Here is a 72,089-nt window from a genome sequence, read left to right as displayed (position 1 = left end):
TTGCTACTTTCTCATCTCCATATCCCTTTCATTTTCATGGATCAACCAAACCCATGTGGTGGTCTTGGAAAACCTAGGGAAAACCCAAGTAAAACTGACAAGTATTTAACGTGGAGTGTGAGCCAGCAACTGCACAAGGTACTTTAGAGGCATTAGTTCCTCCAGAGAAATTTCAGAAGCTTCAACTCGGTTAGTGTCAAAAACAAGTTTTGTATTGATTCTTGTGTAAACTCACATTAATCCACATTTGGATTAATAACATTCCTTTAAAAAATATCAGTGCACTCTCGAAATTACTGTTTTGTATATGAATTATCCTTTAGACTGTTGCCTTTTTCACAAGGCAGTGATTTCCTCGGAGCAAAGTCCCTTAAAGGCAACAAATTTATCTGCATCTATTTGTTCTCATGCCTAGGAGAATGCCTGGCCTTTAGCAAGTCCTCATAGATTCTTTCTGAATTTTAATCTCAATATGAGTGAGTGTTTCACATGATCCTTGAAATACAAAAGGAACTATAATACATAATATATGGCAGTTTAATTTATGCACAATATAGTAAGACTAGCAACAGCAATAACATGGTGTGGGTACTAAAACATAGACTGACTAACTACCAGAACAGTATTTCAGCATGGTACTGGTGAACAGCAAGGAGTCAATGTTTGCTCATGAGGTCTTGGAACACGGAAGGGCCTCTTGCAATGCAAAGTTATATATTTACACAGGGTCCAGAGAGGATTTGTTGGAAGTGTCTGTGCTCTGAGGAGCACTCTTTGATGCCCACTGTGGAGCCCTGCACCTCTCCAAGTGATGTGCAGCCCTTGAATTAGACAAATACATTGGCTGGGAGGAGACTTACAGGATACGTACAAGTGAGCCTGCCTAAGCAGTAGGCACAGCATAAATAACCTAAAACTGAGGCTGGAAAGCAATAGTGAATAAATTTTGTAGAAATAATTGCAGTTTTTAAAGTGGGAGGAAGAGTTAATACACGACTTCCTAACCTTTTATGAGTAACTCTGATGTCTAGGCTCTGCTGCAGTTGAGTTGTGTAACTAAGCCTTCAACTGAACCCTCAAGATGTAGCACATTTTGCCTTTGCTTTGTATCTTGTGTGTTTTCATTTTAGTTGAACACTTATGTTATTATGTCATATACTGGAGTGAGATACCACCTCGACCTTGGAGAAGCCATCTGGAGATACCACCTCGACCTTGGAGAAGCCATACTAACCTGGTAAAGATCAAATTTAGAGAAGGAGAGGGATTTCTTGTTGTTAGGATGTGATAATGGTAAGAAATAGCAATGAAAATAATAGCTAGCATCTATTAACTCCCTACCATACGCCAGACACTGTGGTAAGTATTTAGAGTTTTGAATAACCCTTTGTGCTTGGGTTTCTGGGATCAAGGTTCTACTCTTACTTTATTGATGGTTCTTCCCAAACTCGGAGGCCATACCTCTTTATCTTATGTCTGTAAGAGAACTGGATATGAGATTTAGCACCAAAATAGCAAGCATCACACTAAGTGCCTTTACCTATGCAATCTATCTCAAGTAAGTTCTTGAATCATAAATATTTAGTAAGAAAGCAATAGGTCCATCCAAACTTCATAATTAGAACAACAAACAAATAAGTACATCACATTCCTCTCCCTCAGTAAATATTTATGGAGGATATACTCATCCCATTGAGAAAAAATATATAACAATCAGAAAAAAAATTTATATAATAATAAGTTCTGAAAAGAAAATAGAACAGGGCCATGTGATGGAAAAAGTGCTACTTAGAAAAGTGAAGGCAGAACCTATTGAAAACAAATGGTCAAAGGAGGTCCCACCAGGGAGACAATACTCCAGCCAAAAGGGGCAGCCTTCCCAAGATCAGGTGCAAGATTTTTTTCCAGAAGGAGGGATGGGTACACATAAAGCCCCAGTGTGGCCCACATGTACGAAGACGATAGTAGCAGAGAATGAAGACAGTGAGGATCAACAGGGGACTGAACACAGTCTGCGAGAGTTAACTAAGGAGCTAGAAAACAATTAGAGGGTTGTTACGGTTTGTGTCTGATGTCTTCCCAAATCCTCATGCAGCCATGGGGCGGGCTTCTAGATTTTTGATTGATCCATAGTCCAATGCTGGAATTATGGGTGTGAAGGCTACACTGCCCAGAGGTAGGTGTGGATAGTTTGCATATGTAAGGGAGAGAAAGAGGCTGCTTGCGGCCATTCCTCCCTTTTGCTCTTGTTGCTTTTTCTGTGTTCCGCCGCCATGAACACTTACCCTCTGCCTGTGCCACTCTGCCTTGGAACCAGCCAAGTATGGACTGAAATCTCCACAATCTGTAAGCTAAATAAACCTTTCCTTCCTTCATTTTGAGCGTCAGGTCTTTTGTAACCAGAGCATCTAAATAAGGACTGTGACATAACCCTGTTTGTGTTTATAGAGCTCACCCAGGATACCTCATGGCTGCTATCCCAGATGGTTAAATAAAAGTTACCATTTGTCATGCTACAGGCCATCCTGTATTCATTTACTTCAAAAGCACTAACTGGCCTAACACTCTGCCAACACCTCAGGCTGCAGTGGTGAATAAAATATTGAGTCCCTGCTCTCAAAAAGTTTGGAGTCTCCCAAGATTCAGAGTTCCACAGTGGGTAAGTTATTACTGGGTCCTTCCATGGTGTAGGAGAGGGACGAAGTTCAGTGGCTATTGAAGACACACCCAAGACACTACACCCAGGTATAAAGTAACAGAAACTTGTGGAAAAGTGACTTCTGAACTTAGATGCAATGATTACCAGGAGTCACCTGCATGAACCAAGAGAGTCAAGGCCAAAAGTTTCTATGACAAAGGAAATGTTATTTCCAAAATCCATAGTGCAGAGAGAATTGGTCTGGGACAGTGACCCAGAAGAGAAGGCAGGGCAGAGTTTAGGAGTGGTCTAAGAAAGGGTAGGGAGGGGTATGGCTACACATGCAAGGTGCTATAAGCCAGAAGTGGTTTGTAAATGCTGAAAGCAGCCATAGCAGAGTAGGGCCTGTACATCCTCATTCAACAAGGCCAGACGCAGCTTGAAGGAAAGAAAGGAGGCACAGGAAAGGGCAACATCAGAGGGTTTCTCTACCTGTGTGGCTGCTTTAGCATGCAAGGTGTTCTTTCCCCACCTTCCAGCACTTTCTTCCAAACCTTCTAGTGCTGTGGCTGATGTGGGGAAGCTGCTTCAGCCTCTCAGGAGCCTGCGAGCAGGTAGGTTCACAAGGCTGAACCGGGGTGTCTCTCTCTCTCTAGTGTCCAGATGGAGAAGGAGGTGCTGCTGGCTACAGCCATGCCCACAGCTGCAGAGGGCTGTTTGCACAGCTCAGTGGTCCATGCCCCATTCACGTTCCCTGACAAGCTGCACCCTGCTCTGCCAGATGTGTGTGATAGGAAGCTGTCATCCAGTGGACAGGTACACAAGCAGGGGGCTCCAAAGTAAAAGGAGACAGTTAGATCTATTAAAAACAAATACTTGAAAACAAAGCAAGGGTGTATTCTCTTTACTAATTTACATAGCTTTTCACTATTGGTGAAAATAGTAGTAGGACAAACTATTAAGTCTGGTTTCAGAGTCATTTGGCCCAAGTTCAAATCTTGATTCAGCCACATCCCAGCTCTATGATATTGAGCAAGTTAGTTAACCTCTTTGTCTCTCAGTTCCCTGTAAATTGAAGCCAAAAATGATATCTAGTATGAGGTTTTTATGGAGGGCTCAGGAAGTTAATAAATGTAAGGCCCTTGGACCAGTGCAGGACATATGATATGTTCATTAAATGATATCATTACTCCCTATTCTATGCCAAGCTCTGGGCCTTGAAAAATGGATAAATAGTTAATCAGTGTAGAGTCTACCAAGAGAGAAAGAGATATAGTGAGGGAGAGAGAGAGGAAAGGAAAGCATTTTTTGTTCACCTACTATGTACCCATATTTTTATGTATTAGCTCTAAAGTCAGAGGAAACATGACTGTTTATTTTTGATCTAATAAGGCAGAAAGCATTTTCCCTAAGAATAATAGAGTGCCACAAATTCTTTACTAGAGGTGTATAAGTAATAATTTCTACATAACGATAAGGCTATAAACAGCTGCGTTTGGGAAGTGAGGGTGGAGTGTGGAAAGGTTCCAAAACTTCAGTAGAAAGCAATTTAATAGTTGTTCTTCTTAATCACCCCTTAATAATTTTCCCTAGCTTTACCCTCTCCCTTTCCTGACACTGTTTCTGGATTTTATCGAAATTCACATTTAGATTTCCTCCTGGAGATTGAGTTACAGGAGCAGTGAAAACATGGCTTGTAACCCCCAGGACGGAATGCTGAGCAGGAAGTGTACAGGTTGTGGATCCTGGACCCACCTTCAGGATAAGTGGGTGTAGGCACCTTGCTTGGTCCCTTCACTTTGTTTTCTGCCTGCACAGTGGATCATAGCTATGTATGCCTTCCATGACTAAGAGAATCAATGGTAAATTGATTAACATACTAGCAGCAAGTAATAGTACTTCCTTTTTTCATTGACTTTTTCCTGGTTAATGTCCATGAACATGCTAGGCATACCAGTGAACTCATCTAAACAAAGAATCTGGAGGAACTATGTCATGTGACCCTCACCCATTCTAGTCAATGGAATCACCAGTGTATGCCTACCCACTGGCAACTAAGCCTTTCTCTGGCTCAAGACCACTGTGAAACTAGGTACAAAAAAACACAAGTAAGAGATGGACCCATATGATTCTTTATTTTAAAATTGACTTCTAACATGAATGTGCAACAGGAAAACAGCAAAAGCAAAGGTTAAAACATGCAAGAGTCAAAGCCATGAGTTGGGGGAAATGATAAAGCATGAGCACAGAGGCCAACCATGAGGTGGGAGAGGATCAAGCAGAAACTGGATGAACAATTTCAGAAAAAGTCCTGCAGTGAAGATGAACAACTTCTTGCTGCTGAGTATCATCAATACTGGATTCTGCAAAGCCCTATATGTCACAAGCCACCAGCCTAATTCTACCACGGTTCTCCCCTCCTGAGTCTTGTCCACTCAAGGTCCCCTGAGGCCCAGCCACATACTAAGATACCGGGACCAAACATCCCCATCTGTAGTCTTACATTAATGGTTCTCAATCGGTAATGGTTTTATTCTCAGGGGCATCTAACTATCTCTGGACACAATTTGGGCCATTATAACTAGAGTAGGAAAGGTGCTACTCGCATCAGTGAGTAGAGGCCAGAGATGCTGCTAATCTCCCACCATGAACTTGATGTACATCCCCACCATACACACACACACACACACACACACACACACACACTGACAAAGCTCTATCCACTTCAAATTGTTTTTTTGTTTTGTTTTGTTTTTTGGTTTTTCTCCGGTACCAGGAACCGAACTCACGACCTTGCACTTGCCAGGCAGGCGCTTTGCCGCTGAGCTAAATCCCCAGCCCCTCCACTTCAAATTGTTAACAGTGGGAATGTCTAGAAGCTCTGCCTTAGAGAAAACTTCACATTACTGGAAGCAACTCCAGTAACTCTCTGCCTCCTGAAACCTAAAGAGTACAAGAATGACAATGTTTTTCCACTCTTGCTGTATGATTAGTTCTTCAGGATACTTTGGGGAATGATAATTTTGCATCCTCCATAGCTCATTGCTTGGAGCCTATGCAGAGCTTTCCTTTAATACAGTTGATTTGCCTTGTAATTAAAGTTAGGGTCTAACCTATAGTTTAAATCACACAGACAACAACACCACCTTGGAAATCATTCCAATCACACATAAGATTTTGTATATGCAACATACACAGCTAAGGTGTGAGTTAAGTGCTTGGTTTATGTTGGTTCCCATGTTTAAAAATTCAATGTTTAAAATGGTGGGTGTACATCATATATTGAGATACATTGTATATTTCAGTAATATCAGTGTATTACTCTTATAATACACCCAAATTGCAGTCTTCTGATCCAGTGCGAGCTTTAGGAGAATTTCAGAGGCACTGTAAATCAAGGAACAGGAACCCCAGCCATCCTGCCAAAAGAGTCTGGAAAATTGAAGACAAATCTTCTCACATCCAGATGGAAAGTACTCTTGGATTATGAGAAAAACAAAATATTTGTGAGACTGAGGTGTTTGTGGGATAAAGTCTCTAAAAAGAAAAGAAGATAAGGATCAATGGTTCAAAGAAGGAAGATAAAGGAGAATTGTTCCATAAGATTTTATCTCAGAACAAGACTTAGTGAGAACCTGAAGGAATTTTCTTAAATTGAACTGTAAAGATCAGAGAACAGGCAGGTGCTAAACAGTCAAAAAGCTAATAACAAAGCAAATTGCAATATAATTACTTTTAGCTACCATTTATTCAGTGCCCATAGGTTTCAGGAAAAACATGAAGTGCTTTGTACTTATTATCTCATTTAATGCTAAGAACAATAAGGGCTTTATATTTGGGTGTAAGGGATCCCATAGCCAGAGAGCTATCTTGTTGGAGCACAAAGCCAACCATTCCTGGTCCAAAATCTTTTTTAGGGCAAAGCCAGTGTTTCTATCCTAAACTCAAGTCTTTTCTTGCCCATAACACTTAAAACTGATATGAAATCTATTTATCTCAGCATGCTTGCCAGGCCATTTCTGCAAGTAGAATAAGCATTTTCCTACTGTGGAATGATCAGGAAGAAGTGAAGCGCTATCTCCCACGTTCCTAGCACCCTGGAGAGCAGAAACTGTATCTGGCTGTGCTCTTTTGTCACAGTTAATCAGCTAACACACACTATATCCAAGACACTGTCATTGCTATGTGAGGTTTGTGGATGAGAATGGAACTAGGTGAAAGTGGAGATGAGTATAGATGGAGAAAAACAAAAGGAAATTACAGTATCAAAAAACACACCTATTTCCCAATGTAATGTTTAGCTAAAATTAGCCCCAAAGGACTTTCTTTTTCTGGATATTCCTGCCCTTGGTGAGAAATAGCCAGGAATTATTCTTAGCCTTTAAAAGAAAGAGACAGCATTAGAAAGATAATCTGTCCTCCATCTATAGTAAAGTTTTGGACTTTACCTTTTCTTTTCTATCTATGACCTCCAGCCCCAAGTTGTTAAGCTGAGTACCCTTAGCTTTCTTCCAATGGATGGTCATGCCACATCATTCCACATTCAGGGAAAAAAAGCCTTAAGTCAAACTCTATGCTTCTGCACAAATCTATACAAAATTACCTTTCTAAGTAACTCAGGACTAATGTTTAAGCTTTTAAATAGCTGATACTTTCAATTAGAAATAGGCCAACATAGAATATTTCCTACAATTACCTGGAACTTATGTGGTTACAATGTTAGTCTATTTTATTCTACTCAATTATTACAATATAGTATGTAGTATATAATCTATACTAAATAATATCTTATAATACAGTATATTATTAAAGTTACATTGTCATAAAATGATTTTTAAAGATCACTGGGCTTTAGAAGGATTGACAACTGATGATTCACAGGCCAAGGTCCATCCCTCATTCATTTCTGTAAATTCAGTTTTATTGGAACGCAGTTGCATACCTTCTTTTGACTGGTCTGTGGCTTCTTTTGAACAACAGTGGCAGAGGTAACTAGTTGTAACAGAGATCATACAATCCACTGAGCCTAAAATACTTACAGTCTATTCCTTTACCAACATAACTTTGTCAATCCCTGATTGCACAGAAATTGCTACTTTGGGACTGAGTTTTCTCCTCATTAAATGAGAGGTTTTTGACTAGGTGGTTGATAAAACTAAGGTTCCTTTCTTATCATCTGTTTATTTGATCAAATAACAAATTTCGAGTCTGTCCTTAACTTAACTCCTCTAATTTGTAGCCTTTGCTACTGTTGCCTTTTAGAGTATGAGTATTTTATACTGCCTGCATGACAGTAATTCTAAGCATTAAACTCTTTATCCTCCTCCAATCAGCTCACACATCTCATGTCTACCTCTTCCTGCCCACTCTGGGATTACAGCCATAAATCCTAACACCTTGGGAAGGATCAGATGGTTTGATTTTTTACTGGGTTTGGTATATACCATGGCTTGAGCATATCTGCCAAATTATGTGTATAGGAGTCTTAATTCCCCAATGTGATAGTGTTAGGAGGTGTGACCTAGTGAGATTTGTTTGGGTCATAGTGATGGAGGCCCTTTCAAATAGATTACTGTGTTTTTCTTGGTAGTGAATGAGTTCTTCTTCTTGCAGGCTGCGATTTGCGATCTTGAAAATGAGCCATCATTAAACAAGTTCAACTCTGTGTTCTCTGCCACATGCATCTACTTGTCCTATGCATTAAAGCAGCAGAGTTGGTACCAGAAGCAGAGGAGATGCTGGAACCATGTTCTTGAACTTCTCAGCCTTCAGAACCATGAGCCAAAAATGAATATTTTTCCCTTTATACATCACTGCATGTCACCCTCAAGTACTCTGTTAGAGCAACAGAAAATGGATTAATACAGTGTGAAGTTGTGCAGGATAAGGATACACACAGTGTGTGTACCATGAATGGTCCCACTCCATGTCTGCACCTTACTATCCTAAATCTTTTCCATGGGCCCTGCTACCAGTCTTCCATTTCTTCTTTGTTTTGTGATGTGTATCTCTGGTCTTCTTCCGCCGCCGCTCCAATCTTTTGGTATATACCATGTGTAAATTTGGTTTTTGGACTGGCTTTTTAGACTGCTGGCTTGAGCTAGAACACTTAGGCTGACCCCATGGGAGACCTAGAGCTTGGCCCCTCTGACCAGGGCTGTGTCCACTGCAGCTGTGGCTCCAGCCATCATGACCCAAGCTGTCCAGAGCCACTGTGAGAGCACAGCAGCTGAGAACAGCCTAGCAATCACTTTTATTAGCAATACAGAGAGTGCAAGTGGTGGGGGAAAACAAATATATTTTGCTGAATTCTGTATCTCCCACCTTGCTTCAAATAGAGTTGTGTATGTTTAAAATACAGATTTGGGGACAATGACTCATTTGGGGAAAGTTCTTATAAGGAGTCTCAGTGGGATAAAAGTGACAAACAGACTGAAATGAAATTGTTAGATCCTTAAAATGCCAGACGAACACATTCTTGAGATTTTTGAATCAGCATTTGATCTTAAACATATAGGTTTTCACTGCTATTCATTGCTCACATGAATAAGCATTTGATATTAAACATATAGGTTTAAAAAGCTACCCACCCGTCTTACTTTAATGCTTTACTGCAGAAGCAATGCAAGCCTTGTAGTTAGGAGAGTGAACTCAGGAGACATTCTTCCAGATTTCAAATCCAGTCCCCACCTCTCACCAGGCGTAGAAATTCAGACACATTTACTTGACTTCTTGGTGTCTCAGTTTCCTCGTTTGTAAGGCAGAAATAATTATGCAGAGCACTGGCTGTTAGTATTTCTTGTTTGCCATGTGCTTGAGACTAAGGTAGATAGTTCATTCAAGTGACTTTCACAATGAGTAAAAATAAAGTAGGAATGAGTAGTAACCTTAATTTACAGATGCAGAAATGGCTCATAAAGTCTGAGTAACTTGCCAAAGATTAAAAAAAAAAAAAAAATAGAGCAGAAGCAGGATCTGGAAGCAAACTCAGATCTGTCCAACTTGCAAGTCAGGCTTTTAAACATTGCTATTCTGCTCTGTTTAAAGCAAGTGTTTGCAACAAAAGTAATCCCAGGGAGGCGTGTTCCTGGGAATCACCATCCATGGCCTGAGAAACAAATTCAGATGGCATCAGTGAGGATCGAGGCTGGTTTGTATTCAGTTTACATCCTTCTCTTAAAGAAATCAACCCTGTAGAACAAATGAGCAAATCTGAGAAATTGTGAAGATTTCTTTTTTGATTTTTAAGTTTATAATGAAGAACTTATCATTATGTATATTTTGCTAATCTCCAGTATTTACATTGGTCATTCACTGTTTTTCCTCCTTTGTCATTTCTGGCAGTGCCCTCTTGCACACCAGCAGCCCTTGTTTGATGGCTATTTCACAAAGAAGAAAATCTAAACCATTTTCATTAGCAAGAGACCCTAAAAACACATGCCAAATATATGGAATGTTGAGTCTTCGTGGCACAGAACTCTGGAGCTCTCTCTACCCACACTCACCAAAAGCTAGGTCGTCATTAGAAAGATTTTACTGTTAGACGGTACTAATTATTGGCACAATCAAGTTGTTAACTATACATATTTAAATCTCACTTTGATGCTAATAGAGAAGAAGGAGAGGTTAAGTCTCAGCCACTATACCCTCATTTGATCCAGTTCCAAGGGGCTAAAGCTGAAAAGAAGGCAGTGAGAACAGGGCAGGAGCCAGGATGAGAACTGCTTACAGTTGTTCATCACCACACCTGGCTGAGGGGACTATTTTGCTTGAGTTCCTCTGGGACCTGCATTTATTGAGTTCTGGCCCTGTATTTAGCTCACTGGTAAGTGATCTGTGCTGATTAACATCTTCAACCTTTTGAGCTGGATTGTGTTATTGTCCTCATTTTCCAGGTGAGCAAACTAAGACTAAGAGAGGGTTAGCCCATCTCCCCAAGGGATGCTGCTCCTTCTCAGTGGAACTGAACCCTCTGCTTCTAGACTCAGTCATTCTGAGGGCTGTCATGAGGTCTGCAGCTCCTAGAATAGGGATGCTCTGAAAAACACACATCTGCTTGTTGGAGTCTCAGCCTGCACAGGATCAGGGATGGACTAAATGTGTGCGGGACCACACATATGCACATCAGGGAGCCAGCAACATGCTGGTGCAAGCATAGTACTACATATGCATCCAAATGAGGAAGAAAGAGAGAAAGGGAAAGACAGAGAGAGAGGAGGGAAGGAAGAAAGGAAGGGAAGAAGAGAGTAAGAGAAAACTGATGTGTCAGGTGGTATCAGATGTCAGTAGGAGACAAACTGAGTTTTAAGGACAACTTCAGGTACAGGTATGAAAACCCCCAAAAAGGAAATTACCTCACTCAGAGATAGGGAAACCGAAAGTTTAGTTAATTCAATGATTCAAGCACTTCATCGAAGACCCAAGTGCTTTCCATTTTTCTGTTCTGCCATCTCTGACTACTGGACTTTGCCCTCAAACTAGTCCCCTCAACCAGGTGTGGTGATGAACACTTGTAATCCCAGCATTCTGGGAGGCTGAGGCAGGAGGATTGCAAATTTGAGCCCAGCCCAGGTGATTCAGTAATTTAACCACTGTCTTCAAATTTAAAACAACTTTTAGAGGGCTAGGAATGGGAATTGGCACAAAGGCCATTGATTCCATTCCCAGTGCAAAAGAAGTAAGTTCTCTCAAGGCCAGGCATTTCCAAAGAAGGGAAAATGAAAGACGATGCTGGAGCATTCCTCTTTAGGTGTGGAAATTGTTCTGAAAACCCCTATCTTCTCATTTCTTTGAACAAAACCAAACACAGCCCTACTTCTGACCTGGTCCCTGGCAAAGGGAGAGACCTCCATTGCTTGAGGAAGCACAGATCTTGGAGAGCAAATCTCTTTGCAGCATTTGATTGTGACCCAATTTGTGCTCATTGCAGGGAAAACATTTGTGACAAATATAGGAAGACACTGCCTGCACTGACATTGAGAAAGAGACTCAACTGCAACCTCGTGAGAGCAGGGGACCCACAGGAAAGGACTTAGAGTTGAGAAAACACAGATTTGTGTGCTGTGTGTCATGTTCCTTCAGTACACAGGACCTTTGCATATCTGTTCATGTATTAATATTGGAGAGCTGATTGGTACAAGCAAAGTCCCAACCTCAAAGGGCTTTAAATTTTAGTGAGATGGAGAGGGCACAAAAAACAAAGAACAAGCATATAATTTATAATCTGGCTAACAGTGATATAAAAGTAAATGAGCAATGAGAAGGAGATAGGCAATGAAGAAGTGGGCACCTCTCCCTCTACCTATAAAGACCTCTTCGTTGCTTACACTGCCTTCCACCTCATTCATGGAGACCTGGGCAGAGTTCACGCATCCATCCTCCAGGATTTCTCAACTTTTCTTGAAAGAGTTTATCCTTCTTATCACCCACCCATGTTAGCCAAGGAAGGCATGAGTCAGGGAAGGTATCACTATAGTGTAAAATGGCATTCTCCTGAAGAAGGGAGTGCTGGCCAGAACCGTGTCCAGGGAAGCAGGAGGACATCATTATTTTTAGAAACAAAGATGATCTCGCAGTCTCCATTACATTTTATATTACTCTTACAGTATTTACAGATTTATTTTAAACTTACAAACTTCATATTTATTTATAATATATTTATAATCTAAACAGCATTGTTTCATCGAGCCTCAGAGATCTGCTCAGAGTATTAGAAGAGGCACTGGGTGTTGTCTTTGCTTTTTGATCAGTGATGGTCCCCAAATCAACAGGAACAGTTGCCTCTCTATCCTCTATCTGCAGGGTCTGCATCCAAGGATTCAACCAACTGTGAATCAAAAATACATCGGTACTGAACAGTACAGATTTTTCTTCTCATTTCCTAAACAGTATAGTACAACAGTTATTTACATTGTGTTAGGTAATACAAATAATTTAAAGATGATTTGGAGTACAGAGGATGTTGTGCATAGGTTATGTGCAAGTACTATGCCATTTTATATAAGGAAATTGAGCATCTGTGGATTTGGGTACCCAAAGAGGGGACTGGAAGCAATCACCCTCGGGTACCAAAGGATGACAGCACACATGTGCTCCAAAAGAGCCCTGGGAGAGGGTCACCCTATGCACAGGGCTTAGGGATCTTCATCTCTCTCGTCCCCAAAGAACATTCAGTTTAGAAAGAATTGAGTACTACACTGCGCCAGGGGCTTCTGGTTTTATCTCCACTAAACAAGGGAAGAAAAGACTTGAGTCAAGTCCCTATGTTTCAATCATCCAGGAAGCAATAATAAGAGAGGCTAGCAAAGATGGGGGAAAAGGAGCAAATTACTGGCTTGGTCAAAGCTTGCAAAATGGCACCAGTGATTAAAACATCTTATGCTGTCCTCGGGCTGCAGAAGCTATCACTGACAAAAGATCTCATACACACACACACAAAAGGAAAGAAATTAGCCATTAAGAAATATTTCAGCATAATGCAATTATTACAGCTGTATAATTGAATGGGGAAACCATTGATCTGTAGTAGAAAGGAAATTGCTCTTCTCATTGTGTTCCTATGAATATGTGAACATTAATCTCCATCTATAATCAACGTTCATTTCAAATCTGATTGCGTGCTACTAAACACCCGTAGCTATGCTAACATTATGTTAATATGGTTCAACATCATAGCTCCCAGCTTCACAGCACAAATATTTTTCTTTGGCAATCAATAGTAATTTCAGCTGAGTGGATGGAAGTCACGTTTTAATGGTAATCTTTCCTCCAAGCCTCCAAGTGGAAACTCAGTTGGTGTCTTAACATGGCTGCAGCACATTGCATATGATCAGATAAATTAACCTGAATAGAAATGGAGAGAAAGGGTGGAAGAGAGGGATGTAATGTGGAGCAGAAACAGGACAAGAAGCCAGCTTGGCAAAACTGTAAATCCAGCTAATAGATGAAGGAGGGAAAAGGTAAGGATAGATAAGAAGATGGGATTAGGTGAGTCTGGGTTGGGGGCTCCAGAAATGGAGCTAGGATTGTCCAGAATTGAAACTGTGTTCCTCTGTCTATTAGCTGACAGGACAGAATTCCAGGTTCCCATGTAATTTGGATTTTACTAAAGCAACCAAGACATGTGCAGAAGGGAAAAGATGCTTGACACATCTAAATGGAAGCATATAGAGCCATCTTTGCTTTTGAAGAGCACCCTCTGTCATTCATAGCAGATAATATGAAATATAGAAAATATTGTGAACTTTTCATAGGTTGATATATCGTGTCAATTTGAGTAGTTTAAGCAACTGAGCAGGGAGCTGGGGTCCTTACTTTGTAAACATCCTGAGCTTGGGCAGGAGAAGGGCATGGAGATGGAGATGGTGTGGGCAGATAGCTGGCATCTAATACAAGGGCGGAAAAGAGGCTTGCTCCCCCCACCGCTGCTTTTGCTGTCTTCTGCCACGTTGAAGTGTTGCCCCTGTGCCCTGACACCCTGCCTTGGAGCCAGCTGATTATGGACTGAAACCTCTACAAACCAAAAGCTAAATAAACCTTTCCTTCCTTCACTTTGCGTGTCAAGTATTTTGTCTCACCAAGGAGAGAAACATAACTAAGACAAACTTCTATAGAGGAATCAAAGATTTTGATAGCAAAGAACTTTTTGAAGGAGAAATCTACATTTTTAAACTGTTACTGACAGGTGCCGGAAATAGAAGGATGAGAAAAACGCATCTCTACCAGCAGAGAACTGATGGACAGTGAGGGAGTTGGACAGACAAATAGCTCCCAGTATCATCCTACGTCGCTCTGGGGGCGCTCCATGTACCTTCCCCACTCTTCTGGCCATTATGATCCTATTTTTCCATGTTTCTTATAGGAGAAGAGGGACAGAGAGAGGTAGGAGGCAACGAGTTTTGATTATAACCATGGGACATGCATCTTTTTCAGCCCCCAAAGACCTAAATAACTGACTCCTTAGAGGCATTTTTTTACTTGCCTCCCAATGCCCTCCATGGTCTCACTTCATCTACATGGTTTGTTCTCTGAGAAGGACCAAGGTTTTGTACACTCTGCCATCACAGTCCTTTCAACCCTCTTCCCTCTCCTTCTTGGATCCTACTTTGAGGATCAGAGGAAGACAGTATTCTTTTCCAGCTGAAGGACCACAGGGTAGACTGAAAGAAGGCAGACCCAGAGGCAAGGTAACGGTGGACCATGGAGGAAAGACATGATAACACACTGTGGGTTAAAAGGCCCTCAGTGTTGACTGAGGAATTTAGAAATTAAAGAGATGTGTGAAAAGAAAACTTCCAAGAATGCGTGTAGCACACAGAGAAACAAAATTTTAAGATCTTATGTATTTTGCAGCTTTGGCCAGTGCAACATTCTCTAAAAAGAACTCAACAAGAAAACTAAAAACCTTAGCATACTTGCTTGAGTTCTGATAATCTTAAAGTGAGTAATGATTTGTGCTACTTTTATCTATTTTTTAAGTTAAAAATGCCTTCTTTAGAATGGCCTTGATCCTTGTGAAGTTTGACGCATAGCAATATTATATTGTTACACCCCGTCCCTCTCTCTAACACCCCTAAAGCGCTTGCCCAACTTTAACCTTAGTAGCTCGGGTCCCGCTGCAAGCACCTCCCTCTGTCCGTCCCAGCCTATGTGTTGCTCTCTTATAATCTGTCACCAAGAAGCTAGCCAATGAAATCTGCACTATTAGGAGCAATTTTCAAGATTTTTGAAACTGAAGCATCTAGAACTTCGAAACATAGCTATATTTTTTTCAGCTATGTTTAGAGGCACAGAATACTCAGTGGAGTTCCTGACAAAGTTTCACTGAGCTTATTGTTAAATGTTCAGATGCCTACTTTGAGCTGTGCTGTTCATTAGCAAATGTCACTGGAGAAATAGTCAATCTTCCCACCATAAGAAAAAAACTGAAAAAAAAGGCAGGAAAAACAACAAATAAAAATGTATTCCTTTGTCAGCACATTCCGTGGGAAGACATAGAGAAAACTTGGAGGAAGAGTTGAAGAGTCGAAGAGTCAAGTGTTAAAAGAGATTATTTTGTGTGAGGTTTGCTGAAAGTACAGATGTTCCTAACATCTTCCTTATGTAATTTGTCATATGAGATATAAAAAGAACTTATTTATGGTAAAGAATATATGTAATGGAGGAAAAAGAGTTTAGCAATAAATTATTTTATTATGAAATCAATATTTTTTGCAATAGTGATAAATGAGTCTATTGATGGAGTTGCTGATTAAGTGGAATTTAGTTGAAAATTCCAACTAAAATTATAAAGTTATCTCAGGACATAAAATTCAGAACTATAACATGCCTGCAGCCAAAGGAAAAAAGTAGTGAAGGTATAAGTACATAGAAGTGTTTACAGGTTGTTACCAACATGTTTAATTTTATAAGAGAAAAGATCTTCCAAATGGAAAAAGAATGCTTACCTTTATAAGGTGATAAAGTGGTAATAAAATATTTTTATGACACAGAAAAGAACTTTAAAGGGTGTCTAGATTTTAAATTATCCATTTTTTAAATAAAGTGATAAATTTACTGAACATTTTATTCTACCATAAGAGTGTCTTTCAGTGGAAATGTTGCCTTGGAAGATAATATAGTAATTAATAATAATAATAATAATAATAAATACAGTCTCATGTCAAGATTAAGATGGCACTCCTAGGTTGATTCCCTAAAGAACTAAAGCCAGCATACTATAGGGATATCAATGTACCCAAGTTTTCGTGGGCAGTTCACAGTAGTTAGGCTAGAGAAACTACCTAGGTGCCTAACAACTGCTGAAAGAATAAAGCAAATGGTATATTTGTACATGGTGGAGTATTACTCAGCCATAAAGAAGAATTAAATCATGTCACAAATAAATGGATAGAATGGGAGGGTAGCATGGTAAGCAAAATAAGCAAGACTCAGAAAGTCAGATATCACGTTTCATCTCACATCTAAAAGAGAGAGGGAAGGCATGAAAGTAGAAGAGAGAGAGAAGAGGGACAGAATAAGGAGCTCAGAGAGGGAAGGGCCAGGGTGGAATGACGGAAATTACCAGTGTGTTATATGCATTACTAAATATGCCAAATGAAACCCACCCTTGCCCAAGTAACATGCACTATTTTTAAAAAGTTAAGCTGGCATCTTAAAAATGAGGAACAAAGTATCTGCTAGGTGAATACAACAAGTTATGGAGACAGTGTTTTTAAAATAGATGTTCAAAAGTATCCATTTTGCCTTTGCTTCTAAAACAATATAAAGACATTAATAATAGATTTTCATGTTTACATCTTGCAAAGTTCTTTCTAGATGTCTTGTGAAAAATGCCAGCAGGAAAGAGATATTGAGTAGTTACCTAACCCATGTAAAATTCTTTTAGGTGAAAAAGTTGCAGGGGAGTTAACCCAGGGGTCAACACCTGATTATTTTGTGAAAGTGCTAATTGACATTAATGAAGATGGATATTTGCTGAATTGCAACAACCAGGAAAAAAAAATGGTTGCATAATTGTGAAAGGCATAAAATGAAAATATGGACAAGAGGGTGAGGTGAATAGAGGCTGGGGGCCCTTCCTTGTATTTTGACCTGGATGTCTATACTAATGATCTTTTGTTTTGTAACAAGCCACCCCTAAATGGTATTATCCCTCGTGGGTCTACAGTTTGACTGACCTCCTCTGCGCAGGTCTTGCTGAAGATTTCTATGTAGTTGCAAACAAGTAGTGGAAAGGCTAAAGTTACCTGGAAGCTCCTTGACTTGACAGTCTGTTAATGGGTTGATCAGAGGTGACTCTGGAGATGGGGTAGGGGAGTAAAGAATGGTGTCTCAGGCATTAGGCACCTTTCTGTAAGCAGACACTGCCCATGGTTAGCATAGCTCCCTTACCGGGTTCTGGGCCCACGACCCTTACAATCCTCACAGGACATCTCGCTTTCTGCAGAGTGAGGTTCTAAGTAGAAGTGGTAAGGTTTCTGACAACACACACTTCAAAGCCTCAGAATGCTGCATTTGCCAAGTTCTGTTGATCACAAAGATTGCTAGGCCCAGTTCAGCCACAAGAGGAAAGGAAGTGGATTCTGGATCCCCCTCCATATGAACTGAGAAGAGCACAGGAAACATCTGCTACTGCTCCTGGCACACAGTACTCAGCTAATGTACGGAACAGACAGACAGTAAAGTGTGTTTTAAGGCTCAAGCGCAGCTTATGTGCTTATGAAGCCTGATTCCTTTTCCTATTTTCTTTAAGACACAGGATCTGACAAAGGATTTCCCTCTGTTGGGGGATAAAATATTACAAAGAAATGTTTATTGAGCATTTCTGACATAGGAGTTTTTTCCTCAGATGATTTAATTTGATCCTCTACACAAACTTTTTAGGTAAGTAGTCTGTGCTCCGGGACTCCACAGACAGGAGTAAGGCTCAGAGAATTTTGTGGCTTTGCCTGGGTCCCACGCATATTGGCATCAAATGGATGAGAACAACCCAGCTTAGCTGAAAGCAGCAAGCCAGCTCTGAACTGCTATGTGTTGGGAAAAAAATCTCTAAAGATGTTTGTTAATTTACACTTTATTATATTTTTCATGAATCATAATTTTACATTTTTCACTAAATTTTAGTTACTGTTACCCTAGTTTATTAAAATAGATCACAAAATAAACAGGTGTGTATCCTGTCTAAGGAAAACTGAACAGAGGATGGGGTCCCAGATTATGTAATTTTTTCAAAACAAAGTTACACTTTTTAAAAAAGAGACATGAATGGATTTCCACAAAAATGCATCAGGAACTATTGCATGTAGTAATCATCTGGAAGAGGGATTTGGGTTTAGTTTATTTGACAGAAAGAGGGGTTGGGGATTTAGCTCAGCGGCACAGTGCCTGCCTGGCAAGGGCAACGTCATGAGTTTGATTCCTGGTACCAGAAGAAAAACAAAAACAAAACTATTTGACAGAAAGAATCCATTTTCTTTTCTTCCTACTTCCCTTTGTTCCTTCCGTTTTGTTTTGTTTGATTTATCATTTAGAGCCATAGGACTTGCTGTCCCTTCCCTGCCCGTGTTCCCTCAGCACGTATAAAATTTCTCTAACGCTTTATAATCAGTGCCCACATATATGACTCTGCGTATATGATTTGGGGCTCTGACATCAGGTTCTCTGTCTCTCTGTCTCTCTCTGTCTCTGTCTCTGTCTCTCTCTCCCTCTCTCTCTCTCTCATTCTGCCCATGGTCTGGGGCAGGTCATGCCTGTCCACAAACTTCTACCATGAGGAAAGAGGTCATGTATGCTACTGTAAGGCTCAGTGCCCTGGTGGATTCTTCCTCACAGATCTTCAGGGGTGCCAGGGGGTCCCCATCTTACCACCCATCCCCAGTATTCATGTCCTGTCACTGTCTCATTCTCTTGCATTCTGGAGTCTCCTCCTAAGTAAATCCATGCATCTGAATCCTTATCTCAGCATCTGCTTTGGGCAAGACCCAAGCTAAGACAAATATTTGACTCTTTGCTATGTGCTCCTATAATTCTTATCTAAGTAAACCAAATCCATGAAATGTAAGTTAATAAAATCCGTAGAAGGCAGCACAGGTCACATTATCCCTGATGCACAGACAGCCTGGGCTGTGTCTAAGTAGCTTTCCCTTCTGCCAGCAGAGAAGAATGCATGCTGAGGGCCAGAGTTCAGGCAGGGGCCCCCTGGGCTCTGGGCAGAGGCCCCCAAGGAGATATGGGGACCAGCACTCCCACCCACCACGTGGGAAAGGTGCCATGACTTGCTCCTTGCCCTCCTGTCCCCAGCCTCTTTACCTTAACCTGCTTTCAGCTCACACTGCATGGTTCCCACTGGGCGCAGCCTTGCACCAGCACAGGGACGCCCAAGAGGCTCTGGGATTCATTGTTTGGCTCTGACTTGGTGCCCTGTGCCCTGGCCCCTGGGAGCTGAACAAAGTCATCTGGAGATTACAAGCCATTTCGCCACAATCAGGGGTTACGGCCCCTACTTTTTAACACCCTGCTTTTATTTGCAGGCTATGAAGTGTAATAGTTCACCATTTTGGTTTAAGTATCACCATAAAAGTCAGTGAGATGGAACAGCAATAAGTAGTTCTTTTACATAGTGTGGCTGAGCCTGGGAGCTTATGTCTTCATTAACCCACAGAAACTGCTTGAAAATAAAACTGAAATTAAATGGCGGGGTGGGCTCCCCATACCATCAGGGACCGGTCAGCATTGCCTAGTACAGTGCATCCCCCACCACCTCACCTCTACCCGCTACATTCTTTATACTGTTTCTGTGGATGCCGAGTACATCTGGAAAACAGGAAGGCACAAAGCAAGTGAACTTCCTAACAGTGACCTAGCTGTGGGATGAAAAGTGAAAAATTCAACCTAAATGTATTCACTGGGGCCTATAATCCCAGCTCCCTCTATAGGCTGAGGCAGAAGGATCACAAATTCCAGCCCAACCTAGGCAACTTAGCAACCTAGCAAGTTTCTTTCTCAAATTAAAAAATAAAAATTGCTGGGGATGTAGCTCAGTGTGAAGGCTCTGGGTTAAACCCTCAGTAGCACACACACACACACACACACACACACACATACACACATGGCATCTCATATGTGCAAAGTGAGGACAGTGTATTTTCCCATAGGATTGTGGGTCAAATTTACCTGTACACATGCACAGATGACTAATCGAGGTTGGCATTTGTCCCCTCAGTCTGAGGCATTACATGGGGTCTTCAGCTGATCCTACCTTTCTATATCACAGCACAACAAACACCTAGTCATGTGTGGTGGTGCATGCCTGTAATCTCAGATCTTGAGGAGGCTGAGGCAGGAGAATCACAAGATTGGTTGATTTAATGACTTAGAAAGACTGTGCCTCAAAATTAAAAATAAAATAGATCTGAGGCTATAGATGAATGATAAGGCCTTGGGTTTAATCTCCTGTATGAAAACAAACAAGACAGGACAAAAACAACTCCACAAACTGGTAACTTTATGATTGTGGCTCACCGCCTGGGGCTTCAGACAACACAGTGGAACAGTACTAGAGTAGTAAAGCAGGGCCAAAGGCAAAACAACTACCACACTCCTCCTCAGGCTCACTTCTTGTGACAGTTCCCTAGAGAGATAAAGTCTGTCTCTAAGCCACAGTTAACTTCTACAATGTTCTCAGAAGTGCACTTCTCATCTTATTCCTTCATTCTGTACAGAGATGCCACCCAGCTAAAGGTAACTGTTGCTACTACTTCATCAACGGATGTGGTTCCATCTGTAGCCATCTGTCTGTCTATCTACCTGTCTGTCTGTCTATTTACTGAATGATTTACCTGCACACTATTCCAGATGTTTGAGCTGGTTGCAAGTCTGAACTCTGATCTACTGGGGAGGGGGGTGGTTACTTAATTCAATGTGATTTAAAGTGTCACACAATCTGTCTATATTTGGAAATATCTACCCTGCTGGCATCACACAGAAGCAGACACAGCCTAGGGCCTTGTGTTTCCTGTGTAACTCAGCAACCTGCACAAATGTCTCTTTTACATATTATCAATGTGTCTTTAATAGTCTTGTGATTCTTGAAGCAATCACAGGCTGAATAAGCAGAATCCTGCAGGCTGTGGTGTAGCAGCAGCCAACTGGCTCACGCCACCACGCAGCATTTCAAAATATGCACGCTAGCCCAGTGCAGTATCTTTTACGCTTGTGGAAGAACACCCGTTCTTAATTGTTATATCTGACATGTGCTCAAGAGTGGAGGTCTGAGAAGGTATTTTTCACCTTGTTTTCATCTCTGTTTTGATACGAGATGGGGTAAGGGCTGCGATTTATAACTCAGGAAAATACGGTAGCAGTGATACACTTTTCTAGCACTCTATCTGCAAGATATTTGCTGCAAAAAGATTCCACAACCCTCACTGAAGGGTCCAACAACCTAACAGATGTTGCTAGGCACAACATGAGCTCTGGAAAGAATAACTGTTAAAGAAGATGAGTTCCAGCTATGGGGAGAGCCTGAGCTACAGTCTTCGGGGGAAGTAACACTGAATTCCATGTAGGTATCTTCAGTGAGAGCTCAAGGGTGGGGATTCAGATGTGCACCTGGTGCCTTGTGCCTCTCCTGTATGGATGGCACTGAGAAAAAATGGAACAAAGAAGCAAGAGGATCACAGTTCTTTCCAAGAAAGCCTAAAATCCCCCCAAAGGCCACTCAATACCATTCACTGAAGATCTTTTTAGTGGTCAACTGAGTTTCCTTGATAATACACAGATGCATTCATTTCACACCAAAGGCACCTGCAATCAGCATTTTGTCAGCTGATTCTGGTTTATACATCTGTTATGTATGAGTTTGACTACTGTGACTAAGTTCTGAGTTGATCCCAGAAAAACTAATCCAATCAATCTTAGAAGATGCAAAATTGAGGGATCTGCCAATCAAGGATCCTTCTTTACCAGCATCAACTGCACCCCATTTGACTCTTTGCCCAGGGGTACAAAGTCGTAAATCATAGAGCTGAATATTTCTGGAGACATTCTTGGAGATTTTCCATGAGTTCTACTGCTCAGGTTGACCTGGTTTCTGTCCTCAAAGCCTGGCAGTTGAGCTCCTCTGCCTCTCTAAGCTATCCACGATATTCTTCAAAAAACAAAACAGAATTGTATCTTTTGTGTGCTTCTATTAGGCTGATGTGGAGTCTATTTTTTTTCCAACCTGGGATAATAAATCATTCAGGAGCAATGAGACCTTTTCCATTCAGGCACCAGTGGAGGTTCATAGAGCCACCATGTCCACAACTAGGTTTCAGCACCCAGCGGCAGGATAATTAACCTTTCATGAGAGGTGTGAAGCCTTCCTCTTCTCCCCAGGCAGAGACAAACAATTCACTCAGGCCCAACAGAGCGATGGAATCATCTGAGCCCACATGGTTTGCACAGGGAGGAGAAGCTGGAGCTGCCCCAGCAGCCCTGGCCAACCTCGAGCTGCAGGGCCCCGGCAGAAAGCTCCTGCCGCACCCTGGGCGGTCCGGTGGAAATAAACTCTGTCTACCGCCTGGTTCTGGCAACAGTCACAGGACCAGCACCAAGGAAAGTTAGGGCTCCAGATCCCCCGAAACCAGGAAATTCCAGGCTGCAGCCGAGATTGTAGCTGGCCTCCTGAGCTGTGCTCCCAGCTCGCATGTCCTGCAGGCTCAGCACAGAGCACAGAGAGCAGCCAGCTGCCCATGTGGGCTGAATTATGGAGGCTCAGAAACCCCAAGGACGAGCCCCTCCATAACTCTCCCACTCTCTGAATCTGGGGCAAGAAGGAGCCTTCACCCTCTGTCTGCTTTAACACTTGGAAGAAGCTGGCCGTTAATTTTAACTAGGGCCTCAGAAACAGAACACTAACATTTGTTACTGTGGACCAGAAACTGAACCAGAGATTGACTGAGAATTACCTAGCCATTCATTCTTTCTTACAGCAGTTTGGTGAAAGCACTATCATCCCCACTATGCAAAGGGTGTCCACAGTTGTATGACACACAATAGTCATTGTGTTTGCAGTTCGGTCCCTTTATTTTTATCTCCAAAGTCCTAGGACCCCATCTGATGTCGTCTAACTGGTGGAATCAAGAGAGCTTGAACTGTTCTCAAGTGGCTTTGTAAAATTATAAAAACTAGTCCATGCTACTAGACTTTTCTGTTGAAAGAGCCAAGAAATGCTGTCGTATAGGCCAGGGGATTTTTCCTTTCTGTTCTGGCCTGGCAAGGTTCACTGTCATTGGGAGGAATGACAAGCTCACAGGACAGGACTTGGAAGAGAGACCCCAGGATTAAGAATCAGAAACCAAAGCCAGTCCTCAGCTATGTCCGCATGACAGGGCTTGCCTTCTCCACGTCTCTCTCCCGCGCATGCGTAAGAGAGCCCGCAACCGTCTGCAGCAGCAGAGGGTCCATGAACAGGCAATAACCTACTCAAAAGGACAGGAGAGGCACTCTGTGTCCCAGCCTCAGTGGGAGTAAGTTTTATCACCAATATTGATTACACTTGGAAAGAAGGAGGCTATGTTAGTTGTATTATTGTTTTTAAATTCTGTACAGACAATATGACCCTTATGAATTACAATGGGGTTCCCTGCCACCTCCCCACCTCTGCATGCCCTTAGATCATGAATTGACCAGTAAAAACACAAAGCTGCTACTAGAATGGGGTTTATAGATTATGAACTCCAAATCCATCACTTACACATCCAGAAACTGAGGCCCCTTAAGGAAAAGTGACGACTTGCGCAAGATCACATATAGAAGAGAGTAAGAGTCAAGGCTAAAGCCAAGGTTTCCCAACATAAAATTACAGAGATATAGGATGAATGTAAAGTAGCATTATACCTACAGCCTATGGCCATAAAATGATCCCAAATATGTCCAAAGTGCCCAATCCCTTTAGGCTCTGGCCCTTTGGTGGCATTTACTCTAATGGGGGAGACATAACATTTGGATTCTAGAGATTTGCACTCACTCCCCAGGTGCTACCAATCTCACAACGGAGGGAAGACATCTGAGCAGTTAATTAGCACTGTAATATTACTTAGCTGATGTAACGTAGAAATGACTGCCCCAGACCCTGACACAAGAAGCCTCACAGAGCAGCATATGACGAGCTCACAAATTAGTGGAATGAGGAAGTCGTGGCCCAGGGAATCAGAAAGAGAAACACTACCTTGTCTTTTCTGTAAACCTTTCCAGTCTCCTGAGGGATCTGCCAGCTTCCTAAAGCCTTAGTTAGTAACTTAAACAGGTAATTTGCTTGGGAATTGTATGTTTATGGAAGAAGATGTTGGGGGAAAGAATAAGAGAGTGGCATCAATAGACCTGTGTTTATAACTCGTCTCTGTCATTTGCTAAATGAGTGAACTTGGATCTGTTTCTTCACCTCTGAGATGATGTTTTCCATTTTGTGAGGTGGGAACAATAATCCATCCTTCTCATTACTGATCAAGGCTACATAAAAAACTAGACAGAAGGCATCTATCATGGTGTTTAGCTCATATTGAATACAGAACAATGTGTTTTTCTTCTGGACTCAAATTTCTTAAGCCTCATGGAATTCAGCATAGTTGAGTTGACTCAAAGTGGTCCAGAGACCACTACTTTTATTTTCAACAAAAGAGGAAAGTTGGATTCATAATATCTTTCGCTGAAAATCAACTGAAGTGTGAGCTGAATTTCTTGTCAACTCTGTGATCTCGGGTTCATAATGCAGCGCCATCATTTCTTTGATGCAAAGTGGTGTGAATAACCAATGAAGAAAAATTATAACCCTAAACATCTCAGAACTGAGGTGATTCTACTGGAAACGTCTTTAACCTCAAAAACATATTTGGTTTCACAGAATGTATGAACAGATAGAAGAACATAATTCAATAAAACAAATGTAAATTCTCATGGCAAATAATAAATTCATCCCCCAAAAGAAAATGATCATGTATCACTGTAGACATGAGCTTGATATACCAAACTTAGTTAGAAGGACTAAGTAGTTCATAAAAAATCATTAATATTATGTATTATAATTAAAGAATACTTTATCATAGACAATAAGAGTTCTGTGTTAGAGAATTTAGAGCTAAAATATCCTCCAAGTGTATCATGGGTGAGAGATGGAGCTCTCAGAAGGTGATTGGCTCATGAGGGCTCAAACACCATCAAATGGATTAATCAGTCCATTGATAAGATCATAACTTGGTGATCTTTTGGAGAAGTGATGGAAACAGGAAGGAGGGCCTAGTTGAAGGGAGTGGATCCTGAGGGTATGACCTTGGGGAGTATCTGATTTTCAGCCCCTTCCTCTTTGGGTCTTTCTGTCTCTGCTTCCTGGCTAACATGAGGTAAGCAACTTTTCTCCCTTACACCCTTCAATCATGATGTCTCTGTATCACCACAGGCCCAAAAGCACTAGAGCCAGCTAACTATGCACTGGAGCAGCAGAAATCATAAGGCAAAATAAAGCTTTTCTCCTTTACATTCATTTTCTCAGGTATTTTGTCATGATGGTGGAAAATTGACTAACACAGAGGGTACACACATACTCTCAGATATAGATATAAATGATATAGATATAGATATAGAAGTATTTTTCACATACATGTATATTTCAGTGTTCCAGTACATTGGCCACATTTTCTATAATTCCCTTTATAATCAGAAAATAAACTAACATTTATTTCCCTTTACTAAGATCGCACACACATAAATATAGATTTGATAAAAGACATGTAAGCATTCCTTTATTTTCTGATTATGATGGGAATTGTACAAAATGTGGAAGCATAATATATCAGTTAAGGTCCAAACAGGAGACACAGCACCTAACAATTTGAACAGGAAAAGTTTAACATAACGAATGATGAGTATAACGTGGGAATACCTACTAAGGAGTAAAAACACTTCCAAAAACCACCAGAGTCGTCTAGGAAGCAGCAGCTGGCTCCAGGACTGAGACAGAGCCAATCCAATCCTCCCCTTCTCAAACAGGAGCTCCCTCCAGCTAAAATGGCTCCTGGATGATGAGTAAATTCCCTGAGATGCACATTCTTGGATCCTGGGAGGGGCTCGCATGGGAAAGCGCAGTGGTGCCTCTGGCAGCGTGGCTGAAATTCTCTGGAGGTCACCTGGATCCCTCCCGCCAGAGGGAAGCCTCCAGCCCGGAACATGGGTGAAAAGCCTTTCCCAGTCAGTGTCTCTCTGCGCCCTCTACTGGCCCAGTGTAGAACTGCGTAATCTTGCAAAGAAAAGTATTCCAGGATCCTGTGAAAGGCAGTGAGGAAGGGGGCAGGCATAGCTCAGAGACATGAATTAATGATAGCACATACAAGAAAATACAAAAACTAGAGATCACCAACTAATAAGACCAACAACTGAAAATAAATCTGTTTTGATCTCCATAAATATTCTTCTCAAACTTTTATTTATTTGGGTGGGGGGATGTCTTTGCGTATTTATGTAAAACTAAGATAATAAGTTTATATACTACTCAACAGTGTTGATTTTTCACTTAGTGCCATGAATCATGATTCATATTGCCAAAAATTCCTTTTGACATACTTTTACTGGGTGCATAATATTCCACAATGAAATACATTATGTATGCACCCTTCTATTATTAAATATTATTTTAAATTTCTTTATTAGAGATAATGCATACATTCCTCAAATGAGACACAAACAGTATATTTCCTAATAAAAAGTTTCAACACTGTTAGACCTCTTACTACTTCTTTTAATTACTCTTTCTAATTTTAAAGCCAATTTACATTTCCTCAAAAGTATATATGTAAATTATGTCCCACCCTACATCCTCATTAACGAAGAGCAGTATCACATTTAAATACATTGTTATATTTTTAAATGTAATTTAATTTTTATATTCTTATCACTGGTGAGATTATTAGTTTTTACATCTCTAAATTACATTTCTGGATACAGGTATTGGTTTTAGACATCTGTTTAAAATTTGGGCACACTAAATTTTAATATATAAAACAGCCATCTGTTGAAATGCCAAAACAAGTAATTAAACTATTAAATAGAAATGCATGATAATATTAACTATGATGAATGCTTTTATCATACACAATAAATTAGTTGTGCTAATGATGAAAAATAAATTTATTTTACATTTTCTAAATTTTCCTTACAAACATAAGCTACTTCTAATTATGAGGAAATCTGTATATCAAACATGAAAATGTATATTTTGCCAAGTCATAGACATAATTATTTTTTATGGTTAATACTAGATATTTACTTGCTAAAAAGGCAGTAACCAAAGAACAATGTCCTACTTTTTAGATAACATTATTGTGAAAGTTGTAACCAATGAAAAATGCATAAACCAGAAAAACAAAGAGGTATATAGAATGGTAATGAAGAATTAAATGATTATTATCGATTCCTTATATGGTTCCAATATTACTAGAGAAGGACTTTTGTCTTGAGAAAAGTTCTGATATCTGTATAAGTCATATTACAGAAGAAAATTCCAGAAAGAAGACTAATAAGGGAGAAAAGCATGTTGTAGGAAAAAGAAAATTTCTCCTTGTCTATGCTAAAGTTTAACATATAGTAAAACACTGCAAATCTTTGGGAAGAGAAGAGTTATTCCACAAATATTGTGTAACTTAACATTTAAAAAGACTATTCCTCTCATCTCATACCATGTCTAAAACACATATTTAAAATGTCAATATAAAAAACACATCAAAAACTATGTTATCATATTTTCTAATTTGTTATAATTTTAAAGTAATCAAAAATGAAAACCAGAAAATTATAAAAAAAACTGAACAAGCTAAATCGTTGTCTATATCTCAAATATATAAATTTTATTTTTGAAATTTTTTTATCTTTTTTATTTTAAAGAGTAAGGAAAACAAAATAACAACAACAAAGATATAGAATGCTATGTCTAACAAAAAATAGCAGTATTGTGCATAGAATAGTGTCACATTGACTTGGTTAACAGCTCAGATAAATTAAGAAGAGCATTACACTTCCATTGATTAAAAGACAAAAAGAACATGACCGGGAGGATTATTTACTGATTACGAACTAGAACCATTAAGAAAAGATTAGAAAATATGCTAAATTCAATAACCAAAGAAAACTCTCCCTGTGGTTTAAAACGAAAATAGGGAAGCTGGCCATTGGCTGGTAGCCACGCTAGATTTCTTTGTTAAAACCATCTGAACTGCTACTTAAATCAGTTTCAGACAATGACATATTCGTCAACCCCAAAACATGCTTTTGCTCAAATGAGCATGGCTGTAAGTAATAATTTCTCTAGTGTGTGTATATGTGCGTGAATGTGACGCGTGAAGCTCCACTTAAACACCCAGACAGATGGAAGCCACAGCCTGATCTTCATCTCTTTTGGGGCACCTTCCAACAAAATGGTCTGGATTTGTTTTGAACGTCTTCCCTGACGAAGTATTCCTGAGAGGCATCTTGTAGACTAAACCTTTGGCTGTGCTTGGCTTCCCTGCAAAGGTCAGGCTGTGGGGAGAGCTGAGGATGCCTGCAGTAGAGATGAGATCTGAGAAGGGGTCCCAACTCAGGGACCCAGACTCTTCATTTATATTTAAGTCTGCTGCCGAGTATGGCTGGTCTTGCTCTCTCTGCTGTGGACAAAGAAGGAGAGGTGTTACTGACAGAGTTGTCCTTTTGCTCCCCTCAACATCCACGTGTGTTTTGGAATGTTAGAAAGGATCTGCAGTTAAAGAATCCCAGTTCCTCCATTAAATAGCTGGGTGACTGTGGATAAATTTCCATAAGCCTGTGAATGTTGACCTTCACACCAAGGAAATGAGGGTGATGCTTGCACTACTTATGTCACTAAATTATTGGAGGAAACACAGCTGTGTTCAAAGTAATTGTGCAACATGGCTGAGAATCAGACAAATCAGACTGTCTGAATTCAAACCTTGTTTCTCCAACCTTGCAACCTTCAGTAAACTTATTTAACTTCCCTTTGTTCAATTTCTCCATCTGTAAAATAGAAATGATTGTAGAATTATTATGAAAACTAAATTATATAACACAAGCAAGTACTGTAACAAGATCTGGGTTACTGTTATTAGCACTACTCCACATTTAGAAACCCCTACTACTCAAGCCTTCTTTCTTATAGTCTCAGTTTAATCCTGTTTCATGGTGCTCATCCCCAGGCTTCCAAGTAACATTTGTATTTTATAATTTTTCCACATCTAATGCCACCTGACATAGTAAGTGGCAGCTTCCACAATTCTTACCTACCTGAGGTGTAGGACAACTTTCATTCATTCATTCAGTGGTTATTGAGTACCTACTATATCCCAACCCTTGGACACAATCATGACTTAAAGTAAGTCTTGGTCATTTAAATCTTAGTGGTCAAATTCTAACTGTAGTATCAGGCAAGTGAAGAACTGACTTCAAGACCAAGTGATGTTTTTAAAAATGAGTAAAAAAGCAAAGCTCTAAGGGAAATGGAGTGGGATAGGATCAGCTCTCCCTGCTGGGAAACCACTGTGGGTCATTTGAGCAAGGTCTACATGCACCTGGAGCCCTGATGTAGTCTTGGTATAGTCAGAGCTATGTATGTAAAGTGTGGCTGAATATGCTGCATCTACTACACAGTTGGCTGCAGAACTCACTACACTATATTAAATAACCTTGTACTGAATCTCTTCCAAGATACCCGTGATGGATTCAAATTCAAGACTCTGTTTAGTCTTAGTTACTAAGGATATAACATCAACTTCATCTACACTCTCAGGAGACTGGCAGGGAATGTGTGTAAGAGGCATGTAAGATTGCAGGTGGAAAGAGTCCCCAAAAGATTAACACAATAAAATGAAAAAGACAGAAAACAGATATTTGAGTGGTATGGAATAAACTGAATTCTCATACACTATAACTTCTGCAATTATCAATTGGTTTAACTTTGCAAAACTTTTTGTCAGCGTCCATTGTGTGAACATCTGCAGACCCTATGACATAGCAACTGTGTCCCCAGTTACATGTTCAATAGTTATATATGCACCCAAAGTCATGTAGAGGACTTTTCTGGAAGTGTCCTTCATAGTAACTACAATTGGGAATTACCAAATGGACAGTAAACCGTGGATAAGTAAATTTTCCATGTGTATACAATAGGTGACTACACAACTGAACATCCTATAAATATGTACAATAATATGGGTAAGTCTCAGAACATAATGTTAAGTGAAAGAAGAAAAGCTTACAAGGGTACATGCTGAATGAATCTGTGTACATAAAGTGCAAAACCAGGCCACACTAGAATTTGCTGTTCAATAATGCATCCTCCAGGGCATTAGGTGTGTCATCAGGGTGTGTCTGGAAGAGGCTGACAAGAGGCTGAGAGGCTGGCCATGTTGCATGTCGTGATTTGGGAACTGGTTTCATGGCTCTACCCAGCCTTTAAAAATTATTTTAATTACAGAAGGTATATTTATGATGTTTACACCTTTCCAAATATACTTCAATTTAAAATGTTTTTTACTAAATGAAAAAAAGTGAAGGGTCAACATGAATACTGCTATGGCAGTAGACCAGCTGAAAGTTAGTGAGACCTACACCAGATACATAACTGTACTAATGATTCATTTAGTCATTGTTCCAATTTTGTTAAGGGCCAACCATGCATCAAAAATTGACCACCAAAGGTAGGGTATGTGCAAGAGAGACAACCCTCAGCTTGGCATTTTCAATGAGGAAAAGATAATTGATAGGAAAAACAGTGACATGGGATGAAACCTATGTGAGTGTTAATGAGAGAATGGGAGAAGGGGATTTTAGATGGATGCTTCTCCCTTCTCAGGCTGCTAGGATTAAGTACTTCTGCACAATTTGTGATACTCAAACTCAAAGGTAGTGGGTTTTTCATCTTACTGCTGCTGAGGCAAGGTTTTGACAATGCTGTCCTAAAAAGGGTATCGCTTGCAATTATGTGGCGTGGTCAACATGTTATAGCACATAGCGCCTCCTTAGTAAAAACTGATCCAGGGCTTTATAGTATCATAACTGAGCCATAGAAGTTCCTTTAGCAATGTCATACACATTCTTAATGGAAAGTTTCTACCCTTGCTAGGTCTTTGTTTTAGAGATTCTTTAGTGTCTTGCTTCTGAAGTGAATGGCATTCCAAAGACACTGTGATAGTGTATTTACTGGGTTTTTATCTCAACGTGTTATTTCCAGAATTGTTTTTCTCTCCACTTCCTTTGCATTTTTGAACATGATTGGTTTCCCTTTGTTACAAAGGCTTTTTCAACAAACTTTACTTTTGAAAGATTCCTTGAAACTTTTTTAAAATTTTAATATCAAAAAAATTTTGATTTCACAGTTAGTCTAAACTTCCCACTAACTCTGAGATGAGCTAGAGAGCTCATTTGAAGAAAAAGATACACATATTTTTTAAGAAGGACCAACATTAATATTGAAGGGTTTAGCTTTTAATAATATCACTGGTGCTTCTATAAATAAATGTGCAAAAAATGTAAAATCATAATCATAATTTTTCATAGCAGAACATGCAGCAAAGACAACTTGAAAATATCTTAGCTTCCCAGGAGTTATTATAGCTAGATTTGATTTCATTCCATCAACACTGGCCCTCCAAACACCCGCCCCCTTGCATTTTAAAGTCTACATATTTAAGGGTCCAATTTAGGCACTAACACTTCTCAGAAGGCTTTCCTGATAACTTCTGGCAAGAGTATCTTCTGCCAGGCAAACTGCTACACCTGTTATTTGTACCTTGCTTGGAAATGGCTAGATGAAGGAGGGCATGTTTATCACCCAAATGGTCATGGGTGTCTTGGATAAAGACCTCGTTTAGACCATGTACAGGTTTTACACCTTCTAAAACACAGAATCATTCTCAGCACCACTATCATGGCCATTATTACTTTTAATAGCAGGACTCCATGGGCATCTACACTTTGTCAGTACAGGACTGAGCATGGTGCTTTGATAGCCTTTTCCCGATAAGTTTCCCAATAAGATCATGAAGAAGCCATCAGATGAAAATACAGTACATGAAGAAACCAAATAATTTTCTTCAGATCTCTTGATGGCAGAACTGAAACTCTTCAGAGTCTGGCTCAAATCTGTGTTCATATCTGCAATGTCACTGTATCTCCCATTAGAGCAGAACCCAGGTCCTGTACACCTGTTTAATGAATTGTTCCCACAGCATGACCGTGGCTGTGGTTTGGTTTGGACAGAAAAAAGGAAGTAAATCCAGTCTCACTAATATTTTAAGGCAAGTTTAAGACTAAAAATCTTCATTCCAAGACTTCCAGGGACTCTTTGCTGCACTTGATCTGTGGTACATGCACTGAGCACCCCAGTACCTCAAGAGCATGCCACTCCTGATGAAGGCTGCACAGGGACTGTCCCCTATAATGTCCCCCCAGCTGCTGGTAGGATTCAGCCAGAGGCATGCTGCGAGGACAGGTGGGATTCTCGGGGCAGACTTGATGCACACTTTAGCATTTGGCAGCCAAGTGTTTTTTCCATTCCCTTTATTAACTCCCATTGACTTCCATTATAAAAATGAAGATACTCCCATGGGATAAAGCATTAGGCCCCACTACTAGACAAAAATGACCCACGCAGAGGAAACAAGTCCCTTTCAATCAGCTGTTTAAAGGAAAAATGTTAATGGATGAGAGAACCTAAAAGAATAATGGTAATCATTTTTGGAAAGCAATGCCAAGCTACATAAAACATTAGGCATGAGAGAAATGTATCTTTTAGGTGAAAAATGGAGAAAGTAGGCCCACCAAAGGAGTTAAATATTTATTTATTCGTTTATTTTGGACACTTGTTTACTCATCACATACCATGGATATGCATTGTGTGTCTATCCAAGGACAGAAGAACAAATTAGCTAGAAAGTGCTCAGAAAGATCAGGACGACTTGTTTTGGGGGACTATGGTAGAATTGTATCATGGCCATTATGAGGCAGACAGAGTATTTGAAAGGTAGCAAAATTTAGACTGGGGAGAAGAGGGGAAACTTGCTCAAACTTTCCTGGTTGTTATGGTGAGCAAGGCATTTTACCACTCCCCACCTCCAGTTGTTATCTGCAAAGCAGAGAAGATAGTAATGCCTGACCCAAAACTATTGTTATAAGGATTAAATGAATTCTCATTTGGAAATCACTTAGAAATGGAATACAAATGCAGAGCTACCATTTGCTGTCTGCTTGGGTTTGAAGATAATGAAAAACTGTACCTAAATCATGTGTGTGTGTGTGTGTGTGTGTGTGTGTGTGTGGGACAGAGAGAGAGAGGGTGAGAGAGAGAGAGAGAGGAGAGAGAGAGAGAGAGAGAGGACTTAGATCATGCCATTCCAAAATCGGCTGCTCTGACATAGTGACATATTTTAAGTTAGAAGCAAGTGAAGAACCATAGATACATGAAAGACTCTCTGATTCCCATTCTTACAAGTATGAGATGAAGTTCCCAAGTAAAAACTGCCCCTTTTATACCAGGAGAAAAGAAACATTCTTATTATTAAGTAGGAAAGTGAGGCCAAGAGAATTTTTTACAGACCTTGTAAAAATAAATCTTACCTTGCTTTACCCTTTGAATTATTTTTCTATAATTACCTTTCCCTGGCCAACCCAGTATAAATGTATTTAGATCTTGCCAGTTCTATGCATCTCCACAGCTGTATGAGAGCTCTCATGTTCCATAAAACTCACATTAAAAACTTTTATGAGATTTTCTCCTATTAATCTATCTTACATCATATCAATTCTCTGGTTCAGCTAGAGACCCTAAGGGGGCAGAAGTAACATTTGCTTCCTCAATGCACACCACATATAACTGCACACACAAACCTACAGAAATAATGTGCATATGTATATTATATATATTATACATACAGAAACTGCTTTATACCTAGTAACACTGAAGTAGCTATCTGTCTGGCATCATATCAAGTTCTATTTATAAAATTTACAAAAATTTGGTTATTATTTACTGAGGAATGAGAAAGGAGTAATTAATTTTTATATATTTAACAAAATGGCTTTTCTGAGCCTCTGTCATACATAAGTTATTGGAAATTTCCTACTGAAAACACAGATGTGATCACTGTCCTTAAGTGTAGTTTTATTTGAGTCACTAAGACTGGCTTGCATAGATAAGCTACCCATGCCTAGATACAGACAATTAAAGAGAAGAAGAGTTTGATGGGGAAGTTCATGAGGCCAGTAATAATACACCCCATTAAGGGGTGTATTAGGGTAACTGGAGGAGCTGACAGGAAGACACCTAGATTTAGAACTTAGGGGAGAACATGGGACTTATCATAGATGTAGGAGCTATCAGAAATTGTGTTGTGGAATGTAGTTCATTGATAACTGGTGATCAACTTATAACCCCAGCTGAACTGAGTAAGCGTCGTGCTGGGTGTGGGAGGCCCACCTGGGGACTGTTGCCAGCAGCATAAACGACAGAACTGGAAAAGAAGAGGCAAGTCTGTCGGGAGCAGAGAAAGGCTGTTGGAGCTGGTAGAAGCTGTAAGGAGCTGTTGATTGTTTTGGAGGAGCTTGTCATCAGGTTTTCCCTATGAACTTGTCTGTTTTCATCCTGTGAGGAGCTCAGGACCTTGTTGGCACTGAGAATGGCTTTGGTTCACTTTGGAGGAGCTCTGGTCCTCACTTTGAGCACCGCTTCCTGATTCCAGAGGGGAAGATGGTATATGGCTGTGCTCCTGAGGAAGTTTGCTGCATTAGCTTCCCTGATGTAAACTTGGCCATCTTGATCATCGGAGGAGCTCGAGACCTCACTGTTGCTGAGGATGGCTGTGCCACTTTTTGGGGAGAGCTCTGGCTTTTCTGAGCATTGCTCCTGGCTCCAGTGCAGATCCCTCAGCCTGCTAGCACAGATCCTTCATCCCGCTGGCACAGACTTCCTAGATTCCACCACCAACTTTGGACCTTCACAGCACAGGTCTGTGAAACAGGCCTGCATGAGATATTGTTGTGGGCTCTAGGCTTCCAATTGGATTATTGGGAAGCATTGTTATGAGCTGTAGGTCTAAAGCTGGACTCATGCAAGACATTATCGCAAGATCCAGGACTTCAGCTGGATTCTTGGTCTACAGTGTGTAGACAGATTTCCTGCACTCTCTTATATATCATTTTTTGGGTGACTACTATAAATAATCATATAAACTATGTGTCCTTTATAACATAGTTTTCCCTTGCAAAGTAACCCCCAAATGAACAAGTGGAGTATGAGAACAGCCTCCTAGATAGATTAAGCAAATGCAGTGAGAAGCAAAGGAAGTGAAGGATGGAACTCTTTTTATTTTAATTCATACAGTGCAGGACAACTCCAAATTTTTAAGATGCAAATAGAGAAAACTTTGCAATGGATAGACAGAGAAATAAAAGTCCAGAAAAGTCAGAGCCTGAATCATACACAAAATATAGAGAATCCAGAGGCGGGTGGACTACATAGCATCTGTGGTTATAGCCTAAGACATTGGACCCAGCAGCAGAGAGAGCTGCAAAGATTTTGTTACACACACATTTTGATGGCAATGTAAAAGGCCAGGCTTGGAGGAACTTCCTATGTCACAAGGCTCTTGCTGTCCAGCAGAATCTCATTTCCTGAAATTTCTTCACATTCTGCTTACAACTTCTCACTTTATAGTTTACCAAGAGCTCTCTCACATCTTGGCCGGGCCTCACCAGCAAGCATCAAGCAGAGCCGTGATCATTATCTTCACTTACAGACTCAGAGGAAATGGGTTCAGAGAGGATAAATAACGCGCCTGAGTTCTTGAAGATTTATTGGCATCCTGCAACTTGCTGTTCTCCACCTGACCCTGGCCTTGGAGAATTGTGTCTTCTGACATATATTTCCAGAAATTATGCCCTATGCAAGGTCTTTCAAGGGTATTTTGGATCCACATAATCCATGACACTGGGAGAGTCAGCTTCTTTAAATCCTTGTGGAAATGAATAAAGAATGAGCAGCAGAATAAACCCGGGCATTTCACGGCGGCGACAGAGTCAAAGAGAGATCAAATCATCCCTGTGGGTCGTTGCATTTCACCTTCTCCCTCCATGCCCTCAAGGCAGATAGCTAGGCTGTTTTCAGGGATGCCTGGGTGTAGCCCGGGTAACCTTCTCTTCTTCATGAGGGCTGCCTCTTCCTCTCAGAAGCCCAACACACATGACATGTTATATTGCTGCTGCTGACTTAGGATTTTGGGTCCAACTCCCATCTTTCAGTCAGACCTTCCCAATTCTGAAGTCAACAGCTTCCCTAAAGCACTGGGACAAATGATGTCATAACTCAGACAACAAGCAGCAGGAGCTAACAAGGAGGGAGGAGGGGAGTGGGATAGAGAGGGGGCCTCCTTAGAGGCCAAGCTGAGGGGGAGTCTTGGGGAGGATGAAACAAGGGCCTGGGACAGGGAGTGTCAGACACAGAGGCCTTTGCACTGGATGCCCAGCTGACAGCTTCTGTTTAAAGTCTCTTCTGTATGCAAAGGAAGTGGAATACAGAATCTGGGGAATCAAAGCAGGGACTAAGAGTGCTAAGAAAAAGTCCTGTCTCAGACAGCTGAGCAAGAAGAGGCAGGGACAAACTCTAATGGGACACTAGAGTGCTGCTGTATAAGCCAAAGCATTTCTGAAAGAATGGAAATCATGAAAAGAGGGAGACAGGATTTGCAGGCTGTACAACAAAATGCAGGTACAAATGATACCACAAATCTGGAACCAGAGTCCTTTCAAACTCCATAGTCTGATGGGCCTGTAAGGTTGTACAGGTCAGAATTGACCTTTCTGAACTGTGGTAAATAGGAGTCAGGGCTCAGTTGAAAGGACCCACAGGCCAGGAGGCAGGGCTGTAGAGAGGGGCAAGGACTGGAGTTGTTTAAGGTGCCCAGAGAGAGAATCCAGTGGGCTTGCTATCAGAGGCACCCAAGAGGCATTGGAGGAGCTTCCTGGTACTCCCAATTCAGGGTGTTAAGTTGTGCTGAGGTGTCTTGGTCTTGTTTCATGGAATTTTATTTTATTTTTTGACGTATAATTTTAGTATCACAGATATTTGGGTGATTATAACTGAATTTTTAAAAATACATTGTATGACCAAGTTCAGATGTCAGATAGCTTACAGCATTCTTTTTTTAAAAATTTGATATGCATATAAAACATGTACATATCATACATGTATATACATATAGACTGTAATAAACATGCATAGGTACAACCAGCACCCAGATTCAGAAAGAGAATCTACCAGCAGCCTAAATTTATGAATGATACTTAACTCTTAATTTTAAAAATAATACCTCTTAGCAACCTGCAACCTCAAGAAATGTGATTAAAGTTGAGAACAAATAAGGACATACTTACTGTGCAATATGTATGCTTTCAGTCTCCAGCACACCTTCCGCACAGATGTAGTCTGCAAAGGGAATTGCAACCTGTTTTCAATTCTCCTAGGGAATCCCAGAGAGATTCATTTTGATTACACACATTGTATGCATCACTGTTGGTGGTGGCTGTTCTACTGTAGAGTTGCTCAGAAGTCAGCCCTGTGTCTAATCAAATGGCCCCAAGTCCTTGTGACTGGTTGGTGTCCTGCACACCTTCTTTCTAAGCCCGGAAACAGCAGGCAGCAGGAAAGGGTAATTTCCACAACCAGAGCATGTTTCTCTACATGCAGATTCCCACAGAGTGCTTGACGTCATTTCCTATATTGTAGGGCATGGTTACCTTGCAATTCCTGGGAGTTTACTTCCATTTGAGTTTAGAGACTGTGGAAGATTAGGACAGGGCAGGAAGGGAATATAACATTCCCTGTATGCAGGGTTTGCAGTATTTTTAGAGGGGAGATTCTCAAAAGTACACAATAACCCTCTTGCCCTGCCCTTCTCCTCATAATTTAAGGACCTTTCTACATGATTAGTTATTTTTCTTCCAGAACTATTTCCCTAGGCCTATTTTTGAGATAGTCTCACATCAGTAAATTGCCCAGGCTGGGATTAAACTTGCTATACCCCTGTCTTGGCCTTCCAGAATACTGGAAGTACAGGTGTACAACAGCACACTGGGCTTATCTACAAGTTGTTTGAAAGCAGTGACAGTGAAGCTGCATCCATATTGAGCTTTTCTTCCAAATTATCAGCCATCAGCCTGTGTAAGGGGAAAAGGTAGAAATTTGGAGTGAGGCATATTGTCCTTTGTATGGAGATCTGCCCACTACATAAAGGATTTTTGCAAAGTCCAACTACTTCTGTCTCTGCTACATACAGGGCAAGCTGAGATGGGAGAAAGACTGGCCCCAGAGTAGTCTGGATGTTTCCAACAGATAAATAATATGCTTCCAAGACTGGCTTCCAGGTGGTAATATCACCAACAATAGTCACAAAACAGAAGAAAAAGCGGGTATCCTGGAGAATCTCAGTTCATTAATTAATCTTCTTATCACAGCCAGCTAAGCTCAACTATTTTCTTCCCCCAGAAAAGGCCCCATCCCTGTGGTAAATCTATCAAGCTCACCATATTCCATCTTAACAAAGCCATATACTTTGAGAGCAACAGCTGCGTCTGCATCCCCCACCGGAATCAGCACAATGTCAGACACCCAGCAGGTACTCAACAAATACCAACTGAATTTAAAGTTCTTATGAATGGAAGCTACGGTTAAACTTAACTTGAAATTATGAGTAAGATGATGTATGTAAATATTACGTCACTCCTTCTGCTTCCTCCCCAGAACAAAAAATAGGTAACTGTCCCTAGATTATCAGATGGTGAGAACTGTTAATGGTGGGTTCTTTGAAGGAGGATCTATACTTTAATCACCTCTGTATATCCTTGCCTACACCAAATGTAAATGTGTTTCTGGGATGCATCCGACCCTTCGTATCAAAGGCTATTGATTTAAAGGAGCTAGATGGACGTTGCGTCCAGTACGTTGCTCCATATCCTATTTAATGATCATCTAAACTCATCCACAGTTCCAGACTGGAAGATGGGTGATTCTTTTTTTTATTTCAAAGAGGATAAAATTCTAAAAACAATAAAAATGATACAGAATTTCAGAACAAGATGATAGGAAATTAGCAATGGTTTTTATATTGCATATTGTTATCTTCTAACTAGTTGTTCAGATTACTAGATATAGGCATGCAAAATTGATCAAACAACTAAGCATTAACTGTTCCTTTCAATAAACCAATAGAAATTAGTAGTCCAGTTATCCTAGTTATCTTATGTGTATGTGTCTATATATTTCCCTTCCTTCTTTCTTTCTTTTCTCCTTTCCCCCATCCCAGTTGTTCTTTCCTTTAAGCAGTTTCTTTAGCTATTTGTCGTAGCTAAATCCCATCAACTGAAAAATGGATAAAAAAAGATGTGGTATTTTTATACAGTGGAGTACTACTCAACTATAAAAAAAGATAAACTCAACTTTCACAGGTTAATAGATGCAACTGAAGACCCTGCTCATAAGTGAAATAAGTCAGACCTGCCTGTGTAAACATTTTATTGTCTCTCTAGTGTAAGACACTGAAAGAGTAAGACAGGTGATTCTTGTCCTGAGGTTCTCTTCAACAGAGGGAAAGAAATTACATGAGCTTTTAACTCTTAGAATTTGGTTTAGATTTTTAAGTACATAACTATCAAAGTGGCAACTCTAAGAGAATAGAAAATATTGTCCCTTTTATAAAGTTATATTAATAGTAACAATATCAGTAATAACTAACATTGATGAGCACATTTAAAGTGCTGAATATGGAGCAGGTAACTATAAATAATCTCATTATATTTTCTCAAGCAATTAGTAAAATAAGCATTACTTATATCTTTGCCTTTCAAATATGGAAGCTTGATTGAGAGTGGGCAAGTAATCTGTCCAACACCATGGACACAGAGTCAAAATCAAGTCAAGATCTGCCTGATTTCACAACTAGTACTGAGAGGAGAGAGAAAGCCTACTCCAGTCAGGTTTTGTGGAGGATCATCAGGATGGCTTTCCTTGAAAGGAGAGCATTTGTCTCCATTTTGGCTAAACCTGGCCCTAATTCCAGGTATTGATATGAACAGAGTGCACTAGGATATTTCTTTACTCCCTCAACTGGCTGTAAGCAGTACAAATGGGTCTAACCAACGTGCTGATGTGTAGCCTTTAAAGCAATGTGACAGATCAGCAATGTGATGCCCCACTTGTAGCTTCCAACTAGTATGCATGAGCTAGGCTGAGAGATGCCATGCTGTCAGCTGGGACTGAGGCTCCAGAAAGAACCCATGATATCTCGGGGCATGAAGGCTAGACATCAAAGCTGAAGCACCAACCCCCAAACACAGGACACTTCCGCAAACTGTGTTATGCAGATTACTCTTTCTGCATACCTCTACACGTTGCAGGGGAACTATTACGCCTCCTACATAGCCCAGCTCACAGCGCTCATGTACTTCCCACCATTCTCATAGTCACTCATCCCTGAGCCCACTCCTCTCTTCATAAATTAATAAAACCTGAGTTTGGCCATGGGTTGAAGTCATTGTTCCAGTTAGCCATTGTTCTGACTGGACTTAGGACCCCCTTGGCTTCCCACCATTGTACATATGTATTTGTCTCTTTATTCTCGCTGTGGTTTGCATTGGAAAGGGTAGACTGGAACTACTTTTTGGAATTCCAATAACGTTTCCCTGGGATTACAAATGTGGACTCCTCCAGACCTCAGTGAGTTCCAGACAAAGGTATCTTGTCCCTACTTAGTACCAATAGTGGCACCAGTGAACACCATTATTCTTAAACTCCATTTCTGCATATTGATATATTCTCTAGGTTATCATATAGAGCAACACACATTATCCAATTCTTATTTTATGTTAAGTCACACTGTAGTTGAGCAGCCATCCCCAAACTCTGGCAAAGTTTCCATTGCCCACAAGATGGCGTTGAGAGGTGAACTAAAACTCTCCAGGATCAGATGTCCTATGGACCCCATTCTACCAAAGCATAAGTGTATTGGAATTTTTCAGCAGGATGTGCTTACTGTTTTGGTCAAGGAAGGAAAACAGACCAAGTAAATATGTCAATTTCCTGTCAGGTACCAATTTCTACATGAAGAGTTTTGCATCCCTCACTCCAAAATAAAGTCTCAGAAAGTTTATGGGATGTCTCTGGTAGGTGCTACAGGCATTGGACAGTTATGTTTCAAATTATATTAAGTTGGTTTAATTTTCATCTCTCTAGGAGTAATGGTTTATCTTCCACTGTTGAATTTACATTAACCTAAGTTGAAATGAGTTCTCAATCTGCTGAAGAACGATGAATGATGTTCCATACAATTCCCTGAATGCTGCCCTTTTCTGGATAGGCGTTGGGTAGATTTCATATTCAGGTAACAGAACAGCTGCCCTTGAGAGTTGAAGTTCTGGGGAGGAAAGAGACCTGTCTGCTGGAAAGATGTGAACTACAACAAGTCCTGATCTGCAACTGCAGATCTATTCCTCCAAACCTTTGAACAAATCACCATAAGCTTCAAATTGCCATCTTTATAATGACTGTGTTTGTCCTGTGTGGTTTATTTTATTGAAATAATCAAATATGCTGAAGAATGCAAATTACAAGGCAGAAAAGTCACCATTTTAAATACTAAATTCTATCCATATGAAGAGAGCAACTATTACCTTTCGGTAGGTAGTGCTAAGACCTGTTTATATGTTAGAATTTGCAGTCATATTTGAATCTCAGCTACATCATTTATTAGCAGTGTGACTTTAGATAAATCATGAAACTATATGAGCTGCAGTCACTACATCTGTAACAATAATACAAAGTTCTCAGAGTTGTGAGGACAGAAATAAATACATTTAACAAAATGCTTATCACATAGCATCTAAATGGTATTACTACCGATATTATTATGTATATAACTTTTTATTTATGTAAGCTATATGTTAGATATGGCACATGCTGACTCCCATGAGCCTGTAGTATGCATCTCTTTCCACTTCAGTACAGTGCCACCACATTGATAACTTGAGATCAGCACTGTTGAAGTTATTTACTCCATAGAAATTAGGAAAATGTTACAAAGCAGAGAGGGTGTCCAGTTTGCTTTCAGAAAGTCAGTTTAGCAGTATCCCAGTGGTTATAAATATTGAATATGTCTTAGTTTAGTTCCCCTAGAGCAATTCCTAAGATGAGAATCATATGAAAATAAGTTATTCAGAAAGTGCTTCCCTGTAAAACTTTGAAGAAGTGACAAAAGATGTACAGGGCAGGGGAAGAAGCTAGGCACAGAAATGGGTTACTGTACCTCCGCTGCAGTTTGAATGTCCCCCAGCGGTCACTTGTGGTCGAAGACTTGGTCCGCAGAATGGTGCCACTGAGAGATGGTGAAGGCTTTCAGAGGTGGGCCTATTGAGAGGTCTTTAGGTCACTGGACGTGCTCTTAGGAAGTAATTCTCAAGTGCCCCTTGGTAGTTCTCTGGGTGGATTTTTATAAAAGTGAAAAGCCTAGTCCCTCCAGTTCACCATCTCCTTTCTGGCTCAAGATGTGACTTCTTTTCCTAGTATTCACTCAGCCATGTTATAATATTATTGACACTGTTTGCAGTTAGACCCTCACCAGAGGCTAAACCAATGAGAGCATCCAATCTGAACTGTGTATCTCCAAACTGTGAGTGGGTAAACCTCTTTTTCTTTTTCTAAGTAGACTATGTCTGATACTTTGTTACAGTAGCAAAAAGCTGACTATCACATGTATTCAGCTAGTGGCTAGTCTCAGCCTGATTCCACAGGCAGCTTTGGTGTCTGAATGGCATGATAGATGTCCTACCTTGAGGCAAAAGGCCAATTTTTCTCTCCCATACTCTTTGGTCATTGGTTCCTAACCAACTTCGGGGGAGAAGGTAGCTTCCCAGACATTCCAGACATTTCTGGAAGAGATAGACCCTAATCCCAGAGTCACTGTCTTAAGGGTCCAGCTGTAAGTAATTGACCTCCAGTCCTGCTGAGACTTGGATGCACCAGGTCAGTAAAAGGGATCTGAGTGGAACCCCAACACCATCTACTTCAATATGGAGACAGATTCTTATTTTGAACTTTTGAACCGGACCAAATTTGGGAAGTCACCTCTTCTGTGTATAATTCAATATAGAACGGTTGTTTATGCTATGAGTAAATATTTGTTTAACGTTAACTACATTCCTGGTAATGGAGTGGTTGCTAGAGATCTAAGGGCGAATATAACCAAATGTGGGATCCTACACTGAAGAAATTTACACTTCAGTTAGGGAGACAGACATTAACCAAATGCTCCCACAAGTAAACAGAATTTATAACTATGATGTTTACTGTGAACAGGAAAAATAGATCAATATTCTTGAATGTAAAGAGAAGAGTTTAATAGATGGAGCTTCCCTAAAAAGGTGATAAGAAGCAGAGACCCCAAGCATGAACTGGAGCTCTCTAGGTGTGGGAGCAGGGTGATCTAGAAGAGGAAGAGGCTAACATTGGATCGGAAGAGAAACTTTCCTTTGGTTCCAGCTCTGGCACAAGCCTGTGTGTGATTAGTCCCAGAGGTGGCCCAAGGAGTAGTATGGCTCTTACAGGCCATGGGATTTTGAAAAATGAGGAAGCAAGGACTTATCTTTGCTCATCTGAGAACAGTACTTAAAAAGCAGGCCAGTCCTTCTCCACTTCTACTGTGATTCTAGAATTTTCTATTTTGAAAACAAAGCTATTTTTATGCTCTTTATATTTGCTCAGATTGGTTACTTTGTGTTTTTCTTTGATGGTTGGAAAAGTGCCTTTTGAAAACTCCCTGCCTGATTTAGCTCTGCCAAGGACGAGGGGTAGGGGGTGTGTCCTCACTAAACTCTAAAGCTAAAAGGAATGGGGGTTGGGGGGCACACTGCATATAAATTATGTGATCCTGTGAATACATCCTGTATTCACATCCTGTGTACACATCTGTGTGTATGCATGCATATGACTGTGTGTCTGGTGCTTGTGTATGCATTATGTGGTCAGTGTGTGTGTGTGTGTGTGTGTGTGTCTGTCTGTCTGTCTGTCTGTCTGTCTGTCTATCTGCTTTGTTGATCTGGGCCAGGAGGTCGAGAGTGGAGGTGAGGGAGAGGAATGCACAAGCAAGCCATGGAAGCAAAGGGAGGAGGGGAAGTGCTCACTGCTGCTGCTCAGCCCATTACTAAAGAGAAACAACATTCCCAGCAGGAGGCAGAAGGGTAATAAAACCAGTGGCTCCACAATTTATGATGCTAACTGAGATTCCATAGTTTGAAGCAAGACTATCCCCGGAGCATCAAGGTCAACAAGCCGGCAATGCCCTGGCTTCCAAAGAACTCCCCCGTGCCCACCTATTAATCAGCCCATTGCTGAAAATGCACCAATGAGCTCTGCTCTGGAAACATCATTAATAAGCAGCGACAGGCCAAATTGCTAAGAATTCCAGGATAAGGGCAGGAAGGCAAGGAAAAAAATATTTATATACACATATGTGCGTGTTTGCTTATGGGCTGTAGCCTATTATGTATACTGAGCCATCTATTATAGAGGTCATATATAAGTGTGTCTATTCATTTTCCATATATTATATATTCTATGAGAAATTTTCAGGCTTTAGAACCTTGCCAGATGGAATTAGAGCAATTGTTCTTCTGCCGAGACTTTGGGAAATTAATGAGGTTTGCACGCAAAGCCATGAGAAAATAGAATTTTTTTTAAAGTGCTCAGTTTCCAAAAATACATCAGCCACAATTCCAGAGAGAGAGATCAGTTTAGTGGCTAATCTTGAGGCTCATCAGTAGCCCCAGAATATTTTTTGGGTTATTGCGATTCTGAATGGAACTTTAATCAGCTTAGCCCAGCCTGGGCACAAGGGGCCTGAAGGCAAAGGACCCTGCAGATGCTCTGGAAACTGTCTCTTTTGCACTAAATAAATGGATCATTCTCTCTGCCGCTGCATCCTGGAGTGCACAGATGAACTTTCTTTTGTCTTCAGAAAAAATTAGTAAAAGGAAGGAAACCCATGCCACCAGAACCCCAAAGGCAAGGACTGAGCATTTTCTTTGTATGAAGTTTCAACATTGTCTGAGAGTTTGGACCCCAACTTGGGATTCTCAACCCCAAAAATATGTTTCTGTTTTAATGTTCTATCATCAAAATTTTTCCTGGATTTCCCATTCCCGTCAGAGACCACCCTGAAAAAGAACTCTGTGCCACTTTTGTCACTCAGCAAACCCCAGGGGACAAGCCTTTGGCCAATATGGTGACCTCCCATTCTGATGGCTTCCCTCACAGTATGCAAGGGTGGGGAAGGGAAAGAGCCAGCACTGGGTCCCAGCCTGGGTCAGATGAGCCAACTGGTCCCAAACAAAACCAGTGCTGGCTTGCTTCCTCCCTCTCCTCCAGTATTTGCCTCCAGCTTGGAACGGGAAGGGGTTTTGTCAGCAATCACCCCCAAAGGATGTTTTCCTATTGCTTAACAGACCTCAGGATCAGAATTGCTATCTGTTTTTTCTGGTTCATTGGCTCCCCACAGCCCTGTCTTCTGTTTGGGGCTGCCTTGAATCTAGAGAGTTTACAAGATGTTACATTTCATTGAATACAATAGAAAATGGCTCTAGGGTGGACCTTCAAAGGAGTCTTCTTGGTAACAACTTAGGGCATGGCAAATGTATTGTAGCTGTGTGTATTACAATGACATGCGAGAAATTTTAATTGCCTTTCATTGATCATGTAGTATCTACCAGCATTCCAGATTAAGCTTTCACATCTACCATCCAATACTTTTGATAAAGAGGATACTCTAAGACTGCTTTCTAGAGGACTAAGGACTGAAGGAGTTGGGGTTTAAATACCGGTATATCTTTTCCAAAGTAGGTTCTTTATTCCCCTGAGTCCTTTTCTGGGATTGGCAAATCAGAACTTCCAGTAGAGAGAACAAGCTCACAAAACTTGGCTTTCTGCAGATGAATAATTGACCTTGTCAATTACTAAGTAGTACAAGAGACCAGAACCCAAGTAAAACAGGGATCTTTTTATGTCTTTATGTGGAAAGAAGTGGAAGGGCCTCCTCCCTTTGTCCCACTCTTCATAGAAGGTCTTTACCTCCTTCACTGAATGAATTCAAAAGGTACCTGCTCTATCACTAGGGCTCTGAGGAATGATTCATTTACTTCATTACCCCAAATACATCCTGGGCAGGAAGATAGCAATTGGAGGACCAAAAGCAGACTCCAGTCAAGAACCAGAATCAGTGCTCAGCCTGAGAGCAAGTGTCTTGTCTTTCGAGTCTCTGAGAGGAGCAGATACTCAGCACACACAGCAAGCTGAGTGTAGCTTCAGGGGCCAGGGTCCCCAGGAACAGATCCTGACTTCAGACTGTCCAGAGAAAAGAGGCACCAAGTTTTGGTGTCAGTAAAGACAGGGAAGATGGCAGCTGCTGCTATTGCCTTGATCTTACTATGGCTAGGGAAGGCCATGTTGTACTCCTAGTAGATTCTCAGATACAAGGTATATGCCTTGAATGGAAGCTTCTTGTTTTAATAAAAAGTACAGATACTTGGACCTTAACAAGATGAACTACAGAAAGTGGAACCCAGTATCAGTGTTCAAGGCAGCTTTGAGTCCCTAAATTTGAATTCCTCAAAGCAATTTCAGGACGAGTACAAACTGTGTTTATGGTGTGCCTTGGTTTTGCCCTTATAGTTGCACTTAATAATTCTTGTTGATCTTTGTTGTACAAATATGAGATTTTCCACGCTAGGTCCAACCAAAGAGTTTGGCTACTAAGGCATCTTTGTTATTTATATTGCTCCTCAGAAGCAAGGGAAAAGAAATCCATATCAGATACTTTACAGCCAATAATGCAGTTTTGTCTTCATCTTTTATATATTTTAGTTTCATATAAAAATCAGTTTTGAAAACACTTCAAATATTTCCTGATCTCACACACAATAGAAGTAGAGAGCTACATGCTGACTCAAGTCAAATACTCTCTGACCCTTGGGATCATTTTTTATAATCTCACCCCAAACAACAGAAGATTCCTCCTGTGGTCCTTAGTACTGTGTTTTTCTTGCTTCATATAATTTTCATTTCCAAACAAAACCTGATCTCTTGGCTAGGCCATCCATTCACAAGTTAAAATGTTCACAATAAAGTGTTCACTTATGTAGTCAAAAAGATGGCAGGATACTCCTGCTATCTCCTTACTTGAAACTAGATGCTCCTAATCCAACTTGGCCTTGGGCCTCTAGCTAAATCCACAGAGTAGAGTGGATACCGAGGGATGGTGGTTTGGTGCAGCAACTGAGCACGTCTCACCCATGCTCCCAGTGCACTTCCCCTCCTGACTTCCCATTTTCTGGTCAGCAAGATGATGCTCTATTATCTGCTGAGATTTCTGGGCCAGTCCTACGTAAGTCCTCCCTCGCCAGGCCATAGGTCTCTGGAGCCACCCAGATGATCTCTGGGTCCTCAGTGGAGGTAATTTAGCAGGTATGACAACTCAGAGGTACAGCAGCTTCAAGAAGGGAAAATTAACTTAGTGGCTGTATATCAAAAGGCAAGTGGTCATTCGTCAATAATAAAAAAAAAAAAAAAAACAGTTTCTTGGCCTTTTTGAGATAAACGAGCCACTAGTACCTACAGGAAAGAAGACTAAGGAAAAATAACCTCTAAGTACAAACAGGGCACTTCATCTTTCAGCTTCGCCCTCTACCTGAGATTTTTCTCTGGCCTCGCTGCTACTTTTATTGCCTAGGCTGAAACTTATTTTCCTGTGATGGAGAGTCAAGGCGGCAGGGTTTCAGGGCCGTGTATCTATTACTCTACTCCGTCCTTAGAGATAGCACAGCCCTAGGAGTCTTCGCCTTTCTAGAATGTGATTTCCGTGTCCTTTCAGAACAGCAGCGTCCTGCTGTGTTTAGCCCTGCCTCCTTCTGTCTGGCCAAGCTGTCTCCTGTGGTAACTTCCGTGCTCACTTCCCCTTCTCCTTTCCCAAGCCAGCCCCTTCCTGCTTCTCTGGTGTTTGGAGTGGAGCCTCTTGTGTCTGCTCCAGCTGTTTATAATTACCTCCCTCGGGCTACTTGAGGGGAGTGACTCAGCACTCAGCCCTATTTGTTTTTTAAAGAACCAGATCTGTGTTCAGTGCAGTCACTAAACGTGCATGTTTTCCCCCAGGAATAGGAAGCAGCAAAAGTCCTCCAGGTACTTTGTGTGAAAAGGTTAGATTTTTGAAGTGAGAAGTAACTGGACTTGAACTCCACCTCTGACCACATGGGCCAGTCACGTAGGCCTCTCTGCACCTCTCTTTTCTCATCTGTAAATAGGGGCCAGGGTATGAACTTCACAGTGAGGTTACCAAGACAAAGGGAGTAAATGAATGTAAAAGGCCTAATGCGATGCTTAAGCACTAGATTTATTTATTTTACCCCAAATACATTATTTCTGTTTTGTCTCAAATATACTATCACAGTTAAATTGTATAAATTTTTCTTTCCAAATGTCTCTTACAGGCTCCTATTCTCCCTCATTCCTGTTCCTCCCTTTAAATTACGCTCATCATGCTTGGAACTTTTACAATAACTCCCAAGTGACTTTTCAACTTTTGATCTTGGTCTTTTTGACATGTGGTATTTTTATATGATGGAGTACTACTCAGCTGTAAAGAGGATAAACTCGAGGCTTTTATAGGTAAATGGATGCAACCAGAGACCATGCTCATAAGTGAAATAAATCAAACTCACGAGTGGAAACATCATCTTTTCTCCCTAGTGTAACAAGCTAAAAGAGTAAATAAGATAGAAAGTGTGCACTAGATATTGAGAAAGGGATAGGAACTGCTCAAAGTGAAAGAACGACTGGGATGGGGGAAAGGAGAATAGAAGGAAGGGGAAATAAAATAAACAATAAATAAATAAATTATTTATATAGTAGCTAACATAATTATGCTACTAATTTCTTGTAGTTCATTTAGAAGATAGGTTTGTGCTTATATTGGTTGTTTAATTCTGCATGCCTAAATCTTACAATCTGAGCAACTACTTTGAAGACAGTAACATGCCATGTATTAACCATCATCAATTTCTTATTATCTTGTTTTGAAAATCTGTATCATGGTGTTTATTTCTTTGTTTAAATTTTTCTCTATTTAAAACTTTAAAAAGCGCATAAAAAAATCAATAGATAAAATCAAACACTCCGTCTCTGCTCCAGGGACACCACTGGGCCTTTGCAGTCACTCTTAGCTACCAGTCTGAACTTTACCTTGTGGGTTCAACACACCCTCCCAGGACCTCATGCCTGCCCAACCCACAGCAGGGAGTTCAGAGTGGCCTTACAGTTAAAAATGCCTAAGTCAAACTGGCAGAGACTCTATTGCCACAGATTTCACCCTATTCTCGAGACTTTTTACCATGTTGACATCCCTCTGTTCTTGTCTCCTTACCTCACATTTTATCCAGGCTTGTCTTTGTAACTTGGTGTGTCTTCCATCTTAAAAGACTGAAATAAGCCAGAGATATAGCTCAGCAGCACAAGTGCCTACCTGGCAAACACAAGGTCCTGAGTTCAATTCCTGGTACCAAAGAAAAAAAAGATTGAAATGCCACTATAACAATACCATGGGTAGATAGATGATAGACAGATAGGTGATAGATAGATAGATAGATGATAGATATAGATAGATAGATAGATAGATAGATAGATAGATAGATAGATAGGATAGTGATAGCCTTCTCAGAAAATGTTGTGGGTGTTAAGAATATGTGGCCCAACTATTCCACAATCAACAGAAAACTCTCAGTGGATGCCCACCTTTCTTTCACTCTACTTCCATGCCGTATTTTATCTATCATAGCCAGCAAGTGTCCTCACTGTTCCCATGCTTTTTGCCATCTCTTTGTTTCACTACCCTGGATTGTTACAATCTTTTTTCCCCAGTTATGCAGTGACTACATGACTATATTGATTGAACCAATCCACAAACAAAATGCAGAGCAAATGCTTGTGTCTCCTTAAACATCAACCAATATAGTATGAAAATGAATAACAAAGCACTAATATAAAAATCAAGAAGGCATCAACATACACACATGCATGAGAAGGGGTGACTTGGGCTCACCTTTTCTAGTTCACTATGCCTTTGCAAGAAATATACATAGTCCTAATGCAAAAAGCACTGGTTTTATAAAATGTCCATGTGATATTTGCAAATACTATACAAATATTAGTCAACAGAGAAAATCTCAGTAATTTCCAAACTCAAATAGCAATTAAATGACAAACAATCTTCACTGTTCAAGGCCTACCTCAATTTCCTCTTCTTTCAGAGAGGCTTCTCTGAGAGCTCCATGCAAAATGGACATATTACTTCTCTGAACCCAGCTGGCCTTGTTGCTTATTTAGAGAGCTTCCATGGTTCCTATAAATATTCCTTTCTTCTGCTGAATCGTAAAAATTTACAAAAACTTTTTCTGAACCCAAGGTCTCTTGCATGCTAGGCAAGTACTGTAGCACTGAGCTATATCCTTGACCCCTCAAACTTGCAGAAGCTTTATTTCATCCACTCATTGGTCCATTTGGTCATTAATTTATCAATTCATTCATTCATTTCATAGTCATACATTTAATATAAGTAACCCTCAAAGGTTTTCTTAATGACTGCTGTTTAATCTAAGAATCATCTTAGATCCACCCCAGGATGGTTACCAGTTAGCAATCTTACAGCAGGAAATCTTACAGCTCTTTCAATCTTTGTTTTAGTGCCTCCTTTTTATCCATGCCCCTCCTGAGTCCCAGCATGCCTTACAGCTAGTCCTGGGCAAGTGCTGACACATTCACACTACCAGAATAAGCAAAAGGACAGCAGTACAGCTTCTGGAGATGATTATTTATGGGGCTTCAGTCTACTTGGAAAGCCTAAAGAGAAAAATGACAAAGGAATTTGAGTGATGACGAGTTATGTTCAGTTCTCTTTTGCCATTAACTAGCTGGATGTCTCTGAGAACATTAACCTCATAGAGCCCTGGTTTTCTTATTTGTAGACTGATAATTCTTTTTCTACTTCACAGCTTTTGAATGAGTCAATAAAATAAATTAATTGAAGTACCTGACGCATAAATGTTCCAATAATGTTTGCTGAATCTGAGACTTCAATCTCCTTCTCAGTATATACCAAGTGTCAGAAAACTACTGTTTATGCTTCCAACTTAGACCATGGCTTGTTTTTATAAATAAAGCCTTATGGAGATGAGACATAGCCACACCATTAATTTCCATATTGCCCATGAATGTTTAAGTGTTACAGCAGCAGAGTCGAGTAGTTGCTGTGAGACCATAGGACAGCAAAGCCCAAAATACTCAGTATCTGGACCTTCACACACAAAAAAATTCAACCCCTAGTTTATACTGTTATGGAGCACTCTAATATTATGGCTGGACACAGATTATGGTTGGACACTCATTGGTTTAAATGCTAGTTTTATCATCACTGACTTTGGGACTCTGAGCAAGTTATTTAACTTATCTGTGCTTTATTTTTCATATCTATAAAATAATTTATCACTTTGGCTTGGTAGAAGGATTAAATGTGTCAGTGTAGTAAATTGTATAGCACACTGCTAGGCAAATAGTGTTGATTATTATTATTACTAATAGTTAGTATGGTGAATATTATATAATATGATTATATCTGTTACCCAAACAGTCTTGCCATTGAACTGAGACTACAAATTGTTTTTAAAATCAACCTGAAACCCACGGATCCTAATTAAAATACTTTCTGCCACTAAGTGACTTGTGCGTGGCTCAGGGATCCAAGATTTGGTCCCAACCCATCTACTTCCTTCCATGGCTACTACCCTCATTCTCTCCCTGTGCAGGGCCTGGTAGTAATCTGGCTTGAAGACTCAGGCTTCTCTATAACGGTTCCCCTGGCCGGGTCTTGGCAAATATGGCCATGAGTCACAAGTGAGTCCAAGGCTTTTTGCTAGTAAGGAAGTGCCTGCCCTCAGTCTGGCTTGGTAAGGCCACCTTAATTGACGATTGGTGTGCCCTCCTCACCCTCATTGGGTTTTGAAGTTGATGAGCCCAAGGCAAAGAAGAGCATCCTCTAGTGGCCCCTGTGTACTGTTGAAGACAAGTTGAGCGGAACTCACAGCTGAAGGCCAAGAGAAAAACTGATTACTCAGGTGCAGAACAGAGTTAGGATAAATATTTACTAGGACACATGTTTGATGCCCTGAGTGAGACAACCTCCTGAAAACTAGAAACTCAGGTACTGAGTGCCCAAAAGTTAAAACATAAGAGCGCTCATGAGACAATCGGGAGTAGGCAGATGTAAGTTTACAGCTCCAAAAGGATCAAGAGTCTAAGAGTTGCATATACATCCAACACCACTGAACAAGAGAAAAAGGAGAACCATCCATGGTGATTAAGAGGAAGTGTGTGTGTGTGTGTGTGTTTATATGTGTGCATAAGCAGCTGCATTCTATAGCCTTTACAAAATAAGATGGCGAAAGCGGCACATGAACATGTAATTCGCCCACAATGAAAAATTCCTAACATTTCTAAAACAGTGACTCTAATTTGCCTCCCATAGCCACACTATTTCCTAAAGCAGTATGACCTAAGAAAATATTGTTTAAATTTTAGAATAATGCTTGTACAGAAAGTCTTGCAAAGTTATAAATTCCATCACATAGCCTTACATACCACTTTTATTGGCAAGATCACAGTCTCGTGACACACATGATATGGCCACACGGAAAGGACGTACACCTTTGGAGCATCAAAGGAAGCTTGCTCAGGAGCCAAGCCACCTGTGGGGAGTGTTACAGAAGCTGCCACCACCTCATCCTGAACGGATAAAGATATTCATACTTCTAATCAAGGGCCCCAGCACGCACCACAGGTGTGGCAATATTTGGGAGCAACAGTCCTGTCAAGGAAAGCAGGTGACTGTTGTGCTGCTTTGCTTGAGCCAAGAAATTGTCTACAAATGAGGAAGCTTCTGGAAAAGTAATGACGTCAGCCAAAGATGCCAAGAACTCTCTTGCTCCCAGAGTAAGAAAACTTTCTGTCTTAGACAACCAGCCTGGCCCTGGTGAACTTTGTAAGCAGGTGACTAAGGTGATCATTAGGAAAAGTAGTCTATTATCTACATCTCAAGATGATTTATTTTGTCTTTGGCTTTGCTACCACTCTAGACTCAGAAATGAGTGTGATGAAAAGGATCTGGCACATAATAGGCTGTCGATAAATGTACATAGATTTTCTGATTGATCATGTTCTGTTAAGGTAAAGAACAAGTATTCACGCATTACTTGAGGCTACTGAAAGTATCCATGCATTATGCCATGCTACTCCATGGTGTATCATTTCAAGCCTCTTCCTACTATATTCTCTTTGCTAATGGGAGCTGAACACATCAAAATATATTATCCTGGAAGACATTTCTTTTTCTGATATTATCTAAGTGAATTGTCTAGTCCATGCTAGAGCTGATTAGATTTATGCTTTCATTTCAGCCCGTCTGTCTGTCTGTCTAGCTGACAGATGGGTAGCATGTTTGTATCACACCACCCAAACACTTTTGCAACCCTTGCCAAGCCCAGAGGTAGGGTCCAATGTGACCAGAAATATGAAATGTGTGATTCAGGATGAGCAGCATGGAAAGGGAAAATATCATGGCTACATGTATCACTTTTTAAAGAAGGCTTCAGATTATCCACTAGCATGAGCTTCATCCCCATAGAGATGAATGTGTTGTGTATCTTTGTGCAGACATCATACATGCATGTACTTCTCCTTTGGTTTTGCCAAGTTAAGAAGGAAGAGGGCATGAGCAGGCTACACAGAGTACACAGCTAGGGATGAAAGCTTGAGACTGGCCTTCATCTCCTTTTATTTCCTCTAGCTTTGCACACACAAGGATTGCTAGGAAGACAGGAGAGAACATGCAGTCTGGAAGCCAGGATCTCTGTACTTTTTTTGAGGCTATTTAGCACTGGCATGCCAAAGATTTTCTATGTTGGGCCTGAAGTTGAAGATGAGGATGGGTTAGGGTGCTGAACAGTGGATGGAAAGTCATCTCTCCCCAAGGCAGAGAGATGGTCTGGATCAGCTCTCGGGATTCAGTAGCAGAGGCTTAGGGAGATGCTGTTGGAGGTCACCTTTGAAAGGGACAAGCTGTGAGGCATAGGACCCACAGCATCAGTCTGCCAGAAAATGGAGTACCTGCTTTTCTTCTTTTTCTTGTAGATGAGCCCAATAGAGTCCTCTAATGGTCATCATGTGGGGGGATACCATGCATGACTGGTCATGCTGCCCTAAGGTCTTACCCAAGATGAAGACTTTCACAGCCTTACAGCAGGCCTGCCACAAATATAACATCCCCAAGTACTTGCTGTGAGCCCGGAGCAGTCCTGGATAACTTCCTAGGGGACCACTACTTCTGGTTCTTTATGTCTGTCTTCCCAGAAGTTTGTCACTCATGTGCTACTCGATCCAGAGCTAGGTGGGGGAGATATGACGGTGAGCAAAAACCTTGAGTGATAGCTTAAAATTAAAAAATGGATATTTTCAAATAATCACATCCACCATGTGATATTCCCAAATAAGCCAAAGGAGTGGGATGCTAGGCAAGTCATTGAAGCAGAGCACAGTGGTCCAGTTTAAAGATACTGGAGTCCTTGGTTCAGGGGCTCAGCTGAGATCTTCCAGCTTTGCCATGAGAATACAACCCACTTGTTGGACCCTTCTGTGCCTTGTGTATAAAACCATGAGAGTAATAGCTCCCGCACCATACAGTTGTTATAGGATGAAGTGAGATGGTACGTGTGAAATACGGAGAATACTGCAACACAGGGATGCAGCCAGGGAGCTTGGAGAGAAGCAGCCCATTACTACCATTTGCGTGATGAAGAAACTGGAGTTCAAGGAGATGATATGCTTACTATGAAGTCTCAGACTTTGTGTTCTGGGCTGCTACATCTGCTGTCCCCCAAATCTGGCAATCCACTGCCTTCACTATGCTGCCTCCCCACTTAGCATGTCAGGGAGTCCCAGCCTCGGGCAGGGCTTGGCTATCAGCACCACAGAAGCAGCCTCACTATCATAACACATGTCTGTTTAAGAAACATAAACCATCCTTTGGCAGCTTCTCAAGTACGTGTCAGAGCCATTAAAGAGCTCCCTCCCGTCACCCCACATTTTGCCTTGAGTATAAGACCCAGCCTTACAGGGAAACACACATGAGCTTACCCAACAGGTTTCCCCAACAGCCACACCAGAGTGGGCAGGCCCGAAGGAGTCCAACACTGGGAAGGCCTGCTCTCCTGGCTGTCAATACCCCCTCTGACCTAGGCTTCAATGGCCTCCCTTTCCTCCTGCCTGAACATGCTGCCTGGGACGAGCTGATGTCACTAATCCTGCCCACGTAGCTGCAGGCCATCTCAGGCTGTTGGCAGTGGTTTCCCAACCAGCCTGGCATAGGCTCTCCTCCTTCCCTCTGGCATTTGTCCAGTGGTGGCTGAGAGCCCAGGTTGGTGAAAGGATAGCCCGGTCCAGTGGTGAGTGTCCCAGCCAAACAATTTGGCCCAAGTCTGACAAGTAGCATATGTACTTGTCTAACCTGATAACAAGAGCCCCGTCAAAGTACTGAGTTCCAGAGCCGGCTTTCCAAGGACAGTAGAGATGTTGAAAACTAGAGGACAAGATCAGAACAAGGAGGGAGAAAAAAAGGCAGAACAAGACAAGTTATTCTAAGAAGTAATTATACCCAGTTTCCAAGCTGAATGTAAATGGCTACCCAGAAAGCCATTACCTGTACCCAGTCTTGCATTTCTAATTAGAAGCCTCCTTGTACCCCTGGACTGTATTGGGGAATATTATATTTGAATTCTAGAATGGGAGCTAAGGTCATACCCAGAATTGCCCAAGGGCTCCTGAGGACAACAAAAGTAGTAATAGAGGAGGTACCTTGCTCTGAGCTAGCAGAACAGCCAGGAAAGTGTTATCAGAATGAGCACAAGAAAAATAATCAAAATAAAAACTGATGTTTACAAAGCTCTGATTGTGTCTCAGGAACCATGAAAGCATTTGAGGCACACAACCAGCCAGGGAGGCAGATATTGATAATTTTCACTTTATAGATGAAGAAACCTGAATCTAACAAAAAAAAAGTCATAGCATTATCAAAGCTATTCGGGTGCAAAATGGCAGATCTGAGATTCAAAACCTGGTGCGTCTAACTCCCTGGCAGACAATCCTAGAAATAGTGAGGGTTAGAGATCTCACTGCTTTTCATGGGCTGCGGTTTCATGGTTTTACTAACAACTGAAACTAACATCTTTGCATCTGTTCCCTTTGCCTGGATTGATGATGACTAGATAGATAAATTTGACACATCTGCCTTGCATAGGTTGGAAGTAACCAAATCCTGCTAGTATTTGGGGTAGCAGAATACAAGTGTGTGAGCTTTGGAGTTAGACATGGGAATGTTTCCTATTTATTTAGCAATGAGCCTAAGTAGCCTCAATCATGTTCATATCTTTTATTCACAGATTTCTTCTCCATATAAAGGGGTACTCAGTATCACTTTAATGGGCAGGCAGAAGAAGGGCAAGATGGAGTGTGCATTTAAATGCAATGGTGGCAAAGTTGTTCACTGTATGGAGTCAAGAAGCACTTGTATGTTATACCTGCTGTATTCATAGCAACTTGCCTCTTCCCCAAACTTTGCTTAATACATTTCTATTAAAGAAACAATTTTCAGAATTATTTGCAAATCTAAGTGAATATATATATAAAAGTACAACTAGCAAAAAACACTACATATGCTCATGAATGAGGTGTGTCTAAACAAATATGAGTATTTCGTGGGATAGAATGCTAGATAGTCATTAAAAAGAATGAGGCAGCTCTATTTGTAATCCTTTAGAAAAGCAAGCAGGACATATAAATAGGGTCCTGTAGAATTGTAGAACAATTCGCATTTATGGTAAGGTGCCTTTAAAAAGGTCAAGAGAAGAAACCGTGTTAGTCTATGAAAAGTGGTCACTACCCTTTGGGATTCGATTTCAAAAAGAAAAGGTGAATGAAGAAGTTGGTGTGGTTACCGGTGTGGGGATATTTTTCATTTTTGTCCATGTACCTTTGCTTTGCTCAGTTTGTTTTGGCAATGAGTCTGAGATTCTTTCATTATATGAAAATCAAAATTGTTCTTATATCTTAAATAAGCAAATAGAATAGACGTCTCAAGGGCCCAGCATAAAGTAAGCCCCATAAATGTTTAGTCCTTTCTGTCCATTCCCCTGAAGAATATTTATCACTTCTCTGCCTGTCTGTGTTCAGAATAAGACACTTAAAGTTATGCAAAATCTCACCAGAGTTGGTTTTGTTTGTCAGTGTGTGTGGCCCTGCAAAATCACACCCAGACGTGCCGAGTTTTCTGGCTGCATCTCACAAAGGACAAATAGGCTTAAAGCAAGCCACTAGTTTTATCCAGAGCAGAAACAAAAACTTCGATTCTTTGACCAAATGTGAAATCAGAAGGGTGGGTGGGCTCCTGGGGCATCTGGCTTGAGAATAATTCTCGTCTGAGGATCCGCCTTCACCTTAGTGCCAAAGAATATCATTATCATCGACCTAGTGTCTTACCAAAGAGTCATTACTCCAATTTATAAAAAACTTAAGACAAAGAAGGAAGGAAAGCAGGGTAAAATGGCAAGGCAGAAAAAGCATTTCCAGAGTCAGTTAACAGCCACTCAGCACAGCCTATTCCCGTACAATCTAAACAGCAGCATCTGCGTATCTAATTAACCAGAGCATTGGACAAGCTCCATTTTGACCTAGCCATCTCTAAACCGACCTTGAACTTGGTCAGAAACAGACTTTAGGAAGCCTCTACTTTGTCTCTGGAGCTGCCCTAGGTGTCCATGAAGATCTCATGGAACTTCAAAATAATTTAAGAGGCAATTTATCTTACCCTCTTTTTACAGATGGCTCAGAACAGTTACATTTCAGTCCCACAAGGACTTCATAGTAAAACCAGAAAAATCAATTCAGTGTCTATTTTTTTTTTAATCCAAAGCCGATCCTTTGCCAATACAACACATCTGACACACCCAAAGAAAGGGCCACACACTCACACACACATACACACATATACCTCTTTTCCTCACCGTAACTACCTACCCGATCAGACTAGATTATAAAGGAAAGATTTTTCTCCCAATGTTTCTTGCTTTCTGGGAATTCTAAAAGACAAAACGAACAGGGCAAGAATGTCACACAGTCACCATGCATCATGATGATATTAAATTCTTAGAAAATACCTTAGAAAAGCCTGTATTTGGAGACCCATAAATGTTCATATTTCTAATCTCCATATACCAATAGTCAAACACTATGCAAACCTCTGTGTATGGACATGAGATTGCAAGCCAGAGAGGGGAAGGAGATGAGTCTGCAATCTGCCTTTCCCATAAAGTTGACCACCTGGTAGGCAGCTCTGGTCCAATGATAGCAGTAACTAGTCTCACTTGGTTTCTTAGGTTATGTTGGAACTTAACATTTTCCTCACAGTGCAGTGGTGCATGCTTGAGGCTGAGGCAGGAGGACTGCCAATTAATAAGGCTGTCTCAAGTACATAAGTCTAAAAAGGGGTGAAGATGCAACTGGTATAGAGATTTTCTAGCATGCATGATGCCCTGGGTTCAATCTTCACTACAATTAAAGCAATCAGTTAATCAATCAATAAATGCTCCTGACAAAGTATCAGCCCAGAAACCTTAAAGAAGAAAGTGGAGGCAGAGAAAAGAAGTCTTTGCTTAATACTATCTTACACACCAAGTCAGTGGAAGATTCTAGAGAAATTTGCCTCCCACGTCTCCCTGACTCTGGGTAGCCAACCTATCGTGTGTGTGTGTTTTTAGAAGGCTTTATTTGGCTGTAATTTACATATTGCTCAACTCACTTGTTTCAAGTGTACATTTTAATGACTTTTTGTAAATTTATCAAGCTATATACATATCACCACCCTTTAATTTGAGAAAACTGTCATCATCCCCCTAAAAAACAAACCTTGAACCCTTTTACAGTTGATCCTTGTGCCCTACCCACGAAAGCCTCAGAAAACTATAACCTTCTATTTGTTTCTATAGAGTTTCCTTTTCTGGACATTTCACACATGAAGATGTATGCCATATATGGTCTTATATGTCTGGTGTAACATTCTGTTGTTCATCCATTTGTCACGTGTAGCTACTCTTCGCCCTCCCCCCTTATTACTGGCAAATGCTTTTCCACTGTAAAGCTACTTTGTTTATCTATTCATTATTTAACGACTATTTGAGTTTTTACTTTTCAACATATTAGATTTTGACACACATCACAACTCCAAAGGATTAGTAATGAATGCCGTGTGCGTCAAGAATTTTGTGGCTACATCTAGACTCAGTGGAAATAGGGCCCTCAGTGGTTCATCATCTGTGCTATTGGGGAATGTGGTGGATTGACAACTGATGGTCAATTTATAACAACCAGCTGAACTGATTAAACGTGGTGCTGGGCTTGGGAGGCCCACCTCAGGATTGTTGCCAGCAGCATAAGAGGCAGAACTAAGAAGAAGTTAGGCTGTTGAGAACTCGGGAATGCTGTTGGGAGCTGGTAGAAGCTGTAAGGAGCTGTTGGTTCTTCTAGAGGTGCTTTTCATGCTAGCTTTCTGGATGAACTTGGCTGTTTTCATCCTCCAAGGAGCTCGGGACCTTGTTGGCACTGAGGTTAGCTTCGGTTCACTTTTGGGGAGCTCTAGTCCTCACTTTGAGCATTGCTTCCTGGCTCCAGAGGGGAAGATGGTGCAATGTCAGTCTCCAAGAGAAGCTTGCTGCATTGGCTTTCCTGATGGGAACTCAGCTGTTTTGATCATCAGAGGAGCTCAAGACCTCACTGTTGCTGAGGATGGCTGTGGTACTTTTGCAGGGAGCTCTGTTTCTTATTTTGAGCATTGCTTCCTGGCTTCAGTGTAGATCCCTCAGCCTGCTAGCACAGACCCTTCAACCTGCTGGCACAGACTTACTAGATTCCACTACTGACCTTTGGGCCTTTCCAGCACAGATCCATGCAACAGGCCTGCATGAGACATTGTTATGTGTTCTAGGTTTTCAGCTGGACTCATGCAAGACATTATCACAGGATTCAGGCCCTCAGCTGGATTCTTGGTCTATAGTATATGTACAGATTTCCTGCACTTTCTTATATATGATTCTTAGGGTGACTATTATAAATAAACTTATAAAATATGTGTCCTGTATTATACTGTTCACCTTGCAATATTCCCAAACCATAATAGGGAGTGAGTAGAAAATGGTGGCACCCATACAAAGTACACTTACACCATCTTTGAAGAGGTGTTTTTCTGTCCTAAATAAAGTAGTTACATTTTTTTCAAAAAAAGAAAAGAGTTAAAATTAGATAAGTATTTGCAACTAGAAAATGCATGCTCATTTTTGGTAAAGAGCATAATTGTACACTTTAATTATTAAACAATTAGTGCTTGGAGCTTCCTTAACATATTTTTCTTGAGAGAAAATGGAGTCACACAGTCATGCCTCCTTCAGGCTAACTCCTTACCAGGCTCAAGAATGCCACCATGTTCATGGCCAAGGGGTGATAAACTCCACCATAGTTCAGCCCCCAGTGCATACGTGAGTTTGCATTCTTGGTGATTATATCAATGGTCAGCTTGGAATTTTTCATTTATTATTTTGTTTTCAGAGTAGAAATAGGAAGATTTGTTCCCATTTTTCTCTTGGGAATGGAAGCATAGACTTAACTGTTTCAAAATATAGTGGGCTTGCTGGTGTCCTAGTACTGCTCATTATAAAGAAAGGAGATGGGTGTAGGTTTGAGCATAGTTGGTGGAAGAATGAGAAAATTATGATTTTGGTGACTTTTTCTCAAGCAAAATATCTGGTACACTTTAGGATAATGAAAAGAAACAATGTTGATATCAGGGGGAACACAGGTGGAAAAGGAAAAGGAAAAGGAAATATTAGTGGATAAAGATGAAAAGGAAGAAGATACGAATTTATAAATAAGGCTTAATATGAAACATATATGTCAAGTTGACTGTTTGCTAGCCCAAACCCAGCCCACAACATTTCAGTTTTTGCAATCTTCTTTTCAAAAGACAATGGACTGCTTCCAACACTTAAAAATCAAAAGCTTTTTATACACATATCAAAGTTTCCTATTTGTTTTGAAAAAAGAAAGGAAACAAATAATTTTCTATTTATTTTGTTTGTTTTTTATTTGAAGAGAAAGAAATGATATAGAAACATTTGCTATATTATGGCCCTGTAGATGGGCCATAAATTCTGGAGTTTACCACAGTCCCCACCATACACTACAGACTTATATTGAGTTGCTTTCCTGGTTTCTGCTATCCTTTGTGTCTCAAGCAACTACGTCCACTTTGACTCCATCATGCCAGTCATAGCATTGAGCCTCTTCCTGTGCTATCTCCTTATCTATCAAAGGGTGAAATGAAACTCAGTGGGGGCTAAGTGACTTTTCCAAGGTCACCATCAGTAAGAGTGAAACTAGTTCTTTACACATCTGCTTTCCACCCAATTAATCCTGTTGTCTTGACAAACAGAGAAAATACCTGATTCAGCATAAAGCAAAGAATTGAACAAAAAATGAAGGGAAAAACCTGACATACAGGGACAGACAGCAGCTTTTAAAGCAATAGTTTACTAGTTAATTGGAAATTAAACTGTAGCACAGACTGTCCAGTGAGTGCCCAAACACAAGCCTGCTTGAACATACATATTCTTTACTCATGTCCTAGAAATGAATTTAGAGCTTCCAGACTGAAAGCATTTTTTCTTGACTCATAAAGACAGCCCTGAAAAGAATTTGGGAGTTGGCTAAGAAATAAAATAACTTGTTCAAATTAACAAATGTTTCCAACATATTTCTTAGAGGAGACTTCTACTTCACATGCTTACATCTCACTGAATTAGCAAGGTCTCCAGGTAGATCCAAAATTTCATCTTAGGCCAAAATTCTCCTGTGATGGCATAACCCATGTCTAAATCAGTCCCTGGAACAGACCTGGGCTTTATTTTCTATCAGGATTCACTTGGGCAGCATAAAACGCTGTTGTCCACTCTTGTGGCCCTTGTAGAGAACCTGAAATCTCCCCCTGAGAGTCCCCGTGTGTACAGAAATAGAGAACAGAGAAAACAAGCATTTCTTTTAGCAACTTCACGATCTATTTCTGGGGTTGAACAGAAGCCATTAAAACATTCCCATGACTCTGTGCCAAGCCCCCAAATTACTAATGACAGACATGCTGGCTCACAAGGAGGCACTGCTGGCAAATCTCCCTCTGGTATCTTGTTAACAGTAGTAACCCTGAGCCTTTCATTGAAAGATCTCAAAGCACGGTGCAAGCCTTAATTGACTCTCTCCCCAACTCTGTCCCTGAAAAAGGTAATTATCATTATCTTCCTCAGACAGTTTACACAGGGGTTAAATGGATGATGGAAGTTGAATGATTTATCCTTGTTTCATATTCTAAGTTGAAAGGAAAAGTCTAAATAATGTCATAACGTTGGGTGAACTCAGCCAGATGACTTGCTGAACCAGAAGGGTTGGAGAAGCAGACAGAACAAGAGTCTGGGGAGGCCTGTCACTAAAGCAGCCTCTGAAGAGAGGCTCTAGGCCACCTATCATGTACAGAGGTGCTGGCCTAAGCTTACTTTAGCTTAAGGACATTACCCACAACTTCCCAGGCCAAGTCAGAAGGAGCAGAGTCCCGGAAGTGGGAGACCTCAATATCAGTACAAAGTCTAAAGTAAGAATCCATCCTCAGTAGCTTGGAGAAACATAGGGCTTCATTTCACCCATGGGGCAATACAGCAAGACCTGAATCCATCACAGATGAGCGCTTCATGCCAGTGGAGAATCTGAACTCCAAGTTTGGCATTTGAGGTGGTCACCCAGATCTGGGGTCTGAGCCATTGTGGAGATGGGTATAAGTGCTACCAACTTAGAAGCCCGCATGAAACAATATTATATTTCTTCCTCTTTTTTTTTGGAACTGGGAATTGAACTTGGGACCTTGTCCTCACCAGGCAGGCACTGTGCCACTGAGCTATATCCCCGACCCACAAAGTAATATTTCAAAAAGCTAGAGTGAGTTCATAATCAGTAGACCTGCACTACAGGAAATAATAAAGGCTGTTATTCAGGCAGGAGACGCATACTAGATAACTGTTGTCTACATAATAGGAATAAACAACATTAAAAATGTTTTTGAATATATATTAGTACACGTAAAATTGTTTTCCTCAATTTTTAGTTCTTGAAAAGGCTAATATTTTAAAAATATTTATGTATTTATGTAATTTTGTATTTATGTATTTATGTAATTTATGTATTTATGTAATACATAGATATAAAAATATCTATGTATTACATATACATAAATAAAATTGAATGAAAAAAGACAGGACTAGATGAATGGAGGTACGCAGTAGTAGGATTTATACATTGTGAAATGAAGGCAGGCATGGTGGCACACCTGTAATCTCAGCACTCGGGAGGTTGAGGCAGGAGGATCGTTGTGAGTTCAAAACCAGCCTAGGCTACATACGTGAGCTCAAGGCCAGCCTGAACTGCACAGCAAGACCTTGTCTCAAAAAGAACCAAAAAAACCCAAAAAAACAAACAAAAAAACCTACGTATTGTGCAATAATATAATACTTGAAATGAGGATGAAGTTCAGGATGTCTGTGGTATTCCCTAGAGCAATGCTAAAATAAAGCCATGTATTTGAAATAATCCATTAATGTGCATAATCTGACACTAAAATAATTATTAATGCAACAGGAAGTAGGAAAAGAAGAAAAATAAAACAAGAAGCCAGACTGCAATTTAAGCCTACCATGTCTATAGCTATATTAAATTTTACTGATCATGACATTCCAGTTAAAGACAGTTTGTCCAAGAGGAAAAAAAGGCAATACCCAAATATAGGCTAATTATACAAACTCCACTGTAAATACAAAGGCAAGAGGATGAAAAGTTATCTACCATGCAGACAATAAGCATAGGCTAGAAGGTCTATATTAATAACACAAGATATATTTTACGATGAGCAGTGTTATCAGAGATAAAATGAGGTATTCCACAATGAAAAACTGGTGCATACATTTGGAATACATAGCATTTACAATATGTATATACACCTAATAAAAGAGATTCAACAATGTGAGAAACAAAATTTGACAGCTGTTAAGACAGAGTAAGCTGCAGTCAGAGATCTCAACAATATTTGCTCGTTAATTATTAGAATAAGCAGTAAGAGATATAGATGACTTAAGTAGCATTATAAAGTAACTGAAGGTAAGTGACATTCATGGAAAGCTCCAGTCAACTGGATAACATACATTCTTTTCAGGTACAAATGGAAGATTATACAATGTTAGAGAATAGCATGGACCATAAAAAAGGTTGTAAAAAATTCAAAAGAAATATATTTTTAAAAATAGAACTGTATTTTTTAAAATCTCCAAAATTTGGAAACTGAACAGCATAACATGTATAATCCATAACAACAACAAAAAAAGAAAATTAGAAAGAATTTTAACTGGATAATAATAATATCAGAAAATATTTAAAAATTATGGAAAGCAGCAAAATAGGAGAGAGGTAAGAAATGTATATAGCATCAAATGCTTATATTAGAAAACAAAAATGGTATAAAATGAATGACCTAAACTCCCATTTTAAAGATCTAAAGAAAAAAGCAAGATAAATCCAAGAGGAATATAAGAATAAATATAATAGAAGAAGTTAATAAAAGAGAAATAAGAAAAACTGTAGAGAAAGATCAATAAAACCAAAGCAATGTCTTTTAATTTGACATTAAAATGACAAATTCCTAAATAGATCAGTCCACTTAACTGTGTTAAGATTTGAAAATTATTTACTATACTTAACTGTAAATAAAGAATTAACATCATAATCATGTGGTGCATAAATAGAAATCCTTACATATGACAAAATTTAATATATTTTGTGATAAAAAATTCATAAAATCAGGAATAGAAGGAAACTGCCTTGATATGAAGGCAATTTGAAGCAAAATGAAAATTCCACTAATATACCACACTTGAAGACTGAATTCTTATCCCCGAAGTTCTAAAAAAGAAAAGGATATCAGTTCTCATCACTTCTATTTAATAGTTATTAAAGTCAAATAAAAGGTTTAAAAAGTAAAGAATTAAAGTTTGCATTTATTTGCAGATAACATAACTATTTAGAGAAAAATATCCTAAAGAATTTATAGAAACGTATTAGAACTAATGAGTGAACTTAATAAGATTGCAGGAAACCATTTAAGAATCAATTTATATCTATATATCAGGAAAAAATAATTGAAAAGTAAAATTAGAAATATAATACCATTTATATTATCATCTCAAACATGAGAACCTTAGGGAAAATTTAACAAAATATGTGCAAAATCTCTAAACTTAAAAGTACAATGCAATGCCAAGAGAAATTTTTAAAAACTTGGTTAGGTTGTGAGTTATACCATGTCCATGGATTAGAAGATTCAACATTGTTAATGAGAGTTCTCCTAAAATTGATTTATGTATTCAGCACTCTCCCATTACAATCATAATTATTCACATGGAAACTTACAAAACATTATTTTAACAATAATGAAATATTTTATTCTTTATTCTTTTTTTCTTTTGCCTTTTTGAGACAGGGTTTCACTATGCAGTTCAGGCTGGCCTTGAGCTCACTTTGTAGCCCAGGCTGGCCTCAAACTCGCAACAATCCTCCTACCTCAGCCTCCCAAGTGCTGGAATTACAGGTATGCACTACCATGCCAGGCTTTTTTATCCATTTTTATTCAGAATTTTTTTTCAAAATTTCATTCAACATTTTCATTTATAAAATAGATTTTTTAAAAAATCGCAACACCTATGAAAGCAAACTCATCAGGAAGTTAGAATAACCTTTGTGAGAAGAAAAGAAAGGTCAAGAAGAGCATTATGGATTTAAGTATTTCCTATAATCATCTGAATAAGATAGAAGTAATGAGTTTAAAATAGAAATAATGAATTTCTTTGGGTTTACAAAATTGCATTCCCTGCCATCAGGTAGAAATGAAGATTTAAAAGTTAAGTTAATTACAGCAATGTAGAGATTAAAGTTAATTTTTTGCATACCTTAGTATTTGGCATGTGAGAATTGATATCTAGTCCCTTGTTTATCAGGATATCTAACCTTTACACTTGCAGCCTGGGGATCACTATGTTCTTGGAAGATGTGGTTCCTAGGAAGATTACTTGTGCGGCTATGTGAAGAATTGGTGGTTGGGGCCAAGACTAAATTCTGACGTAGAATCACAGTGCTAGAAATGACACAAAAGATCACTTGTGTCTCTGAGCCATACAACATTTCTTGCAGAGGACATTTTAGTCTCCAGTAAAATAGATAAGAGCTCTCTGTTTTAAAAAGAAACCCATTTCACTTTCCACCTGCTTTCTTATGATTATTTTCTATAAGCTTACAGTTCTAAGAAATGAACACATACGTGAAAATTTGATCTGGCCTCAGCCAAACACAGGAATTTGCACTTTCCCCAACTTATTTGGGAAAGTCATGCTATTCATATTTGATTTTGTCTACATTTTCTGAGTACCCCTATTCCTCTATTCCCCAGAAGTTTACTAGTGTTTACTATGTGTGCTGACAAAGACAACTCTATGGAAATACATAGATGCCATATATGTATAGAAATATCATACATATGTATCTTTATGTGTATAGTGTCTGTGTATATTTAGGTCACACTACCACATTACTATGAGCTTATTGTGGCCAGGACAGTTTTGGGAATGGGGAATGTGGTGCTGTATTAATGAGTATTCAATCCAGGGATTCATGTGGACAAAAACACAGGTCATTCTGAGAGATGCAACAATGGAAGTAGAAATTTGGAGTTAGAAATCAAGAGTGGAGGCCATGAGCTATATAGTTGAAAGCACAGGGGAGATTTTTGGGGGAATTGGCCATTGCCTTGGATACTGAAAAGGAAAATGGACTCTCCAGGATGAGCTCATCACAAGTGGAGATAAGAAAGATGGAAGACATTAACTTGGGAAAGTTGGGAGTGTATTTAGGCCTGCTGGGTCTGGAAGTTATGGAACATATGAGTGAAACTTGAAATAGAATGGGTTGTCTGAGACATATCATAGGGGATTAGGACATGTGATGTGGATCCTGAGTATAAATCTGGAGATGATAGAGGCCTTTGGTGGTTTTGAGTAGGGCACGGCAGCTACTGATACAATAAAGGGCAACCTGAAGAACGAAGTCTGGGAGGTAGACAAGTTAGGGACCTTAATTACTAAAGAATAGTAAAGGCCACCTGAGGGTACTTTTTGTCAATAGAATGAAGTTTCTCTTGGAGGGATTATGGAGGTAATTACCAATAGGGTTAGAAAGCTAAACTGCCTGGCACATCTGATTCCCAAGGGTATGGGCGTGTGATTCACAAATCTTACATTTTTAGCCATAGGTTAAATGTCAATAAAACTCTTTCAAAAGAGTTCTTGTAGTTTTAACTTTGCCTACCAGTTTCTCCACAGTTACCCTAAGTCCAAACCTGAGGAAAGCCAAGGGATACGTACAGGAGGAGTTAAAAAATGTCGCTAGGAGTCACTTCTAGCTTAGGGGAATGGGGTGCTTCCTGGAAAGGTTCAGGGGTAACTGGAGAAGGATGCATGTCTACTCCCCTGACCTTGCTGGAAAGAGGGCTGTCAATAAATCCACGTAGAGGAGGTCAGGGAAGGATCTGCTGTTTCCTAAATGTCTTCATTCTGTTCTGCACAGCTTTCACTTGCCTCTTCCTACCCTCGATATTTTGACCTCAACTTCTCTTTGGTGGTGGTCACAGTTCAATTGTATTTCAAACTTTGTAAAAAGAAATTAACTAATTAACTTTAAAATCCTACGTTATCATAGTGATCGATAATCCAGAGCTCTAAAACTAGCCTGCTCATGAGCTAGTCCACCATGGTTACTTAGAATAAGGTAGAACAGAAGCAATGGCCCCTATATGATGGCTACTGTAACTTTTATTTGGATTAAAAGGGAGATATCACATTTCAGCTCAAATGTGTCCCTTTCAGATTCTCCATCCAGGCTAGACTCTGCTGTATTTGTCCAGAGAAGATGGAGGAGCCTAGAATTGCTCTTGTTGCCATCGACCTGTGAGCCCTTATACCCAGAGCGGGACTGTCTGTGATCACACTAACCGTGTTGGATGTTCTGGGTGCCTGAGCTTTGCTTCAGATGCCTTTTTTAGAACTGAAGCTCCACCTTGACCTCCTCTTGGCCAGGACTCTGACACCTGTCTGGATTTACAAGTCTCTCCTCTGCACTGGTGCCATTCCCCAAACCAGGCAGCCTGCCCAGATCCTGACGCAGTTTGACTCCCCCTCCTAGGAAAGTGCTGGTGTCCTCTTTGGCCCCCAGATCATACTTTTTTACATTTCCTTTAGCCCTTTATTTTTAACATTAAATCAAGGTCTCACTAGTGGGAAATTTTCCAGCCTGCATTCTAATTTGCAATCTTCCTGCCTCAGCTTCCTAGAGTGCTGGGATTACAGAGTCTAAATTGTTTTTATAGTTTCTGAGTCAATTGTCAAAGTGGGCATTTAGGAAACTTGATTTATTTTACCTACAAGTTAAGTTACTTTCTGTCAAAATCACTTGGAAAATAAATTTATTTCAGTAGGATGATTGTTTTCAGAGTCCTTTCTCTTACCAGGGTCTTCAATAATTAGATGACACAAAACAACAAAAAGAGAATTAAGTAAGAGTCTATAACAGCACCCATAGTTTTCTTTTGATGTCTTTTTATTGTGGCTGAAAATACCCAGTCAAAGAAAAGTACAGTTTGAATTCATAGTTTAATTGAGGTTGGAGTCCAACAGGATGGAGCAGCGAAAGCTTTTGAGGATCCAGAATACCTATTGTAAGAGAAGTATTTCTCAAACGAGAAGGTTCACCCAGAGAAACTGCTTTGTCTGTGTTTACAACCCTGGGCCATATTGTAATTCTAGTGCTCTTGGCATCACAGTGGTCCCCATGCCTCTTCCACATTATTAGTGCAAGCATTGTCCCATCCTGGCTGCCTCTCTTTCCAAGAAACTATGCTTCTGAATTCCCAGCCTGACCCCATTTAAGGCATGAGATCAGGAATCTTGGAAATCCAAACACCCTGCTTTATAAATGAGGATCTGTGTGGCTCAGGGATGGGAAATGCATTCCCCAGTGTCACACCCTGAGTGTGGGACAGATGCTAGTTAAAATCCCAGCCCCTGAGGAGCTTGAGTGTTGGAATACAATTATGACTCCAAACGGCTGGGGCTGAACTTCTTTGGCTCTCTTTGCACAACCCGGGAGGGAATTTCTGAGACCGCACACTTAGCAGGTCATTCCTTCTCACAAAAGTAGTCCAGTTCTTCCTTTTAAAAAATCTCTTTTCTCCTTCTGGCTTTCAGGAGTTGTCAGGGTATTATGATCAGTCAGTAACTTGGGGTAGCTGAAACAGAGTAAGAGAGAATCATTGGAATCCTTGAAGCAGAAAAAAGAAAATCAAACACTTCCCTCTATTTTCTATGATCTGGCTAAAAGCAGGTTCAGGACCCAGGTATTCATAAAATTGTCTCAATTCTCCGCATCTTCTGGCTTTCTGACAGAACCTATTTTCTGCGTCCCTGAGATATTCGGCTCACTCATAAAAAGTCCTGATAGCCCTTTGTGGAGTCGGGTGATTCACCCAACAAACATACAAAACTTGACTTGGCAGCACTGGGGCCCTGAGATTTAGGAGACTCTTTGTTATTCTCATCTATGCTTCCAGACAATGCCCCTGGGCATTTCCATATATAATCAGTTTCCAAGCTGAAGAGTATGCGCTGGGTTGAGATCACTTTGAGTCTAATCTTCGCCATTTATTGCAATGTGGTCTTCCACAAACCCTCTGGACTACGGTGCCTTGTTCTTATGGTGCCTATCAACAAAGGAATGGGTAAAGAAAATGTGGTACATGAGGCTGGGGATTTAGCTCAGCAGCAAAGCGCCTGCCTGGCAAGCGCAAGGTCGTGAGTTCGGTTCCTGGTACCGGAGAAAAACCAAAAAAAGAAAAGAAAAGAAAAGAAAATGTGGTACATATACACAGTGGAGTATTATTCAATCATAAAAAATGAAATTTTGTCCTTTGAAGAAAAATAAATGGACTTGGAGATCATTATATCATTATATTGAGTAAAATAAGACCAAGTCAGAAAGACAAATATTGAAAATTCTCCTTAATATGTGGAATCTTAACAAGATGACAAGAAAGTAAAAGGGATGTTATTGCTAAATAAGAGGAAGGGAAGAAGGAAAGAGGGCCCAAGGGTAAGTAGCAACAGACATAAATGCAGATGTTTCTTCAGTTTTTTTTTTTGTTTTTTTTTTTTTTTTTTTTGGTTTTTCGGTTTTTCTCCGGTACCTGGAACCGAACTCACGATTTTGCGGTTGCCAGGCAGGCGCTTTTGCCGCTGAGCTAAATCCCCAGCCCTGCAGATGCTTCTTGTGTTGCCACTTATCTGTTTAACAACTGTTCAGGCTTATCATGCTGTTTAGACTTACTACCCACTGCTCAGACTTTCGACTTGTATTTGGACTTATAATGCAGGAAATTAAGTGTCAGTGCAATCTTATGGTGGCTTCTTCTAAAGTACAGTACTGCAATATTTTCTGATTGTACTGTGTAGTAGAGTTCTGTAGTTTTATGTCATTATACAAAGAGTTATGCAAATAAAAGCAAGGCTGTCAAGTTGGAGTTTCCTTTGACCATTTCTTTTTTTTGAATATTGTAATGTACACACTATCCACAACTCCTCAGTTAGCAACCAATTCGTGTAATGACCTAGTCACAGGAATAGGGCTCAGTCATTAAAGGAGGAGTGTCTGTACGATCAAAATACAATATATACATTGATCATGTGAAACTAGAAGGAAGGTGGGACAAGAAAGTGTTGGGGGAAAGGATTACTGTTATGTGCATCTACAAGTCTGCCAACCTGAAACCTAGTAATATGTACACCCATACACGCTAATAAAAATGTGAGAAAAATTTTACATAACACCAACTTCTGTCTTGCTTTACACATAAAATCTAGCCCTCTAGCTAGACTGGTAATGCAAAAGTGCTTTGTACATTGTAAAAATGCAATTTAAATGTTCAACTTTCTTTTTAATAAATAGTGTAGGTCCTCTGAGCAGACCGGGCAGGATAGACGCTGGGTATGCCCACTACCAGATGTCCATTCTCCTCCTCATCAAATGGGACCAAGAACAGTCTCACTTCACCAAGAGGGTTGAAGATTCAGAAAATAATTGTAGTTTTGGAGGGTTTTATAATGACAAATTTTTATAGGTAACAAAAAGAAAACAATGACAGGCATCTGGAGATTATTTTCAAACACAATCATGTTTTCAGATATGAGCTCCAGAACATTCTTTGCTGTTCAGCTGATCTTGGGAGATAGAATGTTCTCTTTACTGCTTCCCAGAAATGGAGAGTCAGGGTCCTGCCCTGGGCTCAGCAATGCTTTGTAGCCAGTTTTAAAAGTTCTGAGGAGGTTGTGGAAGGGACTAGTAACTGCAGGTAATGAGCAACCTAGAGATAAGCAGATGCCTTTGTCTGCAAGATAGGGAGGTTTCCTGATAGGGTATGTGGCCGTTTTCATCCATCACATCTTCTCATCAAGGAAAGCATGA

This window comes from Chinchilla lanigera, unplaced genomic scaffold (assembly GCF_000276665.1).
Source record: "Chinchilla lanigera isolate Chin_1 unplaced genomic scaffold, ChiLan1.0 scaffold00044, whole genome shotgun sequence".
Classification (NCBI taxonomy): Eukaryota; Metazoa; Chordata; class Mammalia; order Rodentia; family Chinchillidae; genus Chinchilla; species Chinchilla lanigera.
Note: the sequence above shows the minus strand (reverse complement) of the source record.